This window comes from Aotus nancymaae, unplaced genomic scaffold (assembly GCF_030222135.1).
Source record: "Aotus nancymaae isolate 86718 unplaced genomic scaffold, 86718_ANA_hifiasm-v0.15.2.pri h1tg000089l, whole genome shotgun sequence".
In the NCBI taxonomy this organism is placed as follows: Eukaryota; Metazoa; Chordata; class Mammalia; order Primates; family Aotidae; genus Aotus; species Aotus nancymaae.
In genome coordinates this window covers 1588083-1653228 of record NW_026988504.1, presented here as the reverse complement: position 1 = coordinate 1653228, position 65146 = coordinate 1588083, and the positions used below count along the sequence as shown (strand labels likewise).

Genomic DNA, 65146 nt, shown 5'->3' with positions numbered 1-65146 from the left:
GGCTTTTCCTGAGACATCCCCTAAGGTAAGGGAGTGAGGATGAGCACATGAAAGAGGGCCAGTGTCTAACTTGACCTCAACTCCCAATTCAGCATAATATGGAGGTGTGGCCTTTAGGCATAACCAACAATTTTGAGCCAGTTTAGGCTGAGTGATACTAAGGAAGTGATGTACTCCCCCTAAGATGGACATTAAGCTGGAGGTGTTGGGGTTGCAGTGGGAGCTGGGGAGCCTGGACTGGCGATAGGACAGTTGGGCCAACGGGACTGACCTTACCTGTGTGCGGGTGGAACGTAGGGTCTCCCAAATCAGTTAAGGGACCAATGGGCTTAGGGGGGCTCCAGGGGATCAGGATCCTCTTCTGAATGGTAAACATAGTTCCATGGTACATGGTCTAGGATGAGAGGTTAGGGCTATGGAAAGGGTTGGGGACCGAGTCGGCCCCCCTGGGTAAGTAGCCGAGGTTACACATGACCAAAAAGGGCAGAAAAACTCGTAACTATCCCGGCAGGCAGCGTCAGGGTGGTCTCCGGGACAGAGGTAGAAATCTACTCGTTGGAGTCCCTTTTCTGCAGCCCTCGAGCTGCCGCATTCACTTTCACTTTCGGTGTGCCCGAACCCTGCAGCAAGGTTAACGAGCCCCACTCCTGCCCACAGGGGCAGACCTCGCTGGTTCTCGAGGGAAGGGTTAGGTTTTGGGAACGAAACCAGGTGGTGTTCACAAGAACTCTGCCTATTGCAAAAGAAGTGAGGAGGAGGGAGTAGGAGGGGACAGAGGGCTGGACGTCCGGGAACAGACAAGAGAATCAGGCAAAAAGAACTAGTCTGATGGCTGCATCCAACTCAGGCGCAGTGTTAAGGGGCCTGACCCGGGCTTGGGGACCCATGTTTCTTGCTGTGTCCTGTTAGCCTTCTCGATGCGGGAGTGATGAATTCAAGCAGGAATACCGTCCACCTTTAGGGCCGTGGGTGTAGTAAGGATGTCAGTGTGAGGTCCTTTCCAAGCAGGAACGAGACCTTCCTTCTGGAACTTTTTGACATACACCAGGTGACCGGGACGGAAGGGGTGGCAGGGTCCTGTCAGACCAGGAGCTGGATTAGGGTGTGTTCCCCGGACAAGCGGCTGGATATCTTGAAACTGTTGGAGACACGGCAAGTACTGTGACGAGTTAGCCTGGGATGTTTCTGCTGAGTATCCCTCAGTCTAGGCAAAACAGGTGGGACCTCCCATATATGATTTTAAAAGGAGAGAATCCTGCCTTGTAAGGGGTGCACCGAACCCTAAGAAGGGCTGAAGGAAGGGGCCTTATCCAATTTTCACCGGTCTCCAGGATTAATTTGGTAAGAGTACCTTTTTTTTTTTTTTTTGAGACGGAGTTTCGCTCTTGTTACCCAGGCTGGAGCGCAATGGCGCGATCTCGGCTCACCACAACCTCTGCCTCCTGGGTTCAGGCAATTCTCCTGCCTCAGCCTCCTGAGTAGCTGGGATTACAGGCACGCACCACCGTGCCCAGCTAATTTTTTGTATTTTTAGTAGAGACGGGGTTGCACCATGTTGACCAGGATGGTCTCGATCTCTTGACTTCGTGATCCACCCGCCTCGGCCTCCCAAAGTGCTGGGATTACAGGCGTGAGCCACCGCGTCCGGCCCAGAGTACCTTTTAAGGTATGATTCACGCATCCTACCTGTCCAGAGCTCTGGGGTCAGTAGGCACAATGGAGTTTCCACTGAATATTTAACGCCTTGCTGACTGACTGAGCTATGGACGAGGTGAAGGCCGGCCATTATCAGACCCTATAAAAACAGGCAATCCATAACAAGGGATGACTTTGCTGAGTAAGAACTTGACTACCGTAGTGGCAGTTTCGTTCTTAGTGACAAAAGCCTCGGTCCATCCGGAAAAGGTGTCTACCAACACCAGGAGGTACTTACGCTCCGCACAATGTGGCTTTACTCCGGTAAAGTTAACTTCCCACCTTTCTCCTGGGCTATGTCCTCGGCACGATGGCCCAATCCAGGCTTCAGGCCTTGCCTGACATTCGCCTGCGCACAAGCCGTGCATCGGGAGGCCACTTGGCTAGTTAAGTCCTGGAGGCATGGGATTTTAAAACGGTTTCTCGAAAGCTGGGCCAACTTTGCTTCTCCCAAGCGGGCGGAAGAGTGGAGGCGGCTGATTAAGGCCTCTCGAGGGCCCCGGCAGGAAGATTCTGGAGTCTGGAATGATCCACCATCCGTCCTGATTTTTACTGACTTGCAGATCCGATGCCTGCTTTTCTTCTTCAGAAGAGTACGCTGGGTGGTTGGGTAGATCGGGCTGTGGAAGAGATGGCTGGAAGCGGTTAGTGGAGTGGCCAGGAGGACTGCAGCCTCAGGGGCGGCACGGTCTCCCTGTCGGTTTCCCCTGGCAACAGCAGGATGGTCCTTCTGATGGCCTTTGCAATGAATTTCAGCCACCTGTAGGGGGAGCCGGACAGCCTCGAGCAGGGCTAAAATCTGTTCCTTGTTTTCAGCGGTTTTTCCCGCTGAGGTGTAGCCCCCGCTCTTGATAGATGGCCCCATGAACATGTACAGTAGCAAAAGCACATCTGCTATCACTGTAGGTGTTAGCACGTTTGTCCTTACCCCATCGGAGGGCTTGAGTAAGGGCGATTAACTCAGCCTTCTGCGCAGAGGTACCGGCTGGCAGTGCCTGGGCCCACGGTAGGTCGGTGTCCGTGGTAATGGCTGCACCAGCCTTCTGTACCCCCTGCTCAAGGAAACTGCTACCTTCTGTAAACACGGCGGCATCCGCCTTTTCCAGAGGAGTGTCCTGGAGATCAGGGCTACCTGCTTCTGTGCTTTCTAGCAGTTCCTGGCAGTCACGTACAGGGGTGGTGGTCTGGATCAGGGAGCAGAGTAGCTGGATTTAAACACCTTGTAGGGGAGAAAGTTAAGCGAGGCTGATCTAACAGCAAACTCTGATACTGCAGGATGCGGGCATTAGACGTCCATTTACCAGGAGCACCACGTGGCGGTGCTTCTACAGCACGCGGTGCCGTAAGGGTTAACTTCTGGCCCAGAGGGAGCTTATCAGCCTCGTGAGCTAGGCTGGCCGCAACTGCTCGCAGACAACTTGGCCACCCGGAGGCCACAGGGTCCAGTCTTTTAGACAAATACGCCACCGAGCGTCGCTGTGACCCCGAGATTTGAGTGAGCACCCCTTTAGCCACTCCCTGATTTTCATAGACAAACAAGTGAAGTGGTTTTGAGATGTTTGGAAGGGCTAAAGCAGGGGCCTCAGTCAGTGCCTTTTTTTTTTTTTTTGAGATGGAGTCTCGCTCTTGTTACCCAGGCTGGAGTGCAATGGCGCGATCTCGGCTCACCGCAACCTCCGCTTCCTGGGTTCAGGCAATTCTCCTGCCTCAGCCTCCTGAGTAGCTGGGACTACAGGCGTGTGCCACCATGCCCAGCTAATTTTTTGTATTTTTAGTAGAGGCGGGGTTTCACCATGTTGACCAGGATGTTCTCGATCTCTTGACTTCGTGATCCACCTGCCTTGGCCTCCCAAAGTGCTGGGATTACCGGCTTGAGCCACCGCGCCCGGCCAGTCAGTGCCTTTTTTAAGTTTTGGAAGGCCTGCTCTTCCGTGTCAGTCCAGAGTCCCTAGTGGTGTACAGACACTTGGCAACGTCTGCGAGCCCAGATAGCCATAGGCGACAGTATCCCACAGCCCCCAAGAATTCACGTACCTGTTTCTTGGTAGAGTGGGGATTCGTAAGATGGCCTCTTCTTGGGCATTGGTGACTGCTCTTTTTCCTTGGTTTAGTTTACATCCCAAATAGCAGACCCTGGAAAGACAAAGCTGGGCCTTTTTGGCTGAGACCTGATACCCAAGCTTCTGAAGGAGGCAAAGTAAGTCCTTAGTATGTCGCAGGCAGCTTTCGGCGGCCTCAGTGGCCAATAACAAATTATCCACATATTGGAGTAGGGTACAGTTGGGATGGCTGGCTCGGAATGCCACGAGGTCCTGATGAAGGGCTTTCCCAAAAAGAGTTGGAGAATTCTTAAAACCCTGGGGCAACCGAGTCCAGGTTAATTGGGTCGTGTCTCCCAAACCAGGGTTTGTTTATTTAAAAGCAAAACTGGGTTGGCTCTGAGGAGCCAAGGATTTAAGTCCAGGACCGTGTGCGTGGTGTGTTCCGGTGGGAGCCAGCTGGGCAGTGCTTAGGGATTACGGACAGCTGGATGGACTGCGACCGTCTGTTTGTTAACTTCCCGCAAGTCCTGTACAGGCCAGTAATCATTTGTCCTGGGTTTCTGAACTAGCAGAAACGGAGTGTTCCAAGCAGACTGGCAAAGTGTAAGTATATTGGCTCGTAATAGCCATCGAATGTGGGGGCTGATTCCGTCTCTAGCCCGCTGACTCATAGGATACTGTTTGACCCACACAGGCAGGGCATCAGTCTGAAGTTCTACAATCACCCGTGGATGGTGTTTGCCAGTCCTGGGGGGTTTGATTCTGCCCAAACTCAGGGGAAACGAGCTTGTAGATCCAGTAGGAGAGGGCTAATTTGGTTTCCTTTTGGGAGTGAAGACGAGACTAAAAGATACTCTTCTGACAAGGGAGTGGTCAGCAGGAGCTGAGCAGGAGGGGGCTCTGTGTCTCCTAACTTGAGATGAGTTTGCTGAGCCGAGGAGATGGATGCCTGCAGCTTGTGGGGCAGGTTGCACCCAAGAAGGCGGAGGGGCACTCTGGAACTACCGGAAATGAATGGGTTACTCTCTTTTGACCTAAGTTCACCTCACATGAGCGGATGACAGGATATTCCTGAATAGCTCCAGTAGCCCCCTGTACAGCCATCCTCTTGTTAGAAACACTCCCCAAGGGTGTCTGTAGTGCAGAATGTTCAGCCCCCGTGTGGATTAAAAAGCGTACACTGGCCCCCCACAGTAGCAGTAAACATGGGCTCCCAGGGGCCAAGTGAAAAGGAGCCCCGGTCCCATCAATCGTCAGATTCCTCCACTGTGGGGAGGGTGAGGACCCTTTTTTGCTCTGGTTTCTTTCTCTGGTTTCTTCTCTGGCTTTAAAGGGCACCCATTTTTCCAGCGTCCAGTCTGTCTATAGTAAGCACACTGGTTCCTTTGTGGAGGAGCCTGCTCACCTTTCTGGCTTTTCTGGTGGGGGTCCGGGGTCCTCCGGCTGGTGCTCTGGGATGGGAGCGCTTCCTCGTTGGGTCCCTGGAGGGCAGCCACTGTCATTTTTGCCTGTCTCTTCCCGGCCTTGTCAGCTGCCCTGTCAGCAGCTTGAACTGTCTGCTTTTGCTTTCTAGCTTTTCAATTGTCGAAAACCTTCTGGGCTACGTCTAAAAGCTGAGTAGTGTTTCTGAGAAACAAGAGAGATGCACCCAGTCATTGGGGCATGGGGTGTGACAGTCCAGACGCCAACAATCTCTGTGGTGCCACAATTCACAGACTGGAGAATGTTTTTCACAACTTTCCCCATAACACCACCTGATCTCTGACAGAAAAGGCAGGACTGGGACAGCCAGCCCAACCTGCAAATGAGGGATTTTACCTCCCCAGATAGGAAGTCTGTACTGAGTACCTTAAAGAAGTTTTCCCCGAGCCGCCTTGGGCAGTAGTAATGGCAAGATACACAGACCTAAGCAAACACCAAACAGAACAATAGTTACTGGGCCACAAACAGTTATGAGTTTTTGACAACCAGAAAGAATCCTGTGTTGGGATTAGTCAGATGCCCCACCGGCTGCTCCCCTGACGGAGACGTTGGCTCCTCTTAGCATTGGCAGATCAGTATAAAACCCCGATTAGGACCAAGCTGGGCTCGCTGCCATTACTCTCATGAGGTAGCCACAGAAACGCAGGTAAAGGCCCTCTTGGGCTTCGTAGCTTTTGCTGTGGAGCCACGAATTGGAATTTTAAGGGCAGGCCCTTAAACTCCCCATTCACTCCCCATTCACTCACCATTTACAGAGTTTTTTGCACTTTTTATACCCGTTGTAAGATAGAGGCTGCTCTAAATTGAACAAGAAAGAGAGAGAGAGAAACCAGAGACACTCACTAGCAGAAACTGAGACTCTGCCTTCCGGCGTACTGGAGTGCTGGCAGAGCTAACAGAAACCAGAACTCTGTCCTCCAGTGTCCTGGAGTGCTGGCAGAGTCATGCGGGAAGGCCCTTGTCAGGACCAGTTCCCTCCCAGAGACAAACAGAGTCAGATCTGACTTACCTTCCCAGGACCAGAGACAGAGGACTCAGGAACTGAACTTGGTGGGCACACCAGTGGTCAATCCATTCCCCTCTGGACAGCGGTGGGCTACGGGGCCCTGAAACGTCTCAGGGGGCGCCTCCCCTATAGGCCACCGTTCATCTGGGGAGGGCCAGAATAAGTCCGGTCACGCCTGGTGGTGACAAAAATCTCACTGGGGCCTCCAAAATGTTGTACCAGAGTGAGTCAAGGAATGCTCCACACTCTGAGATTGAATTATGTGTCCTTTATTATGCCAACGACCGAGAGGTGGCTAACGCTCAAAATTCTCTCGGCCCCTAAGAAAAAGTTAGGCGATCTTTTATACCCTAGTTTTAAAAGGGAGGGGGAACTTAGCTGAAGCCAATTTTTCACAAAAGCAGAGTCAGCAAAAAGTTCAAAGATAAACTGGTACGTGAGAAATAAAACTGCCAGGTGCGAGGGTAAAGCTGTCATGAAAGACACACAACTTACAGATAACGGGGGCTCTGGATGCTCCATGGCACCTGCATTCCCAGGCTCTGCTGGTACTAATTAACTCGGCCTCTTACCAACAAATGCCTTCCTGGGTGCCCAGTGTCAGCCCGCCCCAGCTACACACTACAGTTACATACTCAATGGTGGGAAAATAACTAAAAGTAGCTGAGATGGAGTCTGTCCGGCTTAAGAAGCTAACGTGAGGCCTGAACAGCCTTTAGTCTGAGAAAGAGAGAGTTCGTTTTAGCCGCAGAAAGCAGGTTATCATACTGACACTCCCTCCCCTGGGGCCGCCACCCCTTCTGGGCTTGTGGTGGAGGAGCTGAGGTCCAGGCCTCTCCCTCCCGAGTGCATTTTTGGGGACAGAGGAAATGTTTTATCGGAGTGTTTCATTCACATAGTGAAGACACCAGTCTTCAGAGGCGGCATGGGAATTCTTACCCATCTAAGCCTGTGAACCGCCCCAGGTCCCAGCGGGGAGTTCCAGCCCTGCTGGCATGCTCAATGCCATGTTCATGCTCAAAGCCCTGCTCTGACTTGCCGGGGCCAGCAGGGCCTGTTTTGGGCTCTCACGTGAGTGGAATCCCAAAGGGTCTGTCCAGAGTCAGATCTGGACTTTCCTGTGAATGGACTGGTCCATGTGAGCAGGGGGTTAGTGTGAGGACCCCTGCTGCTGGGCCAGCTTGCACTGCTCCTGCTTCCCCTGGCTGTGGTGTCAGGAGCCAGACCCCCGTCACAGATGGCCACGCTTTTTGTTTTGTTTTGTTTTGAGACAGGGTCTCACTTTGTCACCCAGGCTGAAGTGCTGTGGCAGGATCTCAGCTCACTGCAGCCTCTGCCTCCCCAGCTCAAGCGATCCTCCCACCTTAGCCTCCTGAGTAGCTAGAAGAACACGTGCCCACCACCACACCCGGGCAATTATTTCTGTATTTTTTTTTTTGGGACGGAGTTTTGCTCCTGTCGCCCAGGCTGGAGTGCAATGGTGTAATCTCAGCTCACTGCAACCTCTGCCTCCCAGGTTCAAGCAATTCTCCTGATGCAGCCTCCTGAGTAGCTGGGATTACAGGCACACACCACCACACCCAGCTAATTTTTTATCTTTTGTCAAGACAGGGTTTTACCATGTTGTCCAGCCTGGTCTCAAACTCCTGAGCTCAAATGATCTGCCCACTTTGGCCTCCCAAAATGCTGGGATTGCAGGCATGAGCCACTGCACCCAGCCTCATTGTTTTCAAATAGAGACAGGGTCTTGCTATGTTGTCCAGGCTGGCCTTGAACTCCCGGGCTCCAGTGATGCTCCCGAGCTGGCCTCCTAAAGTGCTGAGGTTATAGGCGTGAGCCACTGCACCCAGCTGTAGGTAGTTTTAGGGGGCGCTAAGGACGAGCTGGCTGGGCGCTCTGGGGGAGTCGCCAGTGTCACCGTGCCTCAGTTCCTCTCTTGTGCAGTGGGAGTAGGAGCTCCGGCCTCACGGCATGTGGAGTGAGCCACGTCCAGTCTCACCTTCTCTGTGAGGCCTGATCCAGCCGCTGCACACTTCATTGACTGTAGCACACTTCATTGAGTGTGCACCGAGACCTTCTGCCCTGACCCAGCCGTGGCCTGATACTGCACGTCTGGGGCCCCAGCAAGGCTCAGTGAGGGTGTGATCCCATGAGCTGTCTTCCCGCTCAGCCACGCCAGCCCCTCCACTGCCCACCCTTTCACCCATGTGCTCCTGCTCAAGTGACCCCACCACAGGCCCCATCCCACGCACAAATACACCACAGACGAGCGAGGGCACACTCATTTTATTTTGAAATAGGGACTGCAAGGTGGGCTGTGTTGAGAAGGATGGCCTCCCGGTGTGATGAGCCTGAGGCCTCATCTGCTCACCACACACACCCTGGACTCCCGCTACTCAGCATGTCCAACCCAAGGGCACCCACCTGGGAACGGCTCCAGAGAGGGGGCGCTTCTGTGCACCCCAGAAGGCAGGAGAGGGGGCTGGGGTGTGGGAGCACTCTGGGGAGACCCTGCCGTAGCTTTCCAGCTGTGAGGCGGGGATGATCCAGGGTCCAGCAGGCTCCCGCGCTGGGACCACCTCCCCTTCTCCCTAGGAGCGGAGACTCGCCAACCCTCTCTGTCAGGGCTGAGAGGGGGCCAGTGTCTTGGGGTGCTAGCCCCTGAGGGGGCGTCCTGGAGGGAGGTGGTGGGCTACTGGTGACTGGTATTAATACGTAGAGGGGGACCTGAGGTCGCAGCCCCACCCTGGTGTCCAGGTGCCATCTGGGCTAGAAGGGGTCTCCTCAACAGGAATCCTGAGCAGGGTTCAGAGCACAGCAGGCAGCGGCGGGGAGGACCTGGGACGCTCATCTAGATGATGCCATATTGGGCCAGCTCGTGGAGCTCCAGGTGGTTGAAGGCCTCCCAAGGGCAGATGACCGTGATGTCTGTGGGAGAAAGGGGCCCTGGATCAGGGAGGATCCCATCCCCCTGGACCCCCATCCCCTGTGGCCGTTTCCCACAGCACAGGTGTAGCCCTGCGTGTGCTGAGCGGGGACGTGTGGACCCTGGCTGGGGCCCTCCTCCCGGGACACACTGGCTGTGGGGGAAGGAGGGTGGGGCTTGTGAAGGGGGAGGAGGCAGCAAAGGGTTCTGTTCCTTCCCAGATCCCTCCCCTCACCACCCAGTGGATCTGGAGCTCAGTGTTGGGGGAAGAAGCGAAGGACGGGCTGGGGTCCCTAAGTGCAAAGCAGCGCAGGTGGGGGCCCAGGTGTGCTGGGTGTGCCTGGGGGGACCCGGCAGACCTCGGCTTCGCACTGGCAGCATCATACCTGTTCCCAAGCCTTCCATTCCAGGGATGTCGTCCCCAAACCTGCAAGGACAGAGCAGTCAGGGACATGGCCGGGCCCAGCCCTGGCTCAGTCTGGCGAGGCCCGAGGTCATCTCTACCCCTCCTCGGAGATGAGGCGTTTGGCTGGGAGTCCAGTGGGCAGAGACCCGCCTCCTCCCCAACCTCCCGAGGCTTGGTGGGACTGAGGGGGCTTCCCTCACAGAGCCAGGGTGAGTCTGCCACCCAGAGCCTCCCAGGGCTGAGGCCCAGAAAGGAGGGGCAAACCCGGGGTGCTGGGCAGGTGCGCGCCTTGGTGGAGCACGGGGGGGGTGTGGTGGGTGCCCGGTTTGAGCGTGGGTTTGTGAGGGCGGCTTGTCTGTGAGTGTGCCTCTGTGTGCACGTGCGGGTGGCTGTATTTCCCCAGCATCGTTGGCAGTAGCATCAGGAGCGGGTGACTCCACCCTGCCTACCCCAGCTGTGAGGCTGGGACCACTCACGCAGGAAAGTGGCCCAAGGCCCTGCCGCGCCCTCTCCTTCCTGCGAGTCCTGGGGGGCCGCCTCCTCCCTTTCAGAGGCCCTCTCCCCCAAGTCTGCTTACCCTTGGACGCCTTTCTTGGGGGGCTTGCTCTTGAACTGCCTGGTTTGTCGCTGCTTAAATTTGGGGGGCCCTTTCCTGGGAGTGACAGGTCCCCCGACCACCCTGGTGGCCGACCGGAACTCAGCCTTGGGCGGCTCCAGGTTCATGGCGAGGCTGACGGAGAAGCTGCGGCAACCTTGGCTCCGGGACTCTCTCCTGCTGCGGTCTGGGGGCAGACCAGGCCCGGGTGCCAGTTAGCCCTCTGGCTTCCAACCCCGTGGGGGTCTCAACCCACCAGTGGAGGGGCCGAGACCCAGCCCCACCAGCCCCAGCATCACCCAGACAGCCGCCCCTGTGATCCGCTCTGGGGCAGCCGCCTGCCAGCTCTGCTTCGGCCCCCCGCACACTCCCATTCCCCCGCTTGGTGGTTGTCCCCTGCAATGCTGGCCACACACAGCTCTGGCCTGTCCCCTGCATCCTGGCCTCCCTCACCCCACCACACAGTCCACAGCAAACCCAGCCCGGGTCCTCAGGTCCTGAGTCTGCAGTCCTCAGACGACCTCCTGCCCCATCCCCCGCATTCCCCACCCCGGGAGAGCATGACTGGAGTAGGCATCCAACTGCCACTGGGTGGAAAGTCCTCTGGGGCCCCTGCTGGGACTGGGATGAGACCCAAGTGGGCCCCTCCCCCGCTGCCTGGCTCTGCAGCGAGCCCGCCTCCGAGCTGCCCTCCCTGACGGTCAGTGGGCTGCCCATCTCACGTCCGCGCTCAGGGAAGCCTCCCCTGAACCCTGCCCTGCAGTCACTGCGTCCTCGGGTTCTGATCTGCTTCACATCTCATGTTGCGTTAGCCCTGATTCCAGGCTGGTGAGTGTCTCCCAGGGCTGTTGCCCTCTGACTTTTTTGTTTTTGAGACAGAGTCTCACTCTCTTGCCCAGGCTGGAGTGCAGTGGTGCAATCTTGGCTCACTGCAACCTCCACCTCCTGGATTCAAGCAATTCTCCTGCCTCAGCCTCGGAGTAGCTGGGGTTACAGGTATGCGCCACCATGCCCAGCTAATTTTTAGTAGAAACAGGGTTTCACCATATTGACCAGGCTGGTCTCGAACCCCTGACCTTGTAATCCTCCCACCTGGGCCTCCCAAAATGCTGGGATTACAGGTGTGAGTCACCGTGCCCGGCTCTTGCCCTCTGATTCTTGCTGATGGGTTTACTGCTCTCTGCCTGTCTGTGCTTTGCAGTTGGGGTGCTGTCAGTTACTTCCACCCACTCACGGAGACATCCTTGAGCCCCTCAGCACCATGAGGGGCACCCTGCAGTGCTGACAGAGAGTGACCCACAAAACGGGAGGCAGGGCGCCCCTGGAAAAGGGGCCTGTCTCAGGTAACTGGTTCTGAGCTGTGAAGCCCTGCTTCCCCGCAGGCCCACTTCACAGAGGGACAAGCTGAGGCTCCGGGAGGGTGGGCGCTAGGGGTGGGTCTCCCCTGCTGGGGGAATCCCCAGGCCCTCTCTGTGCCTGGAGCCAGCTCAGGGAGCAGGGTCACCCGCCTGGCATGGCGTGGCTGAGTGGCCTCAGCTGCTCCGGACAAGGCCAGCGTCCTTGCACCACTGCACAGGGTCACCTCTCTTCCTCCTCTCCCTAGAGCCTCTCCCCAGATGCCCTAAGCCCCAGTGACCTGGGCCAAGGGCAGCTGAGCTTCCCCTAAGCCTATTAACAGCAGAGGGGGATTCCTAATCTCCCAGCGAGCTGCTGCCAGCAGCACATGTGCTGGAAGGTTCTGGAAGGAGGCACATGACACACACAGGAGGGGCTTGTCCACGCTGGATGCCCCAGGGACCACCTCTTGGGGTCCCCTTTCCTGCCCCTGGTCTTGTGGGCTGGGATTCCTGACTCTGGCCCTGGGCTGCCACCACCTGTTAGCCGAGCATCAGGCATGGGAGTGACCAGAAAGCAAGGGCAGATGGCCCCTTCTAGGGAGGAGGGCTCTGCAGGGGGTGCTGGGCACCTGGGATTGGGGTGGACCCTGCCCTGGCACCTTCCCTTCCTAAGGCTCAGCTTCTGTCCCTGGGACCAGCACCAGCCTGTGCAAAACCAGGACTCAAGAGCCTGGTAGTCCCAGCTGCTCAGATCCCATGGGACCCAACCCTTGTGTCCCACACAGCACAGGCCTGGCCAGCTGCTACCCCAGCCCCGGGACATGGGCGGCCCTGAGGGAGCTGCAGCCATCAGATGCCGTCCGCATGGAAACCGCTACCCGCGCTGCCCTGGCCTGACCCTGCCTGTGACTGGCATCCACTCAGTCAGCTGAGCCAGTGTGGCCCGAGGTTCCCAGAGCATCGCTGGCCTGGGGATGGTGGCAGCACTGGGTACCATGGAGGAGCAGAGGACGTGGTTGGCTGCGTCCTTTCTGAATAACGGGGTGGTAGGTACGCTCTGCAGACCCGGACCTCGGGCACGGTGGTAAAAGCCTGTCGGCCCCCCGGCCCCTGGACAATGGGCTGACCCACACTAACTCACTGGGGAAGTGGCTGCCAGGAAAGACAGCGGGGTTCGTCACGACTCACCAAGTGCAGGGCGGGTCTCAGAGGGCCGCGGTGTGAGTGCTGGGCCTTCCTCCGCAGCGCGCCAGCCCGGGCATTTATCTTGCTGCTTCGTGAGCTGATTAGGCGTCTCAGTGCCACGCTAATGAGATTGTCGGTCCCCGAGGGAGGGCACCACTACCAAAGGTTCTGGGGAGGGGGAGGAGGGGTTCAGGTGCCATCGAGGGCCCCGAGGAAGGACGCCCGGCAGATGGAGCCGGGACAGGGAGAGAGGTGTGACCTGGAACAGCCAGGCTCCCGCAGCCGCCATCTGCCAAACAGAAGCAAAAGCAGTGGCGGCTGTCTTGGGCATCCGCACTGCCTTTCCTGACCCCGCCCGACCTCACGAGAGCCCACCTTTGTGGCCCCTAAGCCCAGTGCAGCCTGGCCTTCACCCTCTGCTTTGGCCTCACATCGCATCACTCTCACCCCAGGGCCTCTGCACCTGCTGCTCCTGAAACCACACAGGGACCCCTCTTAGGGGCCTGTGGGTCCCCCCAAGCATGGCAACAAGGACAATGTTGAGACCTCAAGGGCAATCCAGCCACCCAGCCAGCCCTGAGAAGTAAGCGAGCAGCCGATCTGCAGGAAGGTCACAGGGGTTTAGAACAACAGCCGGAAGCCAGAGCCCTAAGGGTCCCCACAGAAGCGAAGCATGCCATCTGAGCAGGTGCCCCCGAGATGTTTTTCAGAAACTGGGACCACCACCAAAGGGGTGCACTGGAACAGATCTCAGATGAGCTGGAGCTGAGGACTGACTTCTGATCACCCTTCTCTTACCTAAATTTCTTCCTGAGGGCCCTGGAGGAGGCCACGCCCACAGCCCCAAGCTAACATCCTTTACTGTGCATCCCGAAGTTTTAGAAAGTTTTGCCTCCGTAACCAACACCAAGTCAGAAAACCTTCGAATCCACCTACGACCCGTGGGCCCCGGCTTCAAGGTCTCCTTGGTGTTTATGCCAAAACCAATGTACAGTCTCTGTACTGTACTGATTTATGACTTTGCCTGTGACCTCTGCCTCTCCACCTTTAAAAACCCATAACTGGGCTGGGCGTGGTGGCTCACGTCCGTAATTCCAGAACACTGGGAGGCCGAGGCAGGCGGATCAGGCGGTCAGAAGTTCAAGATCAGCCTGGCCAAGATGGTGAAACCCCGTCTCTACTAAAAATACAAAAATTAGCCAGGCATGGTGGCAGGGACCTGTAATCCCAGCTACTCAGGAGGCTGAGGCGGGAGAATCGTTTGAACCCGAGAGGCGGAGGCTGTGGAACTAAGCAGCCCACGGACTCGCTTTGGGGACCCGGGTCTTTGGGTGACTTGGGGGAGTGGCATCCCACGAACACAGGATGAGGAATCCGACTTCAGGGATTCTTGCTGAGAAAAGGGCGTCGGCAAGGCCACCCAGCAGAGGGGAACTCATTCACTGGCTCAGGGTGTCTTAGATAATAGAGTCGCCTTAGATTACATCTTAGCTGAGCAGGGAGGAATGTGTATGCTTGCAAATCCCACATTCTGTCCTTATACAAATGAATCTGCAGAGATTAAAATCTCATCGAGGCAAAATTAGAGAACAGGTCCCTTGGTTATGACAGGTTTCCCTGACTGTCTCTGAGGACCGTTTTTCTTCCTTGTTTTCTTACACTTCTTATGGAATCATCCATCTTTTCAAGATTGCTAAAGTTAGGCATGTCAGCCTTGCTACGTTTTTTTTTTTTTGAGATAGAGTCTCGCTCTGTCCCCCAGGGTGGAGTGTAGTCGCTCGATCTCGGCTCACTGCAACCTGCCTTCCAGGTTCAAGCAATTCTCCTGCCTTAGCCTCCCGAGTATCTGGTACTACAGGTGTGTGCCACCATGTCCCAATAACTTTTGTGTTTTATTTTTTGAGACAGAGTCTCACTGTCACCCAAGCTGGAGTACAGCAGTGTGATCTTGGCTCACTGCAACCTCCACCTCCCGGGTTCAAGCAATTCTCCTGCCTCAGCCTCCCAAGCAGCTGGGATTATAGGCACCTGCCACCATGCCCAGCTTATTTTTCTATTTTTAGCAGAGACGGGGCTTCCCCATGTTGGCCAGGCTGGTCTTGAACGTCTGACCTCAGGTGATATCCCCATTTAGGCCTCCCAAAATGGGCGCTCAGCCTCTTGCTAATTTTGAACCTGCATTTCCAAATCTTATGACAGTGAAAGAAATCTGACATATCTGGCTCAATGTTGCTTCTAACATGACAAGCTAAATGCCTTTTTTTTTCTTTTCGAGACAGGGTTTTGCTCTGTTGCCCAGGTTGAAGTGTAGTGGCCCAATCACAGCTCACTGCACCCTCAACCTCCAGGGCTCAAGTGATTCTCCCACCTCAGCCTCCCGAGTAGCTAGGACTTCAGGCACAATGCCACCATGATGGCTAATTTTTTTTTTTTTTTTTTGAGATGGAATTTCGCTGTTGTTGCCCAGGCTGGAGAACAGTGGCGCGATCTCAGCTCACTGCAGCCTCCACCTCCTGCGTTCATGTGATTTTCCTGCCTCAGCCTCCCAAGTAGCTAGGACTACAGGCATGCACCACCACGCCTAGCTAATTTTGTATTTTTAGTAGAGATGGGGTTTCACCATGTTGGTCAGGCTGGTCTTGACCTCCTGACCTCAGGTGATCCACCTTCCTCAGCCTCCCAAAGTGCTGGGAATACAGGCGTGAGACACTGTGCCAGGCCTATTTTTTTTGAGAAAAAGTCTCACTCTGTCACCAGGCTGGAGTGCAATGGGGCAATCTCAGCTCACTGCCACCTCTGCCTCCTGAGTTCACGCGATTCTCCTGCCTCAGCCTCCCGAGTAGCTAGGAGTACAGGCATGCACCACCACGCCTAGCTAATTTTTGTATTTTTAGTAGAGACAGGGTTTCACTGTGTTGGTCAGGATGGTCTTGATCTTGACCTCATGATCTGCCCACCTTGGCCTCCCAAAGTGCTGGGATTACAGGCGTGAGTCACTGCTCCCAGCCTTTTTTTTTTTTTTTAAGTAGAGATAGGGTCTTGCTATGTTGCCCAGGCTGATCTCAAATTCCTAAACTCAAGGGATCCTCCCCGATGGGCCTCCCAAAGTGCTGCAATTACAGGCATGTGTCACTGAGCCTGGCCATGCCTTTAACTCTAAAACAAAGGTGGTAACAGTCCCTTCCTGAAAACTGCCTTTGTAAAAGCAGTAAAAGGCCACAAGGCTAGGATGATGGGAGGGCCCTGAATTCCACTGAAATGTAGGTGCAGTTAGGCAGGGAGAGGAGGCTCACACCTGTGATCCCAGCACTTTGGGAGCCCAAGGCGGGCAGATCACTAGTTCAAGAGATCGAGACCATCCTGGCCAACATGGTGAAACCCTGTCTCTACTAAAAATACAAAAATTAGCTGGGCGTGTTGGCACGCACCCGTAGTCCCAGCTACTTAGGAGGCTGAGGCAGGAGAATTGCTTGAACCTAGAAGACAGAGGTTGCAGTGAGCCGAGATCGAACCACTGCACTCCAGCCTGGTGAAAGAGCAAGACTTCGTTAAAAAATAACCAGCCATTGTCCCGTAGCTTGCCGTTCTATAATTACTTACTGCTCGAGAATCACGTAATCCCAGAACTTTGGGAAGCTGAGGCAGGAGGATTGCTTGAGTTTGAGACCAACCTGGGAAACGGAGTGACACCCCCGTCTCTACATGAAATAATTAGACATTCATGGTGGTGTACTCCTGTAGTCCGGAGGCTACGATGGGAGGATCCCGGGAGCCTAGGAGGTTAAGGCTGTACTGAGCTGTGATTGAGTCACTGCACTCCAGCCTGGATGACAGAATGAGACCATCTTAATCATAATAACAATACTAATAATAATTAGGCCGGGCGAGATGGCTCATGCCTGTAATCCCAGCACTCTGGGAGGCTGAGGTGGGCGGATCACTTGAGGTCAGGAGTTTGAGACCAGCCTGGCCAACATGGTGAACCTTGTCTCTCCAAAAAATACAAAAATTAGCAGGGCATGGCAGCAGGCACCTGTAATCCCAGCTACTTGGGAGGCTGAGGCAGGACAATCGCTTGAACCCGGAAGGTAGAGGTTGCAGTGAACTGAGATTGTGCCACTGCACTTCAGCCTGGGCAACAGAGCAAGGACTCTATCTCCAAAAAGAAAAAGAAGAGGGCCAGGTGTGGGATCACGCCTGTAATCTCATCACTTTGGGAGGCTAAGGCAGGTGGATCATGAGGTCAGGAGATCGAGACCATCCTGGCCAACATGGTGAAACCCCGTGTCTACTAAAAATACAAAAATTAGCTGGGCACGGTGTCACCCGCCAAGAGTTCCAGCTATTCGAGAGCCTGAGGCAGGAGAATCACTAGAACCCAGGAAGTGGAGGTTGCAGTGAGTCAAGATCATACCACTGCACTCCAGCCTGGCGACAGAGCAAGACTCTGTTGGGAAAAAAATAAAAAGAAAAGAGATAAAACAGCAAAACAGGTAGGAAGGGTCTCAAAACAAAGTCCTACCCCAGGCCGAAGGTCCGGAGACCAGGTTGCCTTTCCAAATCTTATGACGGTGACATAAACCTGGGCTTTGAGACAGGGAAACGCAGATAAAGGGTGGGGCAATTCTTCTGGGTGGTCCCTCAGCAGAGGGTGGTGGGGCTCCACTGTACTGGTGGAGAGGTGGTGGTTCCAGGTTCTGGAGCTAGTATCTTGCCATTCTTTTTTTTTTTTTTTTTTTGAGACAGAGTCTTGCTCTGTCACCCAGGCTAGAGTGCAGTGGCGCGATCTCGGCTCACTGCAACCTCCACCTATCGAGTTTAAGGAATTCTCCTGCCTCAGCTTTCTGAGTAGCTGGGATTACAGGCTCACACCACCACACCCAGTTAACTTTTGTATTTTTAGTAGAAACAGGGTTTCCCCATGTTGGTCAGGATGGTCTCAAACGGCTGACCTTGTGATCTGCCTGCCTTGGCCTCCCAAAGTGCTGGGATTACAGGCGAGAGCCACCATACCCAGACACGTCCTGCCGCTCTTACTAACTCCTTTGGGACCTGTGGCTGAAGGAGTTGGAAGGACCGCTTCCAAGTAGTGCTTGGGCCACTGAGGGCTGATTTGCCGCCTCTGCCAGACTGGTGGAAGGGTCCCTGAGGACCCCAGGAGGGGACTGATAGCGCTGGACAGGCAGGCACTTCCAGGCTGCCTGTGAGCTTCCGTGCCTGCCAAAGGCTTTGCCACGGCCACTCCAGATCAGATGGCCCTCCCTCTGCTGCATGCTGACAGCAACCCGAGCTGGCCTTTGCCAGGATTTGGGGGAACCTGGGACCTGGCCTGGAAGGGGCACTGCAGTCACTGTCACTTAAATGTTCAAGGAACGGGGGTCTTATTTTACCCTCACAGGGGGTGATGGTTGCAAGGCTCTGGAGATGCACAATGCCGACCCGGACCTGCTTGCTTTGAAGACACGGGCCTCACGGACACCTAGACAAAAAAAAACAGCCCCAAAACACAAGCCTCCCATGTAACCACCACAAAGAATTTATTTTTTCTCAGAAGTCAATAAATAAATCCTCCTATTCCCGTTGGACACAAGGAGTCTGTGGAGGGGTGTGAAGGGAGGAGGCTGCTGCTGCTTCCTGGACTCCGTCCAGGGGAGGGAGTCTAGCGGGGCCGGCTCAACCTCCGAACCGGGTGCGGAGTCGGATCTCCATCCTGAGGAAGGCCTTGAGGTTCTCATCAGCCACGTGTTCCTCCAGGGCAGCCAGGGCCCGCTCCCCACCATCCTGGAAGTGCTGCAGCAGCCTGTCCGCGTATTCCACCCACACGCAGTTGGGGCAGCCGCTCATGCAACAGTTTGTGGGTGGCTGAAGCTCGGGTGGCAGAAGGTCCTGGGGTTCTGAGGGGCCCCTGCTGGGCAGCGCAGCCTTAGGCGGCCCAGTGCCATCCACACCTGCTTGGGAGCCCACCTCTGCGTGGTCTGTCCCGAATTCTCTGTGGCCATGAGGGGCTTGTGCTCCGGGATGGTGCCTTTGAAGAAAGCTGCCGCCTCCAGGAAGTCTCTGGCAGCAGTCCTGGCTGGAGAGCCAGCGAGCCCCCTGAGGATGCAGACAAACACGTGATTCTCCAGGAGGCTGGTGAGGCCTTGTCTACCCCCAGCTCTGGGGACATGTCAGCTCTCACGTCACTGGGCAAGTGGCTGCATGTCCTTCTCAGCTTTTCATTTCCTGCGACTTTAGACATATTATTTCACCGCCCTAGATTCAGTTTCCCATTGTGAAATGGACGTTATGAGTATGACACGGTGTGACTGAGTCACAAGAAGTGTGGGGATCCGGGCCTGGCGCCGGGTGTGCACTCCAGCAGATGGTGGGTGGGTCAGGGAGGCGCTTGCCACCTGCACCTAAGACGGCGGCTCTGTGGACAGGAGTAGGGGGAAGGTGTAACCCTGTAGGCTCCTGGCCAGCCCACCATCTCTCTACCAGTATAGCCAAGCCCCGCCACCCTCCTCTGAGGGACCACCAGGAAGAACGGCACCACCCTTTATCCGAGTTTCCCTGTCACAAAGTTCAGGCCTCTGAGGTCCCTCTCACCCCAGCGTGAAGGTCCTATTGTGCTATAGCTGGCCTAGAGCCAGAACCTGAGCAATGCCATTTTATAAGACAAAGCTGTGTCTCCAAAAATGAGTTGTAATAACTGCCCCATTCTCCTTGCAATAACTGCTGACTTGGTTTCTGTAAATAAGACTACTAGTCTGCTCTGGATAATGTCCACCAGGTGAAGTTGTTTACCTTTCTCATCAGTAACTGATAGAATTGCTGGCCTTTGCTTATCAGAATGCACAGCCCAAGCTAATCTCATCTTGGCCCCTGTGAACTAAGATCTGTAATTTCCACCGGTACCCAAATCATATGTAAACTAACGTTTATCTTGACTTTTGTCGGTACCCAATGTGTAAACTAACGTTTGTCTTAACTTTTGTGAATCATTTATGTAGCAATTAAAGCGACAATAAGCCCCCGAGCTCTCGGAATGTCCGGAGGCCCCCACCCCCGTCCCTGCCCAGGAGGTGATTTACAGAATCCACCAGCCCTCGGAATGTCTGGGGCCCGTTGATCCCCCTCCCCGCTCCTCAACCCCACTCCCAAGGTGGTCTCTCGGGTATAAAAAGCCTTGACACTCTCCTCTCATGGCCGCGGGTTAGAGAGACGTGAGTCCTCCGCGGTCGCCGGCAATAAAGACCCTGCAATTTGGCATACTTTTGTCTTGGTGAATTATTTTAATCTCGCATCCCGATACTACACTATAGGCAGCCTTCCCTCCCTCCCCCGCTCTATCTACCCAGGATCACCGACTGACACGCTACCCACTTCATTTAATTCTCTAACTAATCCTGCGAGGAGCATCAGCTCCTTGTCCACGGCCAGTCCCCATAGCCTAGGAGGGCCGCACACAGTAGGCGCTCGGCAGATACCGAGGAACAGTAACGTGTCCGTTCACCGCGCTGCTTCCCCTCCCGGGGCTAAGAGCCCCTCCACAGATGCGGGAGCGGAGGCTCGGCGAAGCGGATGGAGGAGAGGGGCGAGGGCCCCTCCGGCGGGCGGCCAGCGCGCGGTCCTCCCGGCACGCGCAGGCCCCCGGACAGTGGCCTCTCGGACGTGCCCTTCGGCGCTGCCCAGACCTCTCCCAGGTACTTGCCGATCCACGGGCCGCGGCCCAGGCTCCCCCAGCCACGCTTCGCAGCAGCATCGCCCGCGGACCGGGTTCCGGAACCCCCGGCCGTGAGCGGCAGCTGCTCCGGCCAATCCCAGACCTGCAGAAAGTCGCGCCGCTCCAGCCAGCGTGGGGCAAGCGCAGGAAGCGGAAGTGCCGATCGTGGGGGCGGAACCGTGCAGGAAGGCGGAAGTGGCGTCGCCAGAGAAGGTCCCGGCGTGGAGATGGCGAGAGCTGGACGCAGAGCAGCGATGCCCAGGGCGCCGGAGGGTCCTGAGAGTCCTCGGCGGGCGCGGCGGCGGCAGCAAGTGCAGCCGCTGGCGAAGCAGCGCACATCCCCGTGGCCCGGGCTTCGCAGGTGAGTGCGCTGCCCCGCGAGGCCGCTGCACTTCCCCGGAGAAGGGGACGGCTTGAAGGCTTCTCCCGGGACCCCCTAGGGAGCGTTCGCTCCGACCCCTTCGGTGCCCTCCTCTGTGCCCGCGGCCTGCGCTCCGCCAGGATGCGTTGAATGAATGGAGGCGCGAGCGAGTCCCGGGTTTTGCTTTTCCCGCGTCCCGGCTTCCAGCCCTTGAGGTTCTGGACTAGGTCTGGGAGACGGGCCTCCCGAGCTTTCGGAGCGCCTTTCGGCCTCCTGTCCCTTGAAGAAGCGCGCTTGTTCGGGGACAGCCACTGGGTGAGACCGAGAGGAAAGATCCTTGTTCCCTGGAGTGGCTCGCACGACAGCAGCCAGATGCGGCCCCTGCAGATTCTATTGCCAGACCCAACTTCTGTTTCTCTTATTCTGCTTATGCTTTACTTGGGACGGGTCTCACTCCCGTGTTGTTCTTCCCAGCAAAGAGAAGAAGAAAGTGAATTGCAAGCCTAAGAACCAGGACGAACAGGAGATCCCTTTCCGGCTCCGGGAGATTATGAGGAGCCGCCAGGAGATGAAAAACCCGATCAGTAACAAGAAAAGGAAGAAAGCGGGTGTGTGCAGGCCCGTGCTGGGCTGGGTGGCAGTGAAGCTTTGGGTGTCTCAACGCCCCCATCACACAAATATTTCAGAACGTTTCAAGCAGAGGAAGTATGCCAAGACCTAGTGCTCAGACGGTGGGGAACGTGGCCAAAGCCAAAGCAGCGGGTGGCAGCGGGTGGCACTGTGGTTCCAGAGGAGGCTTGGAAGGAGGCTGTGCGGTGGGCGGGAGGACCTGTTATGGGACCTCAGGAGCCATGCTAAAGAGCGTCGTTTTTTTCCTCCCAAAAGTAGTGAAGATCTATTAGAGTTTTTAGTAGAGCATGGCCAATTCATGTTTACCTTAAGCAATAAACGATCACTGAGTGACGATGGAGTGAGCGAGAGTGGACCTGGCAGCTGGGGGGCTCCTGCCAGGGAGAAGCCATGATTCTTGGGACAAGAGAGCTGAAGCCATGATAGATGGATGCGGGTGGAGTCAGGAGCTGAAGCCACGGTGGATGGATGCGGGTGGAGTCAGGAGCTGAAGCCACGGTGGATGGATGCGGGTGGAGTCAGGAGCTGAAGCCGTGGTGGATGGATGCGGGAGGAGTCAGGAGCTGAAGCCGTGGTGGATGGATGCGGGTGGAGTCAGGAGCTGAAGCCACGGTGGATGGATGCGGGTGGAGTCAGGAGCTGAAGCCGTGGTGGATGGATGCGGGTGGAGTCAGGAGCTGAAGCCACGGTGGATGGATGCGGGTGGAGTCAGGAGCTGAAGCCGTGGTGGATGGATGCGGGTGGAGTCAGGAGCTGAAGCCACGGTGGATGGATGCGGGTGGAGTCAGGAGCTGAAGCCGTGGTGGATGGATGCGGGTGGAGTCAGGAGCTGAAGCCACGGTGGATGGATGCGGGTGGAGTCAGGAGCTGAAGCCGTGGTGGATGGATGCGGGTGGAGTCAGGAGCTGAAGCCACGGTGGATGGATGCGGGTGGAGTCAGGAGCTGAAGCCGTGGTGGATGGATGCGGGTGGAGTCAGGAGCTGAAGCCACGGTGGATGGATGCGGGTGGAGTCAGGAGCTGAAGCCGTGGTGGATGGATGCGGGTGGAGTCAGGAGCTGAAGCCACGGTGGATGGATGCGGGTGGAGTCAGGAGCTGAAGCCGTGGTGGATGGATGCGGGTGGAGTCAGGAGCTGAAGCCGTGGTGGATGGATGCGGGTGGAGTCAGGAGCTGAAGCCATGGTGGATGGATGCGGGAGGAGTCAGGAGCTGAAGCCGTGGTGGATGGATGCTGGTGGAGTCAGGAGCTGAAGCCACGGTGGATGGATGCGGGTGGAGTCAGGAGCTGAAGCCACGGTGGATGGATGCGGGTGGAGTCAGGAGCTGAAGCCACGGTGGATGGATGCGGGTGGAGTCAGGAGCTGAAGCCACGGTGGATGGATGCGGGTGGAGTCAGGAGCTGAAGCCACGGTGGATGGATGCGGGTGGAGTCAGGAGCTGAAGCCACGGTGGATGGATGCGGGTGGAGTCAGGAGCTGAAGCCACGGTGGATGGATGCGGGAGGAGTCAGGAGCTGAAGCCGTGGTGGATGGATGCTGGTGGAGTCAGGAGCTGAAGCCACGGTGGATGGATGCGGGTGGAGTCAGGAGCTGAAGCCACGGTGGATGGATGCGGGTGGAGTCAGGAGCTGAAGCCATGGTGGATGGATGCGGGTGGAGTCAGGAGCTGAAGCCACGGTGGATGGATGCGGGTGGAGTCAGGAGCTGAAGGAGGAAATCCCATCAGGCAGGCCCCTCTGAGAAGTCAGCCTTTCACCCCAAGTCTGGGTAGGATGCCCACATGTGCACTGCTGCAACCCAGAGGTCACACTCTGGGCACTTTGGGGAGTGGTGTCCAGTGTGTATGTATTTTACATACAGACACGTTTATTTTCCCAAATGTGGGAGTGATTTTACAGCAAAGCTGTTTATAATTGATGTACAGATGGTAGGCTTCTCATTGGGGGTTGTATGACTGCCAAGGGGATGGCGAGATAGAGGCGAGAAGGGTGTGGGAAGGAGGCGCACTGGCCTGGCTGGCAGATGGCACATTCTGAACCGTGCTGCGTTGAATTGATACCTTTTTTTGTGTATTTATTTATTTTTTGAGATGGAGTCTTGCTTTGTCACCCAGGCTAGAGTGCAGTGGCGTGATCTTGGCTCACTGCACCTCTGCCTCCCGGGTTTAAGCAATTCTCCTGCCTCAGCTGCCTGAGTATCTGGGATTACAGGTGCACACCACCATGCCTGGCTAATTTTTTTTTGCGTTTTTAGTAACAGGGTTTCACCATGTTGCCCAGGCTGGTTTTGAACTTCTGACCTCAAGTGATTTAGTGATTTCCCTACCTCAGCCTCCTGAAGTGCTGGGATTACAGGTGTGAGCCACTGTGCCTGGCCTTTTCTTTTCTCTCTTTTTTTTTTGAGACTGAGTTTCGATCTATGTTGCCCAGGCTTGAGTGCAGTGGCACAATCTCGGCTCACTGCAACTTCTGCTTCCCAGGTTCAAGTGATTCTCCTGTCTCAGCCTCCCGAGTAGCTGGGATTACAGGTGCCCACCACTACACCTGGCTGATTTTTGTATTTTTAGTAGAGACAGGGTTTCACCATGTTGGCCAGGTTGGTCTCGATCTGACCTCAGGTGATCTGCCCGCCTCAGCCTCCCAAAGGGCTGGGATCACAGGCGTGAGCCACCGTGCCTGGCTGGCCTTTTCATTTCTTTTCTTTTTTTTTTTGGGAGACAGAATCTCGGCTCACTGCAACCTTCACCTCCCAGGTTCAAGCAATTCTTGTGCCTCAGCCTCCCAAGTAGCTGGGACTACAGGCCTGGGTCACCACGCCCAGCTAGTTTTTGTATTTTTAGTAGAGGCTGGGTTTTGCCACATTGGTGAGTCTGGTTTTGAACTCTGACCTCAAGTGATCCACTTGCCTCAGCTTCCCAAAGTGCTGGCATTACAGGTGTGAGCCGCCGTGCTCGGCAATACCCGTGTCTTCATACGTCTGTGAACACAGCCACCTGCCTGGCACCGTCCGCCTCCTGTGTTCTTCTCTCACTTGGGTCCTGCGCTCATGTTCACGGGGATGTCGTGGGTCTGCCCAAGTTTCTCCGTGTAGCTCCACTGGGCTTCCTTCCGCAGCTGTGCAGTGGAGTCTGTGGGTGATAGAGAGTTCGTTCAGCCAGCCACTGAGGCGCGGACACTTAGGCGGTTGCCCCTTTCCGTTTGCAGTTGTGCTGTAGTGGACGTCTGTGGCAGGTGCCTCTAGGCTGTGGGGATCGTGTGCCTGGGGATGCCTGGGCTGGGCATTCTAGACCTCTGCAGCTGCCATTGTTGGGCTGCTTCCAGATGACACTGGTCTCCCCTTCCGGTGGCTTTGGGAGGGGAAACGAGCATGGGCCACCTGCCTGCCACTCTCTACTTCCTGCCTCCTCTGAGGTCTCCGTTTGTCCTCAGCCCAGCTGGCCTTCAGGAAGACGCTGGAGAAGGAAGCAAGGGGAGTGGAGCCCGACATCACCATCCCCAAGTTCAAGCAGAGAAAGGGGGAGTCTGACGGGGCCTATATCCAGCGCATGCAGCAGGATGCCCAGCACGTGCTGTTCCTCAGCAAGAACCAGGCCACCCGGCAGCCAGAGGTGCAGGCAGCTCCCAAGGAGAAGTCTGAGCAGAAAAAAGCGTGAGTGAAGGCGGGAGGGGTCGGGACCTGCCCCTGGAACAGAAGGGAGAGCACTGGGTCCCCATGATGGCCCTCTGCAGGGACCCCATTTCATAGCCATGGGGCAGCCCTACCCACCCTGCCCAGATTCAGGGAAACCAAGCCGGAGCCCTACTAGTTGGCGAATCAGAGTGTCCAGCTGGGAACCAGTGAGGGCGTGGCCTGCGGGAGGCTGTGGAATCTGGGAACTCTGCAGAGACCTTGCTTGGTCCTTGCTTTTCTCGGGAAAAGCACAGAAGCCCTGCCCCTGCGGGAACCAGCCCTGGGAGATTGGTCCGAGGGTGACACGTACAGGGGTTCTGTTTCAAGCAGGACCCTTCCTGGTCCAGGAGACTTGAGGGTGCTGGCTGTGCTGTCCCTGCTGTCCCTGCAGCTCTGTGGCATCTCCTCAACTGTAGAGTGGAGATAGTGGGGCTGCCATGAGATTCAGATGGGTTTCTCATTTTGTTCCTAGGGATGGTGGCGGCAGGAGTGGTAAGCCCACCACAAGCATTAGTCGTCCTGCCATCCCTGTGGGCAGGATGGGGAGGCAGTTTCAACAGAGGATTTTTTTTTTTTTTTTTTTGAGCAGAGTTTCGCTCTTGTTACCCAGGCTGGAGCGCAATGGCGCGATCTCGGCTCACTGCAACCTCCGCCTCCTGGGTTCAAGCAATTCTCCTGCCTCAGCCTCCCAAGTAGCTGGGACTACAGGCATGCGCCACCATGCCCAGCTAATTTTTGTATTTTTTAGTAGAGAAGGGGTTTCGCCATGTTGACCAGGATGGTCTCTATCTCTTGACCTCGTGATCCACCTGCCTCGGCCTCCCAAAGTGCTGGGATTATAGGCGTGAGCCACTGCGCCCAGCCAGCGTTTTTTTTTTTTTTTGAGGTGGGGTCTTGCTCTGTTACTCAGATTGGAGTTTAGTGATACAAACTTGGCTCACTGCAACCTCTGCCTCCTGCAGCTTCTCGAGTAGCTGTGATTATAGATGCCTGCCACCATACCTGGCTAATTTTTTTTGTATTTTTACTAAAGATGGGGTTTTACCACATTGGCCAGACTGGTCTTGAATTCCTGGCTTCAAGTGATCCACCTGCCTCAGCCTCTCAAAGTGCTAGGATTACAGGTATGTGCCACCATGCATGGCCAATGTGGCAAAATTTTTTTTTTTTTTGAGATAGAGCGAAACCCTATCTTGGAAAAAAAAAAAATCCCAGGCCAGGCATGGTGGCACACACCCGTTGCCTAGGCTGAAGTGCAGTGGCAGTCACGGCTCGCTGCCGCTTTGACCTCCTGGGCTCACGTGATCCCCACGTATCAGCCTTCCGAGTAGCTGGGACCACAGGCGTCTGCCACCATGCCTGGCTAGTTTAGGCAGAGTCTCCCTGTGTTGCCAAGCTGGTGTTGAATTCCTGGGCTTCAGCAATCCACCCACCTTAGCTTCCCAGAGTGCTGGCGTTACAGGATGAGGCACTACACCTTTCTAATTCTCTAAAAGCTTTGGCCGTGCATGGTGGCTCACGCCTGTAATCCCAGTACTTTGGGGAGGCCGAGGTGGGCAAATCAGGAGGTCACGAGATTTAAACCATCCTCGCCAACATGGTGAAACCCTGTCTCTACTAAAATACAAAAAAAAAAATTAGCTGGGTGTGGTGGCGCACACGTGTAGTCCCAACTGCTTGGGAGGCTGAGACAGGAATCGCTTGAACCCGGGAGGCAAACGCACCACTGCACTACAGCCTGGTGACAGAGAGGGACTCTGTCTCAAAAAGAAAAAAAGACTTTGAAGGGAAGGTTAGAGAGATTGTTTTTAGCTCTGTAGATGTCTTGTTTCTGGATTGTTGTATTACTTATAATTACCTTAGCCAGTGAACATTCATCACAGAAAACGTGGCCCAGATGCAGCCTCGCGCCACAGTGATCTCCAGAGCTGCCGCTGAAGTTGAAGCTTCCAGACTCATTGAGGGAAACATCACACATGATACTTTCGTGAGCCCTTTAGACACGGCAGCACGGATTGGCTGGATGAGTCTCTGCAGGGGCATCTTTGGCAGCTTTCCCAGCCCTCAGGCACAAGGTGCCAGTAACCCCCGCTCATGCGACTGCCTGCATGTCTGCAGACATTGTCACCTGTTCCTTGGGAGGCAGTCGTCCCCGGCTGAGAACCACTGAGGGGGACTCTTGAGGGGCCTGTTGGGTTCAGAGCCCTCTTTGGTGAGCAGCTGTGGGTTTTGGGTGGTAAGGGGAGCGGGGACTTGGAGGCAGCCACCTGGTATCCGGTCCTTGCTCTCCCACAGGGCATCCCTCGTGAGCGGGGCGGTCTCTGCCTCCTCCTTGGGTAGAAAGAGAAGTTAGGAATATGAATGACATGTGCTTTCTTCCCCAGGTACCGGAAGCGGCGACTAGATAAAGTCCGGCAGAAGAAGGAGGAAAAGGCGGCAGACAGGCTGGAGCAGGAGCTGCTCCGAGGTAGCTGTCCGAAAGCCATGGTGTCAGCGGTGGGCCCGGCAGGGCTGGGCTCAGGCCTTCTGTTCCCCAGCAGTCCTGGCTGCAGTGGGCACCTGTGGTCTCCCCTGGGGTCTACAGCCATTAGACCACTGGATGGTGAATCAGCATTCTGTGTCCCAGCCCTGTGGGAGGGGATGGAGGTGGGCGGGTGGTGGCTCTGGGTGTCAGGACTGCGGTGGCTCTGGGTGTCAGGACTGCAGTGGCTCTGGTCAGCAGTCCTCCATTGTACTCTGCCCCTCCAGACACGGTCAAGTTTGGTGAGGTTGTCCTGCAGCCCCCAGAGCTGACTGCCAGGCCCCGGAGGAGCATAAGCAGGGACCAGGTAAGTGGGGCATGGGGACGACTGAGTTCAACCCCCAGTGTTGCCAGGGAACAGAAGCCTTGGCCAGGCCGGATACCGTGGCTCACACCTGTAATCCCAGCACATTGGAAGGCCAAAGCAGGTGGATCGCTTGAGCCCAGGAGTTGATACCTGCCTGGGCAACATAGCAAGACCCTGTGTTCAGCGGGGAAAAAAGCCTGGTGTGTGGCCTGAGAGTGCCGCATTGTTTATTTATTTATTTTTATTTTTATTTATTTTTAAAGATGGGGTTTCACTGTGATGGCCAGACTGGTCTTGAACTCCTGACCTCAGGTGATCCACCCACCTCAGCCTCCCAAAGTGCTAGGATTACAGGCGAGAGCCACTGCACCTAGCCAGTGGCGCATCCTTGATGGCGGGAAAGCGCTGGAGCTGTGAGGCTTTCTGTTGCGTCCCCTCCTTTCCGAGCCTGTGCCTCACCTTCCCCTCTCTCCCTCAGCCTGGCAGGAGATTGCAGATGCTGAGGATGCTTCTGAGCCCCGGCGGTGTGTCCCAGCCTCTGGCCGCCTCCCTGGCCCGCCAGCGGATTGTGGGGAAGGAGAGAGAGCGAGCAGTCCAGGCCTACAGAGTGCTGAAGCAGCGGCGGCGGTGGCTGCAGGGGGAGCGACCCCACCGCCCTTCCTGGAAGAAGCCAGAGCCGCAGCTGTGATGGAGAGAGAGCCGGGGCTGGTCACGCTCCTGGGAAACTGGTACCAGGAGCTGCCACCCCTGGGTAGGGGAGAAGCAAGCAGATCCTTTGCCCTGGCCTCCAGGTGCTTGTTCACACGCTGGGCATCAGCAGGTCCGCCTCTTGCAAGGGGTGGGTGCCTGATGGATGAGGGCCCTGTGTCAAAGCTCCGTGTCTGTTCTGAACGTCCGTGCTGAGTTGCAGCCCAGGTTCACCTTTGGAGGGCTGGATCCCATTACCCCGTCCCTGAACACCAGCTACCGAGACAGCTGCTGAGGCTAGCTCGGTGTATGACAGAAGCCCCCTGGAGTCAGCAGAATTGAGCGCACAGCACACATCAGGCGGAGCAGGGCAGGGTCAGGGAAGACGCACCGGGGCAGGGCTACTGGGCACATCTAGACCACCTATGAGGGCTGTGCAGGGGACCGTGACTACAGGCCAGGTGTGAGTGGTCCCCTGCGCAGAGGCTGTTTGGTTGGGGTGGAACCTGATGACAGCACATATACCGAGAAGGTGGGAATGGGGGGCTGGGCACCGTGGCTCACGCTTGGAATCCCAGCACTTAGGGAGGCCGAGGTGAGTGGATCACTTGAGGTCAGAAGTTTGAGACTAGTCTGACCAATATGCTGAAACCCCGTCTCTACTAAACATACAAGAAAAAAAACCGGGGGAAACAGGGTTGTCACCTACATGACAGGGGTCTGAGAGCTGGGGAGGCCCAAAGTGGCTCGAGAAGCCAAAGGAAGGATCCTGGCCTGGGCTCGGGGATCACAGAGCAGGGCCCAGGGGGAGTTCCTGCTGAGGGCAGGGCCTTGCCAGGCTTCAATCTCCTTCCGCTGCCACAGGAGGGAGCGCCCAGGTTGGAGGGAGCAGCTTAAACCCGAGTCTCACGTCTAGCAGTGGAAGCCAACTGCTGGGCACTGGCTGGGAAGTGAGTGCCTCTGTGCAGCCGCTGCACGGCCCGCTGCGAGATGGCAGCCTTGTGTGTGATCTTTCTGCCTTCCCCAAGTTTGCTTTTTCCACAGTGAAGTTGATTTGTAAATTAAAAGATTTAAGCTGGGGAAGATATTAAGCCAGGGCTGTTCCCTCTTGTGGGCGAGTTTCCGCTGGTGAATGGTTTTGCCCCCCGTGACGTACTCGGCCCCAGCCCTGCATTGGGTTGTTGGTTTTGCAGCAGCCAGAACTCAGCCCCAGATCACATGCAGCACTGGAGGGGGTGGCCTTTCCCTGGGAAAGGGAGGGATGGCAGCGGGCGGTGCTCCCACTCGCTCGGGGCGTTTGGTTTTGGGCATCAGTATCGGCTGCTGTGCGGCTGAGTCAAGGGATTCCCACGGGGCCGGGAAAGCATTCGCGCGCTCTGCTGCATCCACGGTTCTCAGGTTTCTGCTGCTGTTGGAAGGGAAACCCCTGGTAGTTTCTGAGGGTCTCCTTGCCCAGGCTGGGGCACAGTGGCATAAACAGACTCACTGCAGCCTCAAGTTGCTGGGCTCAGGCGATCCTCCCACTTCAGCCTCCTGAGTACCTGGGACTACAGGGGTGCACCAACACACCCAAATAATATTTTGCACTTTTGATAGACGTGGGGTTTCACCACATTGCCCAGGCTGCTCTCGAACTCCTGGACTCAAGGGATCCACCTGCTTCGGCCTCCCAGAGTGCTGGGGTTACAGGTGTAAGCCACTGTACCTGGACTTTTTTTTTTTTTTGAGGTAGGGTCTTGCTGTCACTTAGGCAGGAGTGCAGTGGCACACTGGTCCTGAACGGCTGGGCTCAAGAGGTTAGCCTGCCTAGGCCTCCCACAGTACTGGGGTTCCAGGAGAGCCCAGCTTGTCCATCTCCTTTTCTTACCCTTTACCTCTAGAGTCTTCAGGAGGAGGTTACATGGACATAAGTCAGAGCAAACGTTTCTTTTAAGAGGCGAGGGCCATGGATGGGCCTTCCTGGGCCTCCTGCTCTCTCTGGGGCAGTGCTGGTCTCTCTCCATGTAAAGGGAAAACCGAGTCTGCACAAAATCTGGTGGTGCGGACGAAACCAGTGATCCAGATGGGAACCTGCGTGTACACACAGGCCTCACAGCAGCCTATTGTGAACTAGCCCACAAGGAAGGATTTTCCCAGACTAGCCCAATTTTCCCCAGAGCAGCCAACCCTATCACACATGATTATGTGATTGTTGTTTGAGGAAAAAGTATTACTGTTACAATTTCACAGACTGTATAATGCTATCCTTCGATTAGCCTTTAGTTTTACAGGAACTCCAAACCATTAAAGAAAATTCAGGCCACATGGTGTCGCTGTGCCTGTGGCCCCAGCCACTCGGGAGGCTGAAGTGGGAGGATCACTCAAACCTGAGGGGTCATTGCTGAAGTGAGCCGTGACTGTGCCACTGCACTCCATCCAGCCTGGGCTGTAACAGACCAAGACCCTGCTTCTAAAACAAAAAGAATTCATATCTAGGTGGTACATTTGCGCTGAGGAGAATCCAAAAGCAGAGAGAACTGATAACAGTGGTGTCCTTAGCAGCTCCAGTTCCCACAGACTTGGGAGGGAATCGGGCTCGTGGGGGCCAGGGCTCCGGCATGGGCACCGCGGGGGATGGAGGGTGCCTGGCCCAGAACAGCCACTGAGCACAGGGACCCTAAGGACAGAGGTGGGGGTCTGGGTGACAAGGCCAGTCCCTGGCACCCCTCGCCCACCCCGCAGGACACCCCAGTTGACACTGCCAGTAAAGTTGGGACATGGTTTTGGGAATGTGGGTCATTGAAAGTGGTCTTTGGCACACAGCCTGTGAGAGCAGGGAAGGAGGGTCCTTAGCCACCCACCCAGAGGCTGTCCTCCCTGTGGTGCCGTGCCACACCTGCGTAGGACTCCTGGCTAGAACTCACCCTTGAAAACCGCCTGAGGAGGTGCTGGAGCGTGGCTGCAGGCTCCAGACCACGTCGGCTCCACCTACCCAGAACCCAGCTGCCACCAGCGCTGGCTCGCAACGCAGGCTCACTGCTTCTCCGGGTCTTGGGACTCATTCAGGATCAGCATGTCCAGCCCAGGGCGGGGAAAAGCATTCCTTCCCAACTAGAGGAACGTTCCTCAAAGCAACTTGTGAAGCACAGCCCATCCACCTCCAGCTGGGTGACTGCAGGCACCTGTGCCTCCCACCTCCCTGTACTTTCATGCCCCACAGCAAAAAACATGGTATTTTTTTTCTTTTCGGAGACGTAGTCTTGCTCTGTTGTCCAGGCTGGAGTGCAGTGGCACAATCTTGGCTCACTGCAACCTCCGCCTCTGGGATTCAAGCAGTTCTGTGCCTCAGCCTCCCAAATAGCTGGGATTACAGGCACCCACCACCATGCCTGGCTAAATTTTTATTTTTGTATTTTTAGTAGAGATGGGGTTTCGCCATCTTTGCCAGGCTGGTCTTGAACTCCTGACCTTGTGATTCACCCACCTCAGCTTCCCAAAGTGCTGGAATTACAGGCATGAGCCACCGTGCCCAGCCCATGGTGGGTATTTCTTTTCAGTTATGCCCTGAGCCAAATGAGCTTTTCTGCCCACGAAGGGCAAAATTGTAGCACTGGCAAGGGTATAACCCAAGGGGTGGCCTGGGTTCTCACTGCCCTTGGCCATGGGGCAGGCTGGTCTAGACAGCAGGGGATGTTTTCAGGGACAAAGGTTCCCCCGCCTAGTCCTGAACACATCAGGTGCTGGTGTACAACTTCACTGTGTTGTCATGAAGCCAGTGTGGGCCATGAAAAGGCCCTAGAGGCTGGACTAAGTACCATTCTGAACATGCTGCTATGGAACATCCCCGCTGAGCCACAGGAGAATCGGGTACTGTGAGCTTCCGGCCTGTTGATGCTCAAGAGCCAGGCCGCGCAGGGAAGACTCAGAACTCCTAACTCTTGCTAACACACATCTGGGGTTCTTACACCCTCAGCTGAAGAACTCGATGAATTTCAACTTTGAAGAGGTTCTTGTAACACTCGGCCATTTCAGCCAGGTTTCACTAAAGTCCTCTGAAACGGGGGGACTGAAAGCCAGTTACCTGGATCACAAGTTGCTTGTGAAATCCGCAAGGACCTGCCGTCAGGGCTCATTAAACCCCAAAGTATGGCACCTTGGCAGGCGGTGCACTTTGACCCAGAGGAGACTGGAAGGCCTCAGAAGCCAGATCTTTGTCCTTCCTGGTTCCTGCCCCTTTTCATCCCCCAAAAGGAGTCACAGAAACCAGACTTCTTTTTCCCCAAGGCAGGTCATAGAAACAAGGTTTTCCCTGAGTCTTTGGGTTTTCATTTCTGAAGGCTCCTGTGTCATATAAAATTTTATTATTATTTTTTAGAGGAGCCTCAATCTGTCACCCAGGCTGGAGTGCAGTGGTGTGATCTCAGCTCACTGCAACCTCCACCTTCTGGGTTCAAGTGATTCTCCTGCCTCAGCCTCCCAAGTAGCTGGGATTACAGGCATGTGCCACCACACCAGGTTAATTTTCGTATTTTTAGTAGAGAAGCAGTTTCACCACGTTGCTCAGGCTGGTCTCTCAAACTCCTGGCCTCAAGTGATCTGCCTGCCCTGGCCTCCCAAAGTGTTAGGATTATATGCAAGCGCTACCACACCCAGCTGTCATGTAAAACTAATACATGTTATGCTTTTAGCCCAGGCATGGGGGCTCATGTTTGTAATCTCAGCATTTTGGGAAGCTGAGGTAGAAGGATCACTTGAGGCCAGGAGTTCAAGACCAGCCTGGGCAACAAAGCGAAACCCCCGCCCCGACCCTGGCCGTCTCTACCAAAAATACAAAAAATTAGCCAGGTATGGTGGTGCATGCCTGTAATCACAGCTACTCAGGACTGACAGCCTGGGAGGTTGAGGCTGCAGTGAGCTGTGATCCCACCACTGTGCTCCAGCCTGAGACAGAGTGAGACCTTGCTTGAAATAAATAAGTAAATTTGTTAACGCCTTTCTCTCGCTCACCTGCATTTTATTAGGAGTGTTGGTTGTCACCCTTGTGAGTGAAAAGGTACCTATCTTTCCGCCCCATGATACTAACAGGACAGAGACCTCAGGTGTCTAATAGCTGCTTGGCATAGTGCTGAGGGGCAGGGGGAGCAGTGCATGGGGATTCACAAGGTGTCTAAGAAGGTGGCACCCAGCAGGGCACAGGCTGTGTACAGTTGAGAGCCCATGACAACTAGAAAGCAGAGACTGGAGCCCGAGCCACCCCGAGGCACACACAGGGCTGAGCTTTCCCCTCCCAGCCCTCGAGCACAGCCCTCATTGAACAAAGACCCCTTTCCCCACAAGCAGACTGCAGCAGCTTTGCGCCGTAGAGGGTGGTGGGTGCCATGGCTGAAGGCGCCTAGGCTGCCAGCTATGAAACCATGTTTAGAAAATTTATATCTACCCTCAGGACTCCGGGTTTCTGATTCCATCGCTGTAGTCAAATGAGGGTCCCCAAAAGGTGTGTCCAAGTTATAACCCCTGGAGCAAGCAGAGGCGACCCGGATCGGAAAAAAGGGCATTTGCAGATGTAACTAGGAATCACCCTGGATTTCCAGTGACAGGCGTCCTTGTGAGAGGACACAGAGGCACAGGTGAGAAGCCGCGTGAAGGTGGGCGTGGAAACAGGCTCCGCAGGCCATAGCCCAGGAGCGTCAAGATCACCACATCCTCTATGCAGGCAACGCATGGACGCTCCCTCAGAGCGCCTCCAAGGAAACCACCCTGGTGACACAACTCTGGGCTCTGGCCTCCAGAACTGTGAGAGTAAATTTCTGTTGTTTCAGCAGCCACAGGACACTGATGTGTCAATCAACACTCCCGCAAGCTGCCACAGCTGAGAACCAAAGTCAAGGCAGGACACTGGGGAACCGTGGGGACCACAGCCACCATTTCCTGTGCTTCATCTGAGCCCTCCTGACACCTGCGGCCGTCTCAGGGCAATACTTGTTTACCGAACAAGTGAACTAGTGAGAATGCCGGCTCTTGTTTCTTTGTTTTTAAGACTGGGTCTTGCTCTTGTTGCCCAGGCTGGAGTACAAGGGCAGGATCCTGGCTCACTCACTGCAATCTCTGCCTCCCCGTTTCGAGCCATTCTCCTGCCTCAGCCTCCCAAGTAGCTGGGATTACAGGCACACACCAACACGCCTAGCTAATTTTTGTACTTTGAGTAGAGACGAGGTTTCACCATGTCGACCAGGCTGGTCTTGAACTCCTGACCTCATGATCTGCCCATCTCGGCCTCCCGAAGTGCCAGGATTACAGGCATGGGCCATCGCGCCTGGCTGCCTTTTGTTTCTAACTCCAGGCCTGGTTCTTACTACCACTCACTTCGCCTGCCTCATGCTGGCTGTGGGGGATGCGCGGTCAGGGCACCAGCAGCTCAGGCAGGTTGGAGCTTGTGCTACAGCAAGAAGCCAGGTCTCAGTGGCACTGTGCAGTCCACACTCCTTGGGGACAGTTCAGTGGATCTCCTGGCAGAAGAGGAGCCGACCCCAATAGCACCACTCCAGGATGCAGGTCACTCAGCCACCTGCAGGCCCTGCTCACCCAGCCTGGGGACAGTTTTTTCAGGGGCCAGATGTCAAGAACTTCCATCTCTGCATGCCTCAGTTTACCCATCATGTAGGGCTACGCTGGGTTATTCTGCCCCATGAGAAGAAACTACTGGCAGCAAAGCCACCCTGCCCTCTGCCTCCTCTCCCCAGCGAGGGCCAGCCACGCAGTCAACCATCGCCTCTGCGGGTGGCTTGGAGCCAGTCTAGCACCCCTGCCAAGCCAATGCCTTTCCGGGCGCTGATTTCTGCCGTGGTGATGTCCTGCTTGGCACAAGCAATGATGTCTGGAAGCCTGATTAACGACTTCATCTCCTCCGTGGACATGTAACAGGGTAGGTCGCTGGAGTGAAAGAAGTGCCCCATCAGAGCAGTGGCTGCCACACACCTGCCCTGGTCCCCAGCCACATGACCTCCCTCCCGAGCCAGGCTCCCGGCTGTACTCCTGGGGAGCCCCATCCCCCCCGCCCCCTCTCAGCTCAGGGACACGTACATTTTATTGAAGAGTATCAGCACTGATGCTTCTGCAAGTTGTTCTGCAGAAAGGAGACCTAAGAGCTGCACGCAGGATGCAGAGAGTTGGGTGGGGTTAGAGGCATCCATCATGAACTGGGGAGAAAGAAACGTGTCAGCAACGTCCTGCTGCGAAGGACACATCCTGCCAAACTTCCTCCCCTGGGCCTCACAGACCTGGCACTGGGAGGGCAAAACGGCTTATTTATTTTTTTTTTTTAAGACAGAGTCTCGCTCCGTCACCCAGGCTGGAGTGCAGTGATGCGATCACAGCTCACTGCAACCTTCTCCTCCCGAGTTCAAGTGATTCTTCTGCCTCAGCTTCCTCAGTAGCTGGGACTACAGGCACGCACCACCACATCCAGCTAATCTGTTGAATTTTTAGTAGAGACGGGGTTCACCATGTTAGCCAGGATGGTCTCAATCTCCTGACCTCGTGATCTGCCTGCCTTGGTCTCCCAAAGTACTGGGATTACAGGCGTGAGCCACCGCGCCCGGCCCAAAACAGCTTTAAACAAAGCTTGGGAACAGACAGAAACAGAAGCAGAGGGAATCGAGTTTTATGAGGACGACTTAGTGTCACTCGAGTGTTTCTGTTTTCACTTATATGGAAGTCTCTGTCCTCATGTGGCCATCATTTCTCCATCCTGGAATCTTGGGCACAGGCCTTGTCAAGATGGCCAACCAGAGGCATGTATAAATCCAACATAAACATAGACGTACCGGGGAGCAGCACACAGGGCTGAATCTGTTCTCTGCGGCGCAGCAGCCCTGCCCTCAGCAAGCCCTCCGTGAGCTCTAACGTGGGCCTTCGAGCACAAGCACCAGAGAAACCAGACGGGGTGCCCAGCAGGAAGCAATACTATCGTAGGACCTGTTACCATGACTAGTAAGTCACTAAATAACCCAAACCCCAAACCCCGTTCTACACATAGCAAGGTTGGGGAATGGACATCACAGGAACGTAGTCGACACGCTTCTCGAAAGGAAGCCCATCTAGGATTACAACCTACCAGAAGAGAACGGCAGTTTCCATAGTAACTGGACCAGATGGGGCCCATGCACCCCCCCAGCTCCCGGATGGTGATCTTTCTCTGTGCCACGATGTCAGTAAGATTGGTGCCCACCTGTAGGAAAAACCACAATGCAGAGACCAAGACAACCGCTGTCCCGCTGTGAGCTCCTGAAGAGCACCGTGGCCACACCTGACACGGCGGCCTGAACCCCGCAGACTCATTCCCCGCGGCTCGGGAACGGCGAGCAGGGACCGACGCCCATCAGTAGTTGACTCGCCGTGTGGGCGACCAGCCACGGGAACCCGTTGCGAGAGGAGTGCCCGTGGAGGGCGGCAGGCCCCTGCATCCCGGGCCAGGCATCCTCAGCTCAGTCCCCGCCCCGCCGCCCCGCTCCCGAAGGCTGACCTTAAGTCAAGGCCCGGGAGCCTGCAGCGCAGAGCTGACCCCGCGCAACTCCACCCGCGGGGGCGGACACCTACCGTGGGCCGTGTCGGGGGCGGCTCCCCCAGGTCGCCCTTCCCATCTCCGGAGGTCACCTGTGCGGAGCGGTTAAGGAAGGACCCGAGCCGCTAAAGGATGAGTTCCCGCCCCGGCCTGGGTGCCCCCCGATCCCCGGTCCGGTCCCCACGCGGAAGGATATCCTGCAGTCGTTTCACCAGCAGCGTTTTTCCGACGCCCGTGGCTCCCAGCAAGAGACACATTCTGTCCTTCACTCCACCCGGCACCCGTAGCTCGGCGCCGCGGCGCAAAGCTCGCCCATCGCCCGCTCTCATTGGATAGGTCTCACCTCCGTGCTGCTGATTGGTTCTTAGGGCTGATCGCTCCAATTCGCGCTCAGCGTCAGCGGGAGAACGGAAGATCCCGCCTTCTCTCGGCTCTGCGCCTGCGCGCACTGGAGGAAAAGGCGGAAGCGGAAGTCGGGGGGCGCGCCAGCTCGGAGCAGGGAGCGCCCGCGGCGTCGGGTCTGGGCTGGAGGTCGCCATGGGGCGAGGCAGCGGCACCTTCGAGCGTCTCCTAGGTAACGCGCCCCCGCCCGACGGCTCGGCCTTAGGTCGACAGGCAGCCCTAGCCCGGCGCTGAGTCAGCGCGGCCCGGAGGGCTCGAGGGGCGCGGACCGGTCGCCGCGCCCGCCTCTCCCCGGCCCACCGTCCTCCTGGACGCGGAGCCGCTGATCCTGGACCGTCGACTTGGCCGTGGGGCGTTGGCGAACCTGGGCGTTGTGAGGTTCTGCGCAGGGCGCCGGGGCGCTCGGGGTACCCGCTCCTCCGCGGGCCTGGGTTTTCGGCCGATTTCCCCCTGACCGACATGCACCCGGCCGAGCGGGCCACAGGGCCTGAGTCATGAAAGTGGGTGACTCAGTCGCATGTTATTAGGCTCGCACTTGGGCTTCTGACCCAAAACATTGGTCCCAGAAGGGTGGAGCTGGCAGTGTCCTTTCTGGGACCTTCGAGTTCTCTTGGGAGCTGTGGGTCCCAGACCCACCTTTTATTCCCACACTGCCTTCTGGAAGCGCCTAATGGTTTAGGAAGGCGTTTTCTCTGGTTTTTAGAGGTGAAAGCTGATCCTGTCTGAGCCTCCTGGAGTTGACGAGTTTTAGGAGGGAAAATGAACTGCTACGGGCAGTTCCCGGTAGCCCCGTAGTGAAAATGCGCCTTGTGTTTGGGGAGAGGTGCTTGGGTGTCCTAATGGCCTGCCCCAAGCCTTCCTTTTTGTTAAGTATGGTTTTCAAGGAGAACTCAAATGAGACACCTTCCTTGCCCAGGGCATCTGCAAGCGGACTGTCTCAACTTACGGGTAGTTCAGTGCTTCAGGGATGAAGCCAGAGGTTAATCAGTATTGAAAGTGAACGTGGCTTGGCTTGTTAGATTGTTTCTGTGCAGAGCTGGAGCTGCTCCTCCGAGTCCCGGTTGTTGGAAGCAGCAGCAGTGATTTGGGGAGGACAGGTATTAGCTGGCGGGTCGTCCTTGGAGGCCCTTTCTGCCCTTATTCCCAAAGCACTTGGAGCGGGGGGGCCTGGAGTCCACACTGCAGGCTTCTCTAGCTCTTGCCTCAGCTAAGATCCATCGAATGGGGGAGCATCTGAGCGAAAGGGGACTCTGAGGGACAGGTGACAGAGTTCTTTGTTGAGAACCAGCCAGGCTTGACGTTTAAGAGTGAATCACCCTCTGTCTGTGGTGAGCTGTGTGACTCAGGGCCGTGCCCTCGCCGCTCTGCTGAGTGCCTTTACCTTGCTGGTAGGTTGTGGGAGGGCTTGGACCAGCACTGCGTGTCCTCTCTTCTCACGCTGTCCCACTCTTCCCTGGGAAGGATGGCACTTCCGTGCTCATCAGCAGGCTCGGGAGTATTCTCACATAGTTTTTCATTTGGTCCAAACATCTAAAAGGGAAGGAGGGAGTCCCCCTGCCCTGCTGCTGAGCTGGGGTGCTGCATGGGGAGTCCAGCAGGATGAGCCCCCCGCTTCATCGCATTTTCTCCCTCAGACAAGGCAACCAGCCAGCTCCTGCTGGAGACAGACTGGGAGTCCATTCTGCAGATCTGTGACCTGATCCGGCAAGGGGACACACAGTGAGTGAGCGGGGTGATGCCCGAAGCGGGGAGCGGCCCTGCACGAAGCTGGGCTTGCTTGGTGCCTGTTGGTTCCCGATGATTTAGCTGACCATGTTAGGCTCTTTTTTGTTTTTTTGAGACAGAGTCTCACTCAGTTGCCCAGGCTGGAGTGCATTGGCACGACCTTGGCTTGTCTCCTGCCTCAGCCTCCTGAGTAGCTGGGACTCCAGATGCCCGCCACCACACCTGGCTAATTTTTGTACTTTTTAGTAGAAACAGGGTTTCACCGTGTTGGACAGGCTGGTCTTGAACTCCTGACCTCATGATCCTCCCTCCTTGGCCCAAAATGCTGGGATTACAAGCGTGAGCCACCGGGCCCGGCCACATTAGGCTCTTACGTGGAGAATTGCATGGTCTACGTGCTAAGATTTTTGACGTCTTGAAACAATTAAGGGTTTTTTTCTGTACAGCTTGCAGATACCTGGTTATGTTCACATTTGCTTCGGGGTTCTCACAGACTAAGACAGCAGACTTACCTTTTTTTTTTTGAGACGGAGCCTTGCTCTGTCACCCAGGCTGAAGTGCAGTGGCATGATCTCAGCTCACCAAAACCCCTGCCTCCCAAACTCAAGCAGTCCTCCCACCTCAGCCTCCCAAGTAGCTGGGACTACAGGCATGCACCATCACACCCGGCTAATTTTTGTATTTTGGTAGAGGTGGGGTTTTGCCATAATGCACAGGCTGGTCTCAGACTCCTGGGCTCAAGCAGTCCTCCTGCCTTGTCCTCCCCACGCTCTGGGGTTACAGGTGTGAGCCACTGCAGCTGGCAGCAGGTGAACTTCTCGTCTCAGTTGCTGACACCATTTTTTTCCCTTTTCTCTTTGCTTTTACCAATGCCGTTTCCCTTTTAGAGCAAAATATGCCGTGAATTCGATCAAGAAGAAGGTCAATGACAAGAACCCACACGTGGCCTTGTACGCCCTGGAGGTAACTAGACCCTGTGCCGCAGAGGCACAGTGGGGACTGGTTATGGCAGCACAAGATGAGTTTGCCCTGTGGCCTTGCCCCCCTTCCTGGGCATACAGCAAGCAGGAGAGTTTCCACTCAGCCTCGGGTCCCCACGTGAGCTGTGCCGTGAGGAGGGGGTCGGTCTGACGGAGGGATGGAGAGTAGGGAGGGAGTGAGCGCTTCTTCAGCTGGTGCTGTGCGAGTGAACACCGAAAATGGATCTGTCCCTGTGCTTGGCCGTGAGACTTGGCGTTGGAGGGCGCGGTGCGGTGCAGGCTGCTGAGTCTCAGACGCTGCTCTTTGAGGTTCCCCGAAGGCCCAGTGGCCTGACGGGCCTGTCACAGGGAGGTGGATCCGTCCAGGAGGAGGAGGGGCCCCTTCCCTGCCCACTGACCCTTCCCTTTCTGGGCTCTGCAGGTTATGGAGTCTGTGGTGAAGAACTGCGGCCAGACCGTTCATGATGAGGTGGCCAACAAGCAGACCATGGAGGAGCTGAAGGATCTGCTGAAGGTGGGTGACACGGAGGGAAGCAGGTGGCCACCCAGGCTGGCATCTTTGCTTCTCCGGGTGTTTCCTGGGCACCTACACCAGCACTGGGTGTGGCAGAGAACGTGCAGGTGCAGATGAGTGGTCCCTTCAGCAGAGCTCAGGGCCTCCACGCACTCACTCGTGGGAGAGACTGGGCCATGAGCCCCAGTCCAGGGAGGCAAGGCTTTAGCAGAAGCCGTCCTGGGGAGCTGTGTCTGGAGCACCAGGGTGACAGTGGTCTTGGGGCCTGGGGACAGCAGTCTTGGGGCCTGGGGACAGCTTCCAGGAGGCACAGCTTAGTCATCGGCTGTCCTTCGGAAGGTCAGTAGATGCTGCTGGGTGGGCATGGTGGTGATGGCTATTGTGTGTGAGAGCGGCTATGGTCGAGGGCAGCCTGGCCTGGACCCACAGGCAGGGGCGTGAGAGGGCTCTGAGTCGGGGGCTGGTAAGATCGGTTGTGTCTGTGGGGAAGAGGAGCTGTTTTGGAGAGTGGGGGCTTCATGCAAGCTCTCCAGTTCCCCAGGATATTGTGCTGGGACACCTGCGGCGGGGGTGCTGCAGCGGGTGTCCCCTGCAGTCAGGCTGCTCCCGCTCCGTCCCGACCTGTGGGCCGGGCCTGAGTCTCATCGGAGACTCCACCCTGGACCCACACAGCTGAGAACCTGCCCGGGGATCTCAGTGGACAGCCCAGGCCTCTCAGATCACCTTGACCAGCTTCCCATCCCATCCTGTCCTGGCTGAGAGTCAGAAGGTGCTGGAGGCTGGAGTCTGGCCCTGCCCAACCCTGGTGCACCTGCAGTCCCTCAGGCTACAGTTCTTGAGGCCGCCCTTTCCTCTGTGGGGTGGGGCAGGGCTGTGATGGAAGGTGCCGATGAGGATGCAGAGGTTCTGGAAAGGAACTCAGGCCGTGGTGCAAGTGCCCCAGTGCCTCCTTGAAGCAGCCTCTCATCCCATGCCGTCCTCGGCGTCATGCCTCCATGGTGTTCCTGAGAGGCCTCTGGATGCAAGGCCAGGCTGCGCTTTATCCTGGGGGAAAAGGTGGCTGCAGGGGGCTTGGCACCCACTCTGAATTTGGTGGTGTGTCTGGAGCGGCTGCCCTCCCGCATCTCCCCAGCTGTAACTGGAGGAGGGGTGCGGCCTGGCCTCCACAGCGTCTCCATCTTCTCAGCCCCAGCACGATGCCGCCACTGTCAGTCCTGCCGGGCCCTGCCTGTTGGTAGCTGACTGGAACCGGGGATCCCTGGCTGGGCGGATCCCTTGGGAACGAGAGAGACAGTTGGTCTGGGGCACAGAGACACAGCGGTGTTTGGCTCCAGTGAGCCCCTGGTTTTTGGCAGCGGTTAGAGAAGGGCCGTGGTCTTGGACAGGTATAGACAGGCATGAGATTTGAACTCAGGGTCTGGTAACAGATGGGTGCATGGCCCCCACACCCCACTTGGGGGCCGTCCCTGGCCTCTGTGTCAGCCCCGTCTGCTCAGAGGCTGAGGTTTGCCGGCCTGGAGTCTCCTGCGACCCTCCCCATCTCCTCCATGCCTGCAGAGACAAGTGGAGGTGAGCGTCCGTAACAAGATCCTGTACCTGATCCAGGCGTGGGCGCATGCCTTCCGCAACGAGCCCAAGTACAAGGTGGTCCAGGACACCTACCAGATCATGAAGGTGGAGGGTGAGTCCAGACCGGCGCTGGGACCAGGCCGGGGCTTGGGACTGCTGGGCAGTCAGGCCCGATGGGCACAGTGTTACAGGCCCTGGGAAGGTGGGCTGCTCCCTGTGGTGGGAGGGAGGAGGGCGGCGGTCTGAAGCCAGGGAAGGCCGTGCGTGTGAGGGCGGTCTCAGACCAGCTCCTGCCTTTCTGGACCCATGGCCCATGGGCGGGGCAGGCGGTCATGGCAGATGACACGCAGGTGAACAGGCAGCAGACAGCCTGTTTCTGAGTGGCAGGGCTTCTGGGGGACTGGGTTGGGCTGTGCAGTCAGGGAAGGCCGCTGGAGGAGCTTCCTCGAATGTTGAGACTGGAACAGAAGCCAGAGCCAGCGTGGGTGCACAGGCAACACCCGCAGAGGGACGCTCAGCCCTGGGGCAGAAGGGTGGCCGGCGTGCCCAGGGGAGAGAGCGGGCTGGGCCTGTGCGCCGAAGGCCTCCGGGCTGTGGGCCAGAGCTCGGCGATGCTCTGAGCACGGTGGGAGGTCTCCGGGGGTGTCTGGGCCGGGGCAGCTAAGATGTGTTTCTTAAGGATCCCTCCTGGTTGTCGTGGCCACGGAGAGAGGGGTGGAGGCTTCGGGATGCATTTGGAGGTCTCGGCTGGTGTTTCAGGGCCCACACAGTGAGAGAGAGGTGGGCATGGCCGCTCCCATCCGTGCGGGTCCTGTGCGGCCCTGAGCTCTGCTGAAGATGAGGCCGAGAGTGTGGGGAATGGGATGGGTTCTGGGGATGGTACGTCCCTGCTGCAGGAGTTAGACACTTGCCCCGTGGCTGCAGGCTAGGCAGGACCAGTGTGGAGACTCGGGTAGCGCTCGGGGTGGCTGCATGAGCTGTCTCCAGCTCTCACCTTCGGGGTGGTGGGTGCTGGTGGCGTGTGCTCACTCCTTCCCGGGGTGGGAGCTTGCCTGGATTTTATCTGGGGTCTGTGTTTCAAGAACAGCTTGAGGTCCTGTCCTCAGGAACAGTGAGAGCCCTGGCCGGGGAGCAGAGGGCGAGGGAGCCACTTGGCAGGTGGGGCCGCGCAGGTGCCTGACGCCTCGATGGGGTGGGAACAGCAACTCAGGAAGGGGACAGCGGTGCCTGGCTCTCGTCTGCCACCACAGCGAGGACAGAGACCCCGTAGGGACACCAGCCTTGGGGGCAGGAGGTGGTCCTGGTGCCCAGAGGCCCTCACTTGGGTACACAGTCACTGCTGTGTCACAGCTGCCAGGAGTGAGGAAGGGGCTCCCGGAGGCCTGTCAGGCCAGGCGGGAGCAGGCAGTGACTGTGGCCTCCTCTCTCCAGGACACGTCTTTCCAGAATTCAAAGAGAGCGATGCCATGTTTGCTGCCGAGAGAGTGAGTGTGGGCGGCCGCCAGGGGTCCTTTGGCTGTCGAGGAAGTGTGAGGGGAGCACTGGGAGCCCGGCTTGCTTGGGAGTCGGTGGCTGAGCTCCCAGGGAGGCGCAGCAGCTGTCTCTGCTGGGCAAGGTGGGGACGCGGCTCGAGGGCCCTGAGAGTGGCTATGGGCTACGAAAGAAAAACAGACACCTCCTCTGAGGAGAGAAGTCCCTGCCTCCGTCTCGGCAGCTTCACCCCAGGCCATGACACTGGGAAGGGCCGGCTGGGGCATTGCTGTCGAACCTGCTGGGGTCCTCTCTGTGTCCACTCCCTCGAGTGTGCCTCGAGCTGGGCGGGGGTCGAGTGGTCCTGACTCTGTGCCTCTCCTCAGGCCCCGGACTGGGTGGACGCTGAGGAATGTCACCGGTGCAGGGTGCAGTTTGGGGTGATGACCCGAAAGGTGAGTTCCCTCCCAGGGGAGCTGGGGGCTCTGCTCTGCAGCCCTGGGCAGACACCAGGTCCCCTGCCGTGCACGAGGCCACCATCCCTGCTGGGTCTTTCCTTCCTGGTGGGTGGCTCGGAGGTGAGTGCAGCTCGCAGCAGGCGGTGATGTGTCAGTGATGGGGACAGTGAGGGCCACTAATGTGGGCCTGATGCTGCTGCCTGGCTGGGCCCAGCCTCACTCAGGGATTGTAATGTCCCAAACCTGGGCTGTGTGCCACAGTCACTCTCCTGCTTGCCAGGGCTGTGTGGCCACTTTGTTGTGTGGCTTAGCCCACCTGGATTCTGACCCTGCGAGCCACCTTCCAGCCGAAGCCCCCTCCAGCTGGCGATCAGGAATGCTTGGGGTTTGGGGTGTCAGAGCAGTGTCCAGCACGCACTGCACTCACAGTTCTTGTTTTATCAGCAGCATTGATGTGTGTGTGTGTATAAGTATATGTGTATTTTTTGCACTTTTTTTTTTTGAGAGTCTTGCACTATCGCCCAGGCTGGAGTGCAATGGCGCGATCTCAGCTCACCGCAACCTCCGCGTCCTGGGTTCAGGCAATTCACCTGCCTCAGCCTCCCGAGTCGCTGACACCACAGGCACGCGCCACCACTCCCAGCCAATTTTTTGTATTTTTAGTAGAGACTGGGTTTCACCATGTTGGCCAGGATGGTCTCTGTCTCCTGACCTCATAATCTACCTGCTTCGGCCTCCCAAAGTGCTGGGATTACAGGCATGAGCCACTGCGCCCGGCCTGCACTTCTTTTTAACTTACCCTGTTTTCACCAAAGCGGCGGCTGCCGTTGAGACTCCTGGGAGCGTCTCTGGGTTCCCCGGCCCCAGTGTCCTCCCTCCTGGGCACTCGTTCTGCTCCTGGGAGCGTCTCTGGGTTCCCCGGCCCTAGTGTCCCCTGCCTTCCCCCGCCTGTGAGGCCGGCCTCAGCGCTGTATGGGGCAGTTCTGGGCCAGGTGGCACATCAGGGTCCCCCGTGTCTGTGACCAGCCTGCCCGCCCCATCTTGCAGCACCATTGCCGGGCATGTGGGCAGATCTTCTGCGGGAAGTGTTCCTCCAAGTACTCCACCATCCCCAAGTTCGGCATCGAGAAGGAGGTGCGCGTGTGTGAGCCCTGCTACGAGCAGCTGAACAAGTGAGTCCCCCGCTCAGGCCTCAGGCGGGGTGCGCGTGTGTGAGCCCCGCTACGAGAGCTGGACAAGTGAGTGCCCCCCGCTCAGGCCTCAGGCGGGGTGCGTGTGTGTGAGCCCTGCTACGAGCAGCTGAACAAGTGAGTCCCCCGCTCAGGCCTCAGGCAGGGTGCACGTGTGTGAGCCCTGCTACGAGCAGCTGAACAAGTGAGTCCCCCGCTCAGGCCTCAGGCGGGGTGCGCGTGTGTGAGCCCCGCTACGAGAGCTGGACAAGTGAGTCCCCCCGGCTCAGGCCTCAGGCGGGGTGTGCGTGTGTGAGCCCCGCTATGAGCAGCTGGACAAGTGAGTCCCCTGCTCAGGCCTCAGGCGGGGTGTGCGTGTGTGAGCCCCGCTACAAGAGCTGGACAAGTGAGTCCCCTGCTCAGGCCTCAGGCGGGGCAGGCCCTCCAGGCCGGCCTTTTCCTCTCGGCCATGGTGCCCGAGGCCTGCAGACCCAGAGGGCCCTCAGCACAGCGGCTGGAAAGGTCAAGGGAAACCCAGGGCGGCTGCGCTCCTGCGGACTCTGCCCCACATGAGGACAGGCGAATAGGTGTGCGAGGCCTGGGGCTGAGGCTGCTCTGGCCGGCCTGTCGCTTGGGTTTGGGTTCGGATTCATTTCTATTTCAGGTTTTGGAAATAAAGCTTACAGAAAGCTTGCAAGAGCAGCAGGAGAACCTGCAGGGCCACGGCCGGGCCTCGCTGGTGGGCGTCTTGCCGCAGAGTTTACTCTGCCTCCCCTCTCCCGCACGTACACATGTTCGCACAGGGTTTTTTGCTGGTTTTGTTGTGTTTGTTTTGAGGAGTTTTGCTGTTGTTGCAATGGCACAGTCTCAGCTCACCGCAACCTCTGCCTCCCAGGTTCAAGCGATTCTCCTGCCTCAGCCTCCTGAGTAGCTGGGATTACAGGCACATGCCACCACGCCCAGCTAATTTTTTTGTTTTTTTGTATTTTTAGTAGAGAAGGGATTTCTCCATGTTGGTCAGGCTGGTCTTAAACTCCTGACCTCAGATGATTCGCCCACCTTGGCCTCCCAAAGTGCTGGGATTATAGACACGAGCCCCCGCATGCAGCCTCACACAGGTTTTCTTATTTTTTTATTTTTTATTTTTATTTTTCCCCCCACCCTCCCTTCACGCACGAGTTTTATACTGAATTTCCGTGAATGCGGATGTCATGCACGCAGACCTTCGCGTGTGATCCCTGAGAGTGAGAGCGCTCTCTGGTCACAGCGGTCGCTTGGGACTGTGCTGCCACCCGGTGCTGGCTTCTGCTATCTGGCCCCCGCAACGTGGCTGTGGGTCTGCCCTGGGTGCACGCCTGGTGTGTGTGGGCCGTGGTCACTTCTTAGTTCCCTTCTCCTGGAGCATGTCCTGGCCTCCCTGTCTTGCTCCTGGGACATGTCTCTCCCAGACATGCCCCTCCGTTCAGGTCTGAGGCTTCCACTTGCTTAGCTTTGGGAACCCCAGGGGCGAGGCCGTGCCCTCCTCAGGGTCCCATCGACCCAGCCGTGTCTGGTGATGGGCTGCTGCCCCGGGAAGTTCCTTTTTCTTCCTGTGACTGAGAAGAGCTTTTCTTGAGCCATGGCAGTGTCCCCTCCATCGCCTCCACTGCCCACGTGCGTGAGTGTGCTGTGCCCCAGCAGCTCCATGGCAGGGTATCCCGACAAACTGGCCAGCGTTCCCCCGTCCCGGGGGCTGTGCAGGTCTGCTTTGGTGTGGACTTTTCCCTTAGAAAAGAGCCCCAGGTCGGCCGGGCGTGGTGGCTCGTGCCTGTAATCCCAGCACTTTGAGAGGCTGAGGTGGGTGGATCATGAGGTCAGGAGATTGAGACCATTCTGGCCAAGGTGAAACCCTGTCTCTACTAAAATAAAAATATTAGCCAGGCTTGGTGGTGCACGCCTGTAGTCCCAGCTACTCAGGAGGCTGAGGCAGGGGAATCGCTTGAATCCGGGAGACAGAGGTTGCAGTGAGCCGAGATCGTGCTACTGCACTCCAGCCTGGTGACAGAGCAAGACTCCGTCTCAAAAAAAAAAAAAAAAGAAAAGAAAAGAGCCCCAGGTCAAAGGTCAGCGTGCATGGTTTGAAATTGCGACCGCACGGTGAATGTGTGGCCCTGGACCGCCTGGGACTCTGGAAGAGCTGACTGGGCCTGACGGTGCCATCGTGTCGGAAGCTTCTTGGGTGGGGCCCACCCACGGTGATGGTGCCGTGGTCCGTGTCCTGAGCCCCTAGAAAGGGCTTCGCCGGCTTGCTGGTGTCCTGAATGTTGATTTTCAGGAGACACCCCGGGGCTTAGACAGGGACTCACCCGGGCCCTGGGGCTAGCGTGTGGCATGGAGCCACTGTCATCACTGTGGGGACACGCAGGAGCCCGCGGAGGTGGGATTCAGAACTTCGGTGGATGCAGGGTGGCGTCAGCTCGTGGTCACCTGCGCCATCCCCTCATACCCACAGGAAAGCGGAAGGAAAGGCCACCTCCACCACCGAGCTGCCCCCCGAGTACCTGACCAGCCCCCTGTCTCAGCAGTCCCAGGTACTCAGTCCCCTCCGTCCCGTGGGCCTCTCTTCCCCGGGATCCCCCTCACCTTCCGCACTCGTCTTCAGCTGCCGCCCAAGAGGGATGAGACGGCCCTGCAGGAGGAGGAGGAGCTGCAGCTGGCCCTGGCGCTGTCCCAGTCAGAGGCGGAGGAGAAGGAGAGGCTGGTAAGCTGGGTGAGGTGGGGTGGCCGCGGTGGGGCCAGAGGGCACCGTGTGCCCCCGAGTGACGCCCTCTTAATTCTGCCTCAGAGACAGAAGTCCACATACACTTCCTACCCCAAGGCGGAGCCCGCGCCCTCGGCCTCCTCCGCGCCCCCCGCGAGCAGCCTGTATTCTTCTCCTGTGGTGAGCGGCCTCGGGCTGGGGCCACCTCCCCCCGGGAGGCAGTCGGGCTGGTGGGGGATGCGGGTCCCTGGCTGCCCAGAGAGGACGGCCCAGCACACGGGTGACATCAGGGCAGAGCCCCGCTGCTCCAGGCCCCTGTGCCTCCCGGTCCCTGGTTCAGCCCTTGGCACCGAGGACACGGGAGCAGCTGTGAGGACGGCGCCTTGCTGGTGAGGCCTCGTCTCTCCCACCCGCCTCCCGCCCCACAGGAATCGAAGGCCTTGCTCTCTGGGCACCCATCTCACCTCTCCCTGGCCTCAGCCCCGATCTCAGTAGCCGGTGAAGATGCAGCCTGATTTGCAGGGAGTGGGGTCAGGGACAGCAGGTTGAGAAAGTCATTTTGTAGGTTCTGTGGAGTGGCCAGGCCACTGCAGGCAGGGGCTCAGAAAGCCCCGTCCCAGTGAGCCACCCCTCCTTTCTCCCCTCCTTCCTGGGCTGTCGGCCGGGACCCACACACAGGACCGTGTGGGGGCTGTCCGGTGTCCACCTCGGGGCCCCAGGTCTGGCCTGGTGCCGCCCTGTTCCTCCCATAGCAAGATTAGGAGCCTCATGGCTATGGGGCACCGGCCTCGGTGCAGCCTTAAGTATCTGGAAGAGGACGACGATGGCCGGAGGAATGCAGGAGGGAGGGCCCAGGCTGTGGCTCTGCTCTCCAGCGTCCGCCGGCCCCATCCCAGTCCCTGCCTGAGCAGCCGCTCCCTGTCAGCCTCTGATACTCCGATGCCCCTTCCTCCCCAGAACTCATCGGCTCCTCTGGCTGAGGACATCGACCCTGAGGTAAGGCCCGGTGCGGGGCGCGTCCTCTCGTGGTTTGTGGCCTTGGGAGTGACCCCCTTGTTGCCTGCAGCTTGCACGGTACCTGAACCGGAACTACTGGGAGAAGAAGCAGGAGGAGGCCCGCAAGAGCCCCACGCCATCTGCACCTGTGCCCCTCACAGAGCCGGCTGCCCAGCCCGGGGAGGGACATGCAGCCCCCGCCAGTGTCGTGGAGGTGAGGGCGCCAGTCCTGGCGTTCCTGGTGCAGGGTCCCTCGGATGGGGTGGATGCGGGACAGGCCCGAGACCCTCCTCTTTCTCTTCCAGAACCCCCTCCCGGAGACAGACTCGCAGCCCATTCCTCCCTCTGGTGGCCCCTTTAGTGAGGTAAGCTGTGGCTCCCTCCACAGGCCAGGGAATAACATGGCCATAGCACCAGGCACGTGGCACAGGTGCCTGCCCTAACCAGAAGGTCACTCCAGAGCAAGGGTGTCCACCCTGGCCCGGACCCGGCCCACCATGCCCAGAGTGGCTTCTCCCAATGGAAACTGCACTGGGCTGTGGTCCAGAGCCCAGGCCACTCTGTGGACCTGAATATTCCAGAGCAGCTTAGAACCACTGGATGTGTCCTTGACCTTGTCTAGGGCTTCTGGGCTGATTGGCTGTCAGAGCGCAGGGCCTTGGAGAGGGAGGCAGGCCCCATGCCACCAGGCAGCAGGGCCCTGAGCCAGCCCCGTCCTGACCAGCGCCGTGCTGCCGGACAAGGACCCAGCCTCCCGGGCCTCGCCTTCCCGGGTTCTAGTAGAGGCTGCTCCTGTGAGGAGCAGATGGACTCTGCTCCAGGCCTGAGCGGAGCTGGGTGCCTCCGTCCAGGGCCCCACCGGGGAGGCTGGCTAGGCCGTGGCTGCGGCTGCACTCCTCCGGCCCCTGCTCTGCCTGCAGCCACAGTTCCACAACGGCGAGTCGGAGGAGAGCCACGAGCAGTTCCTGAAGGCGCTGCAGAACGCCGTCACCACCTTCGTGAACCGCATGAAGAGCAACCACATGCGTGGGCGCAGCATCACCAACGACTCGGCCGTGCTGTCCCTCTTCCAGTCCATCAACGGCATGCACCCGCAGCTGCTGGAGCTGCTCAACCAGCTGGACGAGCGCAGGCGTAGGTCCCGGCCGTCGGGGCCTCGCACGGGGGCAGCCAGGCCTTGGGAGCGCCATCCCGCACTAGACCCAGACTGGGGCCTCCCCTGAGGGTGCTGGGATCATCTTAGGAGTCCTCCACTGAAGCCGTGGCTCTCTCCAGAGGGTCTCAGCAGAAGGTGGTCTCAGTGATGACCCTGACTGCCCCGCCTGCCTCCCCAAATCCCGGGGCCTGCAGAGCCCTCTGCAGAAGGCTGGGCACAGGGTGGCCCATCTGCACATCCGTTGCACCCAGGAGCATCTCGGCGCTGTGCCAGAGTGGTCAGGGCTGCCCTGTTGTCTGCCTACAGTGTACTACGAGGGGCTGCAGGACAAGCTGGCCCAGATCCGCGATGCCCGGGGGGCGCTGAGTGCCCTGCGTGAAGAGCACCGGGAGAAGCTTCGCCGGGCGGCCGAGGAGGCAGAGCGCCAGCGCCAGATCCAGCTGGCCCAGAAGCTGGAGATCATGCGTCAGAAGAAGCAGGTGCAATGGCTGCCTGGCCACAGGCCGGGGCGGACTGGGGACTCACCGGGTGACCACAGAGGGTGCCCAGCCACGGGCCAGGGACTCACTGGCTGACCACAGAGGGTGCCCAGCCACGGGCCTGGGACTCACCGGGTGACCACAGAGGGTGCCCAGCCACGGGCCAGGGACTCACTGGCTGACCACAGAGGGTGCCCAGCCACGGGCCTGGGACTCACCGGGTGACCACAGAGGGTGCCCAGCCACGGGCCTGGGACTCACCGGGTGACCACAGAGGGTGCCCAGCCACGGGCCGGGGCGGGCTGGGGACTCACCGGGTGACCACAGAGGGTGCCCAGCCACGGGCCCGGGACTCACCGGCTGACCACAGAGGGTGCCCAGCCACGGGCCTGGGACTCACCGGGTGACCACAGAGGGTGCCCAGCCACGGGCCGGGACGGGCTGGGGACTCACCGGGTGACCACAGAGGGTGCCCAGCCACGGGCCGGGGCTGGCTGGGGACTCACCGGGTGACCACAGAGGGTGCCCAGCCACGGGCCCGGGACTCACCGGCTGACCACAGAGGGTGCCCAGCCACGGGCCGGGGAAGGCTGAGGACCCACCGCGTGACTACCACCTTTTTGCCGCACAGGAATACCTGGAGGTGCAGAGGCAGCTGGCCATCCAGCGTCTGCAGGAGCAGGAGAAGGAGCGGCAGCTGCGGCTGGAGCAGCAGAAGCAGACAGTCCAGATGCGTGCGCAGATGCCCGCCTTCCCCCTGCCCTACGCCCAGGCATGTGCCATCCTCCCACTGCCCAGGGGCTCGTGAGCTGAGGACCAACTCTCACCACAGTCTCCTTCGTCCCCAGCTCCAGGCCATGCCTGCAGCTGGAGGCGTGCTCTATCAGCCCTCGGGACCTGCCAGCTTCCCCAGCACCTTCAGCCCCGCAGGCTCAGTGGAGGGTTCCCCCATGCATGGAGTGTACATGAGCCAGCCGGCCCCTGCCGCCAGCCCCTACCCCAGCATGCCCGGCACCGCAGCAGGTAAGGACGGGTCGGGGCAGAGGTCGCTTTTTTCCTCTCATCTTTATTTTAGCCGAATTTACAGAAGAGCGGTAAGAATGGTGCAGAGGTTTTCCAGATGGCCTTGATGTGAATTTTGTCACGTTTGCTTTTTCCTGTTTCCATGCAAATGACCTCGCGCAGGCTTTCCTGCTGGAGCCGCTTTTCAGTTGGGGGCGGGTGCTGCCCTCCCACCAATGCGACAGTGAGCTCTTTCTGAAACCAGCAGGCACTGGGCTGCCCAGTCCAGTCTGTAGCAGGCTCCGCCCTCGTGGGCAGTCCCCCTGGTATCCTGTACCAACAGCACACCCAGTGACTCGTGCCATTTAGCCCTCCCTCGTCACCTTTAATCTAGAACATTCCCCAGTCAGCCTTTGCGTTTTGTGACATCAACTGTCCCAAGAGCCTGTCGTCTGGCAGACCGTCCTCTTGGGCTTGTCTGGTGTCTCCACGCGGTGACTGGGGCTTTGCTTTTCCTTGGAGCGGCACAGAAGGTGATGTGTGTCCTGTCACTCAGCCCCATTGCATGGGCTCTGCCAGGGGTTTTCACTGTGAAGTGACTGTGTCACCCCTCGTAATCAAGTGTGTCTTGGAGACTTTCTGGATATGCCTGGACTCCTCAAGCTCTACCGTTTTTTTTGCCAGTGCTGCCTGGGTTTATTGTAGTGTTTACCAGGTTGCGCCTTCTAATTACGCTGTTGTCTCTCCACTGGAGGGTGGTGCTCTTCCTGCTCTCCTACTTACCGGCAGTTACAGCAGCGTGGAGACGTGCGTTTTTTCTTTCAAAGAGTGCAGTCCTCTATTAACACTCTTTTTTTTTTTAATTTTTAGAGACGGGGTTTCTCCATGTTAGTCAGGCTGGTCTTGAACTCCCAACCTCGGGTGATCTGCCCACCTCGGCCTCCCAAAGTGTTGTGGGATTGCAGGCGTGAGCCACTGCGCCCGGCCTATTATCACTCTTTATTTTGAGTCAGGTCTCGCCGTCACCCTGGCTGGAGTGCAGTGGCATGATCATGTTTCACTGCAGCCTCGACCTACTGGTCTCAAGCAGTCCTCCTGCCTCAACCTCCTGAGTAGCTGGGACTACAGGAGTGCGCCACCATGCCTGGCTAATTTAAAAAAAAATAAAGGCCTGTCACAGTGGCTCAGGCCTGTAATCCTAGCACTTTGGGAGGCTGAGGCAGGTGGATCACAAGGTCAGGAGTTCAAGACCAGCCTGGTGAAGATGATGAAACCCCATCTCTACTAAAAAATACAAAAATTAGCTGGGCCTGGTGGCGGGTGCCTAAAATCCCAGCTACTCGGGAGGCTGAGGCAGAGAATCACTTGAACCTGGGAGGCGGAGTTGCAGTGAGCCGAGATCCTGCCACTGCATTCTAGCCTGGGTGACAGAGTGAGACTCTGTCCCAGAAAAAAAAAAAAAAAATTGTAGAAATGAGGTCTTTCTGTGTTCCCTAAGCTGACCTCAAAACTCCTGACCTCAGGTGATCCGCCCTTCTTGGACCCCCAGAGTGCTGGGATTACAGGCGCCCACCACCATGCCCGGCCCCAGATTCCCAGGTGTGGCCATGGGAAGCGTCAGTGGCTTCTCTCTTGGGTACGGCCTGGGTTTTGGACGCTCCTGAGTCTCTGTTGCTGGATACTCTGTGCTTTTCTTACACGTTCTCAGCCCTAGAACCAGCCATTTCTCCAAGGAGCCCTAGTTTCTTTTAGTGGAGGGTGGTCTGGATCTTGGTTAGAAGCCAAGATTGAGATCTGAGTGTGCTCACAGCTCTAGGTTGGCAGACACAGCTGGAAAGTGCGGTGTGTGTGTGCATGTGTGAACACATGCATCTTTATCTGTATATGGCAAAAACCATGAGTTTGTCCAGGTGTGGTGGCTGCTGCTTGTAATCCCAGCACTTTGGGAGGCCGAGGCAGGGATGGATTAAACCCCATCTCTACTAAAAATACGAAAACTACCCGGGTGTGGTGGCACGCACCTGTAGTCTCAGCTACTCAGGAGTCTGAGGCAGGAGAATGGCTTGAACCCGGGAGGTGGAGGTTGCAGTGAGCCGAGATCATGCCGTTGCACTCCAGCCTGGGTGACATATAGAGCGAGACTGTCTCAAAAAAAAAAAAGAGAGAGAAAACCCTTGAATTCATTCTGGTACTTGCAGTTCTAATCCCATAGTGTAGTTTTGCTCGGCATTGTCTTCAGTGTACTTACTTGCTCGGCCCTAGAATACACAAAAAGTAATTTCGAGAATGCTGCCCTGGCCCGTTGTAGAGACGATGCCTCCTAACCAGAGTGTAATATTTGTCTGTAGTTCCTGTCATCTGTAGCGTGAGGCCGTGGAGTCCAGATTCTGGGTTCTGAAGTTACCGGGATTCACTCTCCCATCCCGTTGGTCAGACCATGTCACTCATTTAAAATACAGTTTGGTTCTTCTGATTTCATTCCATTCTGGGATTCTTCTCCATCCTTGCTGGTTTATCTTACTTTTTTTTTTTTTTTTCAAATGGGAGTCTCACTCTGTCACCCAGGCTGGAGTGCAGTAGTGTGATCTTGGCTCACTGAAACCTCTTTGCCTCCCGGGTTCAAGCGATTCTTCTGCCTCAGCCTCTTGATTAGCTGGGATTACAGGCATGCGCCACCATGCTCAGCTCATTTTTGTATCTTTAGTAAAGACGGGGTTTCACTGTGTTGGACAGGCTGGTCTCGAACTCCTGACTTCATGATCCGCCCGCCTTGACCAGTGGCGCCACTGCACTCCAGTCTCTGCAACACAGTGAGACTTGGTCTCAAAAAACAAAAAAGGAAAACTGAAGAGAAGGGTGTCCCTTCCTCCCTTCTGCATTGCCCTGGCTGAACCGTCTCACCTGTCTTGTTTGTCACAGATCCCAGCATGGTGAGCGCCTACATGTACCCAGCAGGGGCCACTGGGGCGCAGGCGGCCCCCCAGGCCCAGGCCGGGCCCACCGCCAGCCCTGCCTACTCATCCTATCAGCCCACTCCTACAGCGGGCTACCAGGTATGCAGGCAAGGCCACTCCCCACCTCCAGGGCCAGCCCAGCCCCTTCTCCCATGGCACCCATTCCCCCCGCAGAACGTGGCCTCCCAGGCCCCGCAGAGCCTCCCGGCCATCTCTCAGCCTCCGCAGTCCAGCACTATGGGCTACATGGGGAGCCAGTCGGTCTCCATGGGCTACCAGCCTTACAACATGCAGGTACGGCGACCTCTAGGCTCTGTTAGGGGCCGGGGTAGGGGAGCAGAGTTGACACTGAGGGTCTTGGTGAGGCTGGCGGCCTTTGGTGGGCCCCACCCCTTCTGTCCTCCCCTCAACTCTCTGGGCTCTTCTTGTCCTCTTTGGATTGTTGCAAGCCAGAAACACCCCCCGGCTGCGTGGTCACAGTGCTACTCTCTGACATCTGGCTTCTTCTCACAACAGAATCTCATGACCACCCTCCCGAGCCAGGACACATCCCTGCCACCCCAGCAGCCCTACCTCGCAGGGCAGCAGCCCATATACCCGCAGGTGAGGCATTCCCAGGGCCTCTCAGCGGCATCTGCAGGGCAGCTTCAGCCTTCTGGTTTATGGGTGGGTCTCCTGGCCCCAGTGGGGATTGTCCCGTACGCCTGCTCACACGGGGAGACGCATACCCGAGGCCTCTCCTTAGCAGACAGAACGAGGATGCGAGTCTTAGAGCAGACACGTGTCCACAAGTGGAGACGGGAAAAATCATGAATGCACTTGAAAGCCAAAGGCCACATGAGCTCCACTCGGTGGACGTGGATGACAGGCTCCTGTGGGTCTGCGGCTCTGCTGGGACCAAAGCCTTCCTCCCACAGCCGGGAAGGGAGGACCAGGGCCATGCCTACTCTCCTCCCAACAGATGGCGCCCTCTGGCGGTCCCCCCCAGCAGCAGCCCGCCGTGGCCCCGCAGCCGCCGGCACAGGGGCCTCCAGCACAGGGCAGCGAGGCCCAGCTCATCTCATTCGACTGACCCAGGCCATGCTCCCGTCCAGAGTAACACTACAGTTCACCCAAAACGCCTCGTCTCTAACTGCCGCCATCCCGCCTCCCCGTCCTCTCCTGCCACTAGTGTCCCTTCTCTGCGAGTGAGGGGCCTTCACCCTGAGCCCACCTCCCTCTCTGTCCTCAGCCCGCTGCAGTCCTGAGTTGGTATCTGCCTTCTTTCCCCAGGGCTGGGCCATGGGGAGGGAAGGAGGGAGGGAAGCCCCCATCCTGTGGGTCATGATCTGGAGAGGTGGCAGGAATGGGGACCCTCAGTCCCCCTACGCAGCCTGTGCCCTCTGGTCCCACTGTGAGCTGGCTGTGGTGTCTGGGTGTGGCCTGGGGCGCCCTCTGCAGGGGCCTCTCGGCTGCCACAGCCAAGGGTGGACGCTTCAGGTCTCCAGCTTCCCTGCTTCTCAGCTGTCATCTCCAGTGCCCCAGAATGGAACAGTGATAATAAAATGTATTTCAGAAAGCATCAGCATTGTGGGTTCTTACATTTTTTTTTAATTTTCTGTCGTCCAGGCTGGAGTACAGTGGCAGTGGCCACCTCCCTTCTCTCACTGCAAGCTCTGCCTCCCAGGTTCAAGCGATTCTTGCTTCTCAGCCTCCCTAGTGGCTGGGACTACAGGTGCAGGCCACCACCATGCCTGGATAGTTTTTGTATTTTTAGTAGAGACGGGGTTTCACCATGTTGGCCAAGCTGGTCTTGAACACCTGACCTTGGGATCCGCTCGCCTCAGCCTCCTAAAGTGCTGGGATTACAGGCCTGAGCCACTGAGCCCAGCCTGCCTCAGCGTTTGCTCAGGAGGCGAGTGGTGGGGTTGATGGGCCAGCTGGGGGCAAGGTCGTGTCCAGCCTCTCCCTCCCTGAGGCTGCGTGCCAGGGTTCACCTGTGCCCTGCGCGGCCCTGCACTGACCCTGCCTGAGGCTGGGTAGGAGTTTGGACTTGGAGCCGCCTCCGTGTGGTGGCTGAAGCTTCCCGGGTGCTCCTCAGTCCTAGGAAGGGAGCCGGGTGCTGAGAAGGGTTGGGGCCTCAGCGCTCTGAGTCCCCGGCCAGGGGCAGAGAGAGCTAAAACGCGCTTCCCGAGTGTTGAAAGCGGCAGGCGCCGGCCTTTGCACCCAGAGGCCAGGGCGTCTCACGCACTTTCACATCCAGGCCTCTTAGGGGAGCGCGGCTTTGGCTCTTCCAGGAAGGAATGACTCGAACGGACAGGGAAAGGGGAGGTGTGGAGAGGCGGGCGGGATAAGCAGGTACTGGGCTCGCGCCGCATCTGGAGGCTCCGCCTGTTCTGATCTGAAGGCGGAGGCTCAGCCGCGCTCTTCCAAGAAGGCACCAGGGTGTCTGGGGCTTTAGCTGGGAAAGGGGATGTCGCTTGCCGCTTCGCCCGCGACGGCAGCACTGGGGGCCCGGGGCGGGCGGGAAACGCGGGTTACTGCGGGCTCCGGGCCCCATCGTCGGTTCGCATCGCACACGGACAGGAACCTGTGAGCTCCAGAGAAAGAACACGTGAATGCGGAGTCCCCAGGCCCCGTGGCTCCTTTACGCGACCCCACAACCCGGACGGAAGAAAGGACCCAGGTGCCGCCACCGACGTCGCTTTTGCGCCTGCTCAGCGGGCTGCCTTGTGGGTACTCTCAGAGGGAGACGAGGCTAGCGCGAAGTGCGGCTAGAGCGTCACTCCTGGCTCTAATGCCCGGCGGCCATAACGGCTAGAGCGCCACTCCCGCTCGACTGTCCGGAGGCCTTGGCGGCTAGAGCGTCCCTCCCCAGCTCGAATGCGCGGCGGCCTTGGCGGCTAGAGCGTCGCTGCTCAGCTCGAATGCCCGGCGGCTGAGGCGTCTAGAGCGTCGCCTTCTCTGGGGGAACCGCGTGTGACCTTCCAGCCCGCGGACCGATGCTGCCGGCGGCTGCTCGCCCCCTGTGGGGGCCGTGCCTTGGGCTTCGGGCTGCTGCGTTCCGCCTCGCCAGGTACCGCGGGATCCTGGGGCGCCAGGACTGGGCTGGCGAGCAGGGTAGGGGGCGGCCGGACACTGAGGGGCCGATCCGGGCGGAGGCGGGCGGCGGGGCCGGCCTCCCTGCAGCGCCCAGGCGGGGCTTGGGGGTCTTAGCGGGGCGCGGGGAGGAGGCCTACCGGTGCGCACGCCCCTTCCCTCCTGGGCAGCAGAAAGCGCCGGGGTCGGCCCCAGATGACCTTGGACGATTCCCTGCTCCTCCCCCGGCCTCAGCCTCCTCCGCGGCAAAGGCCCGTGCGTGCGTGCGGCGTTTTTCGGCCACGGGCCCCCACATTTTGGGAGCCTTCCGCAGGAAGATGCACCTAAGTAATAGTTTTACCACCGCCGGGTTGATGTACTTCATTGAAACCAGAAGCTTGAGGTTTGAGCGGTCTAGCTGCAAATAAACACGTGGCTTTCTAAGGCTCTTTGAAGAATTTAAAGTAAATTGCAAATCTTTTTATCAATATGGACCCCTTGAGGTCTGAAAACCCTGAGCTGGCACCAGGGAGCTAGGTAATTTTCAACCATAGTGATTACCGGCCTGAGTTTATGGCCAACACCCATACCCTGGTTTCTGTCCTGTCGCCCTGGTCTCTGCAGCCCCCTCCATTCCAGGGCTGACAGCTGTTTGAATTGGGGGTGGGGGCTAGGCAGCAGGTGCCATGTGTCTGTGCCGTGCGACATGTGAGAAGCAGCAGCCATCGGAGGGGTGAGGCCCTTGCTGGTGCACCCCTGGATAACGCCCCGAAGGAGTACCCCCCCAAGATTCAGCAACTGGTCCAGGACATCGCCAGCCTCACTCTCCTGGAGATCTCAGACCTCAACGAGCTCCTGAAGGTATCGTGAGAGGGTGGCCCAGACCCAGGGGCTGGAAGATTGCCTGGGGGCCGCTATGTTTTGTTCCTGCTGTATTTTTGAAGTTTGGTGAATTGTCAGAAGCCCGTTTGTCCAGGTGCAAGGCCAATGCCAGGCTGGTTGCTCCTCTTCCGTGTGTTCTGGCTGGTGTGGGGGCAGCTGTGGACACTGTTGTCTATCTTTGCAGAAAACGTTGAAGATCCAGGATGTGGGGCTTGTGCCGATGAGTGGTGTGATGCCTGCTGCAGCAGCCCAGGAGGTGAGTCCTGGGCAGAAAGAGGCTTTCTGTGGTGCCCAGTTCACTTGTGGCCTCACGTGCCATGGCCCCTTACGTCAGCTTCTGCAGCCACTGTCATGTCTGCAGACTTCACACCTGTGCAGGCCTCATGCAGCCTCCCGGGGTCTACTCCCTGCCACGGATGTGCACGTCCTCACCACGTGGAGACCACGATTCTAATGGGGTGAAACAGACACTAAGAGAAGAAACAGGCCGAGCGCTGTGGCTCACACATGCCTGTTATCCCAGCACTTTGGGAGGCTGAGGTGGGCAGATCACTTGAGGTCAGGAGTTGAAGGCCAGCCTGGCCAACATGGTGAAACCCTGACTCTACTAAATTAGCTGGGCATGGTGGCAGGCACCTGTAACCCCAGCTACTTGGGAGGCTGAGGCAGGAGAATCTCTTGAACCAGGGAGGCGGAGGTTGCAGTGAGCCGAGATCACGCTACTGCCCTTCAGCCTGGCAACAGAGCAAGACCCTGTCACAAAACAAAAAGCGAGGAAAAAGAAAGGAAGAAATGATACCGAATAGAACGTTGTAAGCATTATGGAGAAAAGGAGGGAAGAAGCTTAAGGTGAGAGGGAGAGTTACAAGTTCAAAGAGGAGGCAGTCGTGGCAGAAGAGACTTCCTGGCAGAGGAGGGGGAGGTACCAGGGCCACCAGGCAAGAGGGTTGTAGTTCAGGGAGCAGCATGGAGGTGGGGGCTGGCACAGACGAAGGCGCGTAACAGGCAGCTCTATCCTTGGGTCTCTGCAGGGAAACCAGCGGTCATGAGGTTGCATAAGCCTCTCCACTGGCGCCCTCCCCTCAGCCCCTTTCCCCCACTAGGGAACCAGGTCGTGTCCCATAGAGGGTCCCACATTCCAAATGCGTAGGGTGTCCATGGGGCATCATCACTGTCACGCCTGAGACCTGGAAGGCAGTTTAAAGGCTGAGAAGATTCAAGCTGAGCGTTTGGGTAAGAATAGCTGGGATTACTGCAGAGCCTGTTGTGTAAACTGGATTGCCTTTCAGGATGGAGGGGATGTTATTAACAGCTGGACAGCAGGCCCAACCCAGCCCGCGCCAGGCCATGGGGACACGCAGCCCCCTGCCCCCAGGTAGTGCTGGGTCTCCATGCGTCACATCAGAAGCGCAGTGTGCCCGTCAGTCCCCTGGCAGGTTGTCAGCTTGTCATTATACGTGCACCGTGACGTTGATGAGGACAGGAGTGGCGCTCCTTTTCTGTAACTTTATGTTATATGCAAAGCACTTTTGGTGTCATTCTTTACTGTTGTAAGTTACACTTTCTAAGGGAGAGGGGAGTAGCGTGTTGAGGGAAGGACTGAAGTGTTTTGTTTTTGAGACTGAGTCTCACTCTGTCACCCAGGCTGGAGTGCAGTGGCACGATCTCCGCTCACTGCAACCTCCACCTCCTGGGTTCAAGCGATTCTCCTGCCTCAGCCTCCCAAGTAGCTGGAATTATAGGCACATGCCACCATACCCAGCTAATTTTTTGTTTTTTTTTTTTGTTTTTTTTTGTTTTGAGACGGAGTCTTGCTCTGTCACCAGGCTGGAGTGCAGTGGCGTGATCTTGGCTCACTGCAACCTCCGCCTCCTGGGTTCAAGTGATTCTTCTGCCTCAGCCTCCCAAGTAGCTGGGACTACAGGCTCATGCCACCACACCCGGCTAATTTTTGTATTTTTAGTAGAGATGGGGTTTCATCATGGCCAGGATGGTCTCGATCTCTTGACCTTGTGATCCGCCCGCCTCGGCCTCCCAAAGTGCTGGGATTATAGGCATGAGCCACAATTTTTTTTATTTTTAATAGAGACGGGGTTTCATTATGTTGGCCAGGCTGGTCTCAAACTACTGACTTCAAGTGATCCACCCACCTCAGCCTCCCAAAGTGCTGGGATTACAGGCGTGAGCCACCGGCTGAGGCACGTTTAGGAGGTCTGATGGGGCAGATCTTCTCTGACTAGCTATGCGAGAGGAAAAGCGCCAGCTGGTTAAGGATTAACAAGTTGGGAGACCTGACTTCCAACTCCAGGCTTCGCTGGGGCCTCCCCGGTGCCTCCCTTCGGGGCTGCAGAAGGGCTGGCCCAGCAGTGGAGGCGTTACCGCCCCGACCATTTCTCACCTGGCCCTCTTCTTTCACACTCCCTAAGGTGGCGGAAGAAGAAATCCCCAAACTGAAAGAACAGACGCATTTCACTGTCCGCCTGACCGAGGCCAATCCTGTGGACAAAGTGAAGCTGATCAAGGAGATCAAGAGCTACATCCAGGGCATCAACCTCGTCCAGGTGGGGCGCGCACCGCCACAGGCGGCTCTGAGACAGTGCGGGGCTGGCGACCCAGGGCCCCGGGCCTCTGACGTCACTCTCTCTGGCAGGCAAAGAAGCTGGTGGAGTCCCTGCCCCAGGAAATCAAAGCCAATGTCGCCAAAGCCGAGGCAGAGAAGATCAAGGCGGCCCTGGAAGCGGTGGGCGGCACCGTGGTTCTGGAGTAGCCTCCAGCGCGAGGACTTGTGTTCAGGGGTCCCTGGGACCGGGTGAGGCCCCGCCCTCCCGTGGCCACTGGCTGCACCCCCAGCACCAGGCGCCCAGAGGAGCAGTTTGGGAGTGAGAACCGCGTGCGCCACGCAGCGAGGCCGGACATGCCGCACAGACCTGTGGCGGGGAGGGAGGGACGGCTGCTGCCTGGTGAGGGCGTCGGGAGGCCCACCAGGACGGACGCGCCACTGTGAATGTGCCTCTGGTGGCCGCTGAGAAGAATACACTGTGCAGCTGAGTGCGTGGAGTGCTGTGCTGGGGCTGGGCTTTGGGGTCAGCGTGGGGATCGGGGCTGGTACGGGATGGCAGGCTTGTTCCTGCCCCCTCCAGCTGACAGCTGAGAGTCTACAGACATTCACCAGGTCGCCTGCGTGCGAGGCCTGTCCTGAGATCCCACAGTGGGCCCGGTGGATGCAGTGAAGTGGCGGACCTGGGCCTGTCCTGTTTGGGGGGTTTGAGTGTGAACCTCCCTGTTTTGAGTGTTGGCCCTCTTTAAGGCAGCAGGAAGTTCAGCACGAAGTTCAGCACTTGCCTAAGAAACTGAGGCAGCCTCGGAGCCAGCAGTGCCACCCCTAGCTCAGGCTGCAAATACCCAGCAAGGGCTGTGTGGGTGGGAGGGGTAGGGTGTGGGGTGTACTTTGCATCTGCAGAGTTGGGTGCCAGCTGCTCCTCTGGGGCCCGTAAGTGGGGGATCCTGGGAGCTGGGCAAAGTGGCAGGAGGGGTTTGTGGACATGAGGACTGGGAGTAGCGGGGCCAGCTTGACACAGTGGTCACTGTGCACTCAGTGGGTTTCTGTCCCAGTTGGCCCATGACCAAGACCAGCCCCCAGGCTGTCGGCCCACCACAAGGCCGGAGACGGTGCGTTTAGCACCCACTTTGGGAAACATGCCTGGTGTGAAGGCCCTATGGGCAGTCATGCCCTCCAGCCTCAGTTTCCCTGGTAGAAGAATGCCTTGCATGGAACCAGAAAGGGGCCCTGTGTGTCTGGGACCTGCCCAGTGGCTGGGATGCCTGGTGAGAGGCAGTTTCAGGCTCACTGTGGGTGCCCACACTCTGCCTGCCCAGGTCCCCTTCCAAGGCCTTCTGGTACAGTTTCTCTGACTAGCTGTCCCCAGGACAGGCTATGCCACAAGCCTGGAAGTCCTCATTGGCCATGGTAGCCATTTGAGGCGTTTATGACTCTTCCCTCAGGACACCACCGCCTGAGGCTGGGTGCATTCTGCCTGGTGCCCTGCTGACCCCAGCTGCCTTTTACCCCTGGAAGGCAGTGAACATCTGAGCTCAGGGGCCAGTCCTGCTTGGGGTCAGGCGGGCCGGCAAAAATCTCCCAACGCGACTCCCACTGTCTGCCCTCATCCAGGAATCCACCAGGCCACTCGCAGGAGTCACCGAGAGGCTCTGTCCTCCCTGCTGGGGGATCCCCAAGGTGACCTGTGCATGCCAAGGGGCAGGACACTGCTGTGGACACCAGGCCGCAGTCCAGAGGCCTGATGGGGCAGTCCTGTCCCATGACCTCTCCCAGGCTGCCCCAACCACCCGCTTGGGCCTACTGACATAACTTATGATCTGTTTGGGAATTGCAGGGGTCTTTGTGAGTCCCCTGACCTACAGGTTACAAAATCCATTATTTGAAAAAGGCTCTGGTCTTGGATGCGTTTCCTGTTTCCCAGGATTCCTTGCCTTCTGGTTGCGCTCCCACAGCTCACGGAGTTCACACGTTTCAGTCTCCTGCTGCTCCTTGCGCTTTTTTTCTTTCTTAATTTTTTTTTTTATTTATAAAGACAGGGTTTCACCATGTTGGTCAGGCTGGTCTCGAACTCCCGACCTCAGGTGATCCGCCCTCCTTGGCCTTGAAAGTGCTTGGATTACAGGCGTGAGCCACCGCGCCTGGCCTTTCTTTCTTTTTTTTTGAGACAAAGTCTCATTCTGTCGCCCAGGCTGGAGTGCAGTGGAGCAATCTCGGCTCACTGCAACCTCCGCCTCCTGGGTTCAAGTGATTCTCCTGCCTCAGCCTCCCGAGTAGCTGGGATTATAGATGTGCACCACCATGCCCAGCTAATTTTTGTAATTTTAGTAGAGATGAGGTTTCACCATGCTGGCCAGGCGGGTCTTGAAGTCAACCTCGTGACCCCACCCACCTTGGACTCCGGAAGTTCTATTTTTTTTTAATGTTTATTTTAATTATTTATTTATTGTTTTGAAACAGAGTCTCATGCTGTTGCCTGGGCTGGTGGTGCAATCTCGGCTCATGGCAGCCTCCACCTGCCAAAGTCGAGTGATTCTCATGCCTTAGCTTCCCAAGTAGCTGGGATTACAGGGTTGCACCACTTCGCCCAACTAATTTTGTATTTTTATTAGAAGAGACAAGAGTTTCACTGTGTTGGCCAGGCTGATCTCAAATTCCCTCAAGCAGTCTGTCTGTCTTGGCCTCCCAGTGTGCCCAGCCTTATTTTTATTTATTATTATTATTATTATTATTATTTTAAATAATAAGAGATGGGGGTGTCACTGTTGGCCAGGCTGGTCTCGAACTCCTGACCTCAGGTGATCCACCCATCTCAGCCTCCCAAAGTGCTGGGATTACAGGTGTGAGCCACCACGCCCTGCTTATTTTTATATTTTAATTAATTTTTATTTTTGAGACCGAGTTTTGCTCTTGTCACCCAGGCTGGAGTACAATGGCACAGTCTCGGCTCACTGCAACCTCCACCTCCTGGGTTCAAGCAATTCTGCCTTAGCCTCCTGAGTAGCTGGGATTACAGGCGCTTGCCACCAGACCCAACTAATTTTTGTATTTTTAGTAGAGACGGGGTTTCACCACATTGGCAAGGCTGGTCTTGAACTCCTGACCTCAGGTGATGTGCTCCCTTCAGCCTCCCAAAGTGCTGGGATTACAGGCAGGAGCCACCATGCCCGGCTTATTTTTAGTTTTTAATAGAGACAGGCTCTCTGTCACCCTAGCTGGAGTGCAGTGGCTTGATCAAGGCTCACTGCAGCCTCGGCCTCCTGTGCTCAAGCAGTCCTCCCACCTCAGTCTCCCGAGTAGCTGGGACTACAGACACATGCCATCATGCCCAGCTAATCTTTTGATTTTTTGTAGCGATGTGGTCTCACTGTGTTGCCCAGGCTGGTCTGAAATTCTTCGCCTCAAGAGATCCTCCTGCCTTGACCTCCCAAAATTCTGGGATTACAGGCAAGAGCTGCCATGCCTAGCCTTTTATGTTCTTTGTAAATCTCTGTAGTTCCCACTCCTTAGCCGCTGGGCCTGCTCTTCCTGCTTTGGAGCAGGTCCTTCAGCAGGGAGCCAGTGTTATATGGGTTGGGGTCTCTGCCAACAGCTGGTTCCCACCCCGTCTTGCAAGTGGCCTTGGGAGGGATGGGTTGCAGCCCAGGCCCAACCTACTCCTTACCGGAGTGTCTCACAGACTGAGGGGACACTGGCCTTCCAGACCCTGCCTACCCCAAACCTTCCATGGCCTCTGATTCTTAGTAATTGGGAGCCGACGGCGGCAGCTCATCTTGGTTCACACTGAGTGAGACACGCCGCCGTGGGCACAGCCGAGTCTGCTGGACTGAGTCAGGCGTGAGCCTGGATGGCCCCGGACAAGGCCAGACCAATCCTTTCGCTGGGAAATTTCCGTTACAATCAGGCCACCTCCCCTACTTCCTAACTGTTGAGTCTGTTGGCTC

General features: G+C 57.4%; 6 protein-coding genes and 1 long non-coding RNA gene across 11 annotated transcripts; 3 read left to right on the top strand and 4 right to left on the bottom strand.

Annotated features, from left to right (window-relative positions):
* Positions 1-8496: 8496 nt before the first annotated feature.
* PDE6G (phosphodiesterase 6G) lies at positions 8497-12779 on the bottom strand. The gene is made up of 4 exons (XM_012452736.2): positions 12678-12779; positions 10135-10339; positions 9538-9578; positions 8497-9153 (listed from the first exon to the last, which is right to left on the bottom strand). The coding sequence occupies exons 2-4, from the start codon at positions 10278-10280 to the stop codon at positions 9077-9079; spliced, it is 264 nt and encodes an 87-aa protein (XP_012308159.1). The 5' UTR covers positions 10281-10339; positions 12678-12779; the 3' UTR covers positions 8497-9076.
* A 5408-nt stretch (positions 12780-18187) lies between these two features.
* On the bottom strand, positions 18188-20418 carry OXLD1 (oxidoreductase like domain containing 1). Of its 3 annotated transcripts, none has more exons than XM_012452734.3 (2): positions 20368-20418; positions 18188-18767 (listed from the first exon to the last, which is right to left on the bottom strand). In XM_012452734.3, the coding sequence occupies exons 1-2, from the start codon at positions 20416-20418 to the stop codon at positions 18348-18350; spliced, it is 471 nt and encodes a 156-aa protein (XP_012308157.2). In that variant the 3' UTR covers positions 18188-18347. The 3 variants fall into 3 exon arrangements, 2 of the variants coding, with proteins under 2 accessions (XP_012308157.2, XP_012308158.2); XM_012452735.3 differs by lacking the exon at positions 20368-20418 and adding an exon at positions 20040-20209; XR_010339861.1 differs by having other exon boundaries at positions 18675-19086; positions 20368-20386.
* A 173-nt stretch (positions 20419-20591) lies between these two features.
* On the top strand, positions 20592-29644 carry CCDC137 (coiled-coil domain containing 137). The gene is made up of 6 exons (XM_064369614.1): positions 20592-20740; positions 21215-21348; positions 24798-25017; positions 27423-27505; positions 27787-27866; positions 28345-29644. Exons 1-6 carry the CDS (start codon positions 20607-20609, stop codon positions 28552-28554), a joined length of 861 nt encoding a protein of 286 aa, XP_064225684.1. The 5' UTR covers positions 20592-20606; the 3' UTR covers positions 28555-29644.
* Positions 29645-31415: 1771 nt separating this feature from the next.
* ARL16 (ADP ribosylation factor like GTPase 16) lies at positions 31416-37390 on the bottom strand. 3 transcript variants are annotated; one of them, XM_012452733.3, is made up of 5 exons: positions 37289-37390; positions 37128-37186; positions 36646-36759; positions 35613-35728; positions 31416-35462 (listed from the first exon to the last, which is right to left on the bottom strand). In XM_012452733.3, exons 1-5 carry the CDS (start codon positions 37347-37349, stop codon positions 35291-35293), a joined length of 522 nt encoding a protein of 173 aa, XP_012308156.2. In that variant the 5' UTR covers positions 37350-37390; the 3' UTR covers positions 31416-35290. The 3 variants fall into 3 exon arrangements, with proteins under 3 accessions (XP_012308156.2, XP_064225682.1, XP_064225683.1); XM_064369612.1 differs by having other exon boundaries at positions 35613-35677; positions 37289-37365; XM_064369613.1 differs by lacking the exon at positions 35613-35728 and having other exon boundaries at positions 37289-37365.
* A 184-nt stretch (positions 37391-37574) lies between these two features.
* HGS (hepatocyte growth factor-regulated tyrosine kinase substrate) lies at positions 37575-56267 on the top strand. The gene is made up of 22 exons (XM_012452731.2): positions 37575-37666; positions 39129-39213; positions 40107-40182; positions 40621-40713; positions 42271-42394; positions 43714-43766; positions 44139-44207; positions 45258-45382; positions 47871-47949; positions 48021-48119; positions 48204-48299; positions 49077-49115; positions 49186-49329; positions 49421-49480; positions 50036-50249; positions 50578-50750; positions 51382-51522; positions 51599-51773; positions 54672-54805; positions 54881-55000; positions 55223-55309; positions 55668-56267. Exons 1-22 carry the CDS (start codon positions 37630-37632, stop codon positions 55776-55778), a joined length of 2334 nt encoding a protein of 777 aa, XP_012308154.2. The 5' UTR covers positions 37575-37629; the 3' UTR covers positions 55779-56267.
* LOC135271693 (uncharacterized) lies at positions 53186-55646 on the bottom strand. The gene is made up of 2 exons (XR_010339829.1): positions 55280-55646; positions 53186-54552 (listed from the first exon to the last, which is right to left on the bottom strand). It is a non-coding gene; the product is annotated as an uncharacterized LOC135271693 (long non-coding RNA).
* Positions 56268-57559: 1292 nt separating the features above from the next.
* On the top strand, positions 57560-61694 carry MRPL12 (mitochondrial ribosomal protein L12). Its single transcript, XM_012452730.2, has 5 exons — positions 57560-57761; positions 58438-58624; positions 58830-58901; positions 61072-61206; positions 61296-61694. Exons 1-5 carry the CDS (start codon positions 57688-57690, stop codon positions 61410-61412), a joined length of 585 nt encoding a protein of 194 aa, XP_012308153.2. The 5' UTR covers positions 57560-57687; the 3' UTR covers positions 61413-61694.
* The last annotated feature ends 3452 nt before the right edge of the window (positions 61695-65146 follow it).

Excerpts from the sequence above, each read along its gene's own strand:
- CCDC137 (XM_064369614.1), top strand. The coding sequence starts at position 20,607 with ATGGCGAGAGCTGGACGCAGAGCAGCGATGCCCAGGGCGCCGGAGGGT. Across the intron at positions 21,349-24,797 it reads CAAGAAAAGGAAGAAAGCGG|CCCAGCTGGCCTTCAGGAAG; the intron begins GTGTGTGCAGGC and ends GTTTGTCCTCAG. Across the intron at positions 27,867-28,344 it reads GGAGCATAAGCAGGGACCAG|CCTGGCAGGAGATTGCAGAT; the intron begins GTAAGTGGGGCA and ends TCTCTCCCTCAG.
- HGS (XM_012452731.2), top strand. The coding sequence starts at position 37,630 with ATGGGGCGAGGCAGCGGCACCTTCGAGCGTCTCCTAG. Across the intron at positions 43,767-44,138 it reads CCATGTTTGCTGCCGAGAGA|GCCCCGGACTGGGTGGACGC; the intron begins GTGAGTGTGGGC and ends GCCTCTCCTCAG. Across the intron at positions 49,116-49,185 it reads CTGAGGACATCGACCCTGAG|CTTGCACGGTACCTGAACCG; the intron begins GTAAGGCCCGGT and ends TGTTGCCTGCAG.
- MRPL12 (XM_012452730.2), top strand. The coding sequence starts at position 57,688 with ATGCTGCCGGCGGCTGCTCGCCCCCTGTGGGGGCCGTGCCTTGGGCTT. Across the intron at positions 58,902-61,071 it reads CTGCTGCAGCAGCCCAGGAG|GTGGCGGAAGAAGAAATCCC; the intron begins GTGAGTCCTGGG and ends ACACTCCCTAAG. Across the intron at positions 61,207-61,295 it reads AGGGCATCAACCTCGTCCAG|GCAAAGAAGCTGGTGGAGTC; the intron begins GTGGGGCGCGCA and ends TCTCTCTGGCAG.
- ARL16 (XM_012452733.3), bottom strand. The coding sequence starts at position 37,349 with ATGTGTCTCTTGCTGGGAGCCACGGGCGTCGGAAAAACGCTGCTGGTG. Across the intron at positions 36,760-37,127 it reads CGCCCCCGACACGGCCCACG|GTGGGCACCAATCTTACTGA; the intron begins GTAGGTGTCCGC and ends TTTTTCCTACAG. Across the intron at positions 35,729-36,645 it reads GAAACTGCCGTTCTCTTCTG|TTCATGATGGATGCCTCTAA; the intron begins GTAGGTTGTAAT and ends CTTTCTCCCCAG.
- OXLD1 (XM_012452734.3), bottom strand. The coding sequence starts at position 20,418 with ATGCTGCTGCGAAGCGTGGCTGGGGGAGCCTGGGCCGCGGCCCGTGGA. Across the intron at positions 18,768-20,367 it reads GGGCCGCGGCCCGTGGATCG|GGGGCTCGCTGGCTCTCCAG; the intron begins GCAAGTACCTGG and ends CTGCATCCTCAG.
- PDE6G (XM_012452736.2), bottom strand. The coding sequence starts at position 10,280 with ATGAACCTGGAGCCGCCCAAGGCTGAGTTCCGGTCGGCCACCAGGGTG. Across the intron at positions 9,579-10,134 it reads CCCAAGAAAGGCGTCCAAGG|GTTTGGGGACGACATCCCTG; the intron begins GTAAGCAGACTT and ends CTGTCCTTGCAG. Across the intron at positions 9,154-9,537 it reads AATGGAAGGCTTGGGAACAG|ACATCACGGTCATCTGCCCT; the intron begins GTATGATGCTGC and ends TTTCTCCCACAG.